The sequence below is a fragment of the Sphaeramia orbicularis genome, chromosome 11 (assembly GCF_902148855.1).
Source record: "Sphaeramia orbicularis chromosome 11, fSphaOr1.1, whole genome shotgun sequence".
Classification (NCBI taxonomy): Eukaryota; Metazoa; Chordata; class Actinopteri; order Kurtiformes; family Apogonidae; genus Sphaeramia; species Sphaeramia orbicularis.
The window spans coordinates 40,432,956-40,505,044 of NC_043967.1; the positions used below are offsets into that span (position 1 = coordinate 40,432,956).

The window sequence follows — 72,089 nt, forward strand, 5'->3', positions numbered from 1 at the left end:
GACTGTAAAAGAGTAGCATGCCTTGTCCTTTGTGAGCGATCCCATTATATTTTAAAGTCCTAGCCGAGGGATCCATGGGTGCTTTGTGGTCTTTGCCGATGAAAGACTGGGAATTAGTGCGAGAGCAGCCACCAGAGACACAGGTAATCCAGATGGGAGAAGCAGCCATCCCTGCCAGGCCTCCCTTCCTTCTCATTTGAAGCTCCACCAATGAACTGTGACCCATCAAGTTGTTCAGCCAAGATGTATAATGACCCCCACCTCAGCGACCACTGTATGCATACAAATGACGAGCAAAATGAGAACGGGGCATCTGTTGTACACCCGACCCCTCTTTAAATATTTCACAGGAAAGTGGCCAAAAGGAGAGGAAGCATGAAATGATTTTTGAACAACAGAAACGGTGTGATTGGACAGTTAGGTAAGATTCGAAGATATTATACAGCTTGGGAGAGGAGATAGAAAATGTTTTGTAAACACAAGATTAAACTGGATCAAATACCTCAGGGGAAAAAAAAAAACCTGTTTATCTTTTTATCCTCTAAAGTAATTCTAAGAATAGTGAAGGTACAGACGCACACATAGGTTTAAAAGCGCCTATACCCTGGATAATAACAGGGATCTTGTTTTACTGATTAAATCTTTGACATCAACAATGGAGAAGCAGTGTTTCACCGGCCTACTGGTCTCTATGGGGACTTTAATTATCAAAAGGAACCTACATACAGTATGCAAATTCGGTATTTACATCTTAATCTGTAAAAATAGCTGCATGTACCAGCAAATGTCTGAAATTTGGTCTGGATCTTAAACTCATTGGAACTTTTTTTTTTTTTTTACCAGTATATTTCATTTTATGCCTTTAAATTAGCATGGCTCATTGGTTCGACTCCTCCTCACAGCAAGAAGGTCATCCTCAGAAAATGGAAGGACGGATGAATTTACATACATGATAATAAACAACCTGGCCGATAACTAACTAACTAACTAACTAACTAACTAACTAACTAACTAACTAAATAAAGCCTTGTTTAGCCTTTAGCTTTGGCATTATTTCAGAAGCTTCTTATAGGTAACATGCTGAACATTGGTATATACAGTCCTGATATAGGGCCTATATGTCATATTTTACATGGTTTCCATCTTAAATCTACTGCATCAAAACCATCAAATATTGTGAATATGACAATACCTGCACTGTATGAACAAACTGCGTATAAAACCTACAAATTCAGTATCAGTTTTCAGTTTCTTAGCCCATAGAAATCACCCAAGGACAGAAAAATCCATGTTACAAACCTATATAAATAATTATTTTTTATAAGTTTATATCATATTTAACACCTCTATAAACTCGTATTTCTTTTTATTAACCCATAAAGACTCAGTGCTACTTTTGTGGCAGTCCCTAAATGATTTTTTCCTCTATTTTTTACTTTTCTTAAGTGATTTATCACCATTTATTCGAATATTATGGTCAGTATTTTGCATTCTTAAGTGAAAATCAGACCTTTTCCTACATTTAATTTACTGATAATGATTGATGTCCATAAAAGCTCCAATTAAAGTTGAGGGTTATTACATCCAAAACAAGAAAACTGAGAAAAAAGGGACTTTTCCGGTAAAATATATCATTAACTGCACATAAAAACAAGTCTGTCCATCCACTGTCATTGATTCAACTCAATGGGTTTTACTGGTGAATCAATGTTGTAGAAAATGACAGTGTTTCCATGGTAACTATGGAGCCTCTGAACATCCAAATGGGTCATATCTGATGACCATGAAAGATGACAAACTGTATTTTACACCCATTATTTACATGTATTGATAGGATTAATGGAATCGGCAGGTATTAAACATTTAATGTAACATTTAATGTGTATGTTTGGGTCTTTATGGGTTAAAAGAGTAATTTGTACTAATCTCAGTTTAAAACATCCAAAATTGCAACTAAAATGATCAAAAAGTGTGGACTTTTTATGGGATAGTTAGTCAAATATTTTGTTGGATCACCTTTACTTTTGGTTTCAACATACATTCTTCGTGGCATCATTTTGATAAGTATGTCTTAATATGTATTTTTGGCCATAATTTCATAAATTTTTCTACGGAGCCTCTAAATGTCCAAATGGGTCATATCTGATGACCATGAAAAGATGACAAACTGTATTTTACACCAATTATTTACATGTATTGATAGGATTAATTGAATCGGCAGGTATTAAACATTTAATGTGTATGTTTGGGTCTTTATGGGTTAAAAGAGTAATTTGTACTAATCTCAGTTTAAAACATCCAAAATTGTAACTAAATGATCAAAAAGTGTGGACTTTTAATGGGATAGTTGGTCAAATATTTTGTTGGATCACCTTTACCTTTGGTTTCAACATACATTCATTGTGGCATCATTTTGATAAGTATGTCTTAATATGTATTTTTGGCCATAATTGCATAAATTTTTCTACGGAGCCTCTAAATGTCCAAATGGGTCATATCTGATGACCATGAAAAGATGACCAACTGCATTTTACACTGGTTATTTAGGTGTATTGATAGGATTAATGCATGAGCAGGTATTTAACTTTTATATCAGAAGATTATTTTGGTCGTCTTTATTGGTTAATAGCTCAGTGTGTAAACTTTAGTGGCATCTAGTGGTGAAGTTGCAGACTACACTCAAATTAACATCCCTGCAAAGGGCTGTTTTTGGAGGCAGAGCTTGTCTTGTTTATATTTTTGGTTAAATGGATATTAACTATGATGTACAGTTGAACTTGCTGGATGTCAACTGCCATAAAAAAAAAGAAGAAGAAGAAGAAAAAAGAGTAAGTCATTCATTTTGATCTACTGTAGACACATGACATTGCACGATTGTGAACTCCAGTGAGAGGACCTGCTCCTTCTGTGGATAAAAGTGGCCGATTCAATTGCAATAAAAACACAAAGATGCTTATTTTTCCACTGGTAAGAGGAACATTATATTCCATTTATGCAGTTACATTCCCCTAAATCAAACACACCAAACCTTTAGGACACACTGAGATAATCCAAAAGTAGCATTGTTTTGTTATTTGTCCTTGGTCTGTATCCATGTTAGTGTTGTTGATGCCCTGTAATTTTCTGTGCTGCTGCAGACTGGCACCGCTCAGCGCCCATTACATCAGCTCTTTGGGCACGAAACCCAGAGAAGAACAGTGTTTACCCAGCACTCTCTCATTCAGCACCGCAAAGATACATCAACAGACTGTTAAAGAGAAAAGTACAAAATGTGTTCGAACGTCTTCTGTGTTTGTGAAGGTATTGGCCAACTCTGGGGTTATGCAACAAAGCTCCTATAGCAGCCTTATATGGAGTGTTTACCCAGGCAGTATGTGCCTTTCAGGGCCCTAAAGTGAACAAAAGCCTACTGTAGGGGAGTTTTTAACTTTTATGATCTCTAAATGAGCTCATTAAATTCAGGTAAGACAGTGTAATTTGACCTCAGAAGTAGTCACCTTTCCCAGTGACAGTAAACAAAAGCCTCAATAGCATCTGTCCACGCCAGAAAAAATGAGTTTGTTTCTCAGTTTCCTTTTTGTCTTTAAGTTTAATAGCAGTTTTGTGTCTGTCTTGTCAAAAAGCTATCCTTTTTTTTAATATTTTATCTCAGTTTCACTTAAAAAAATTCATTGTTATCCTTTTATTAGTTGCTATACATTCAGGTAATTTGACCTCACAAATACTCACCTTTCACAGAAACAATAAACAGAAGCCTTAATAGCATCCATTTATGTCAGAAAAGAGTCAAGTTTTTCAATTTCCTTCTGTTTTTAAGATGATTGTCAGTTTCGATGCACGTCTTATCATGTAAAACCTTTTGTTTGCACCTCTAAAACTGTCTTTAATAAAAATAAGATTATTTATTATCCAATTATTGGTTATTATCAGTTGTACATTCATTTAAGACAGTGTAATTCAACCTCAGAAGTATTCGCATTTCACAATAACAATGAACAAAAGCCTCAATAGCATCCGTCCATGCCAGAAAAAATGAGTTTGTTTCTCAGTTTCCTTTTTGTCTTTAAGTTTAATAACAGTTTTGTGTCTGTCTCATCAAAAAGCAAAGCAAAAACTATCTGTTTTACTTAAAAATATTCATTGTTATCCATTTATAAGATACTATACATTGAGGTAATTTGACCTCAGAAATACTCACCTTTCACAGAAACAATAAACAAAAGCCTTTATAGCATCCATTTATGCCAGAAAAGAGTTAAGTTTCTCAATTTCCTTTTGTTTTGAAGTTTTGATGAATGTCTTATATAAAAGCTATCATTTGAACCTCTAAAACTGTCTTTCTTAACCCTTTCATGCACGGTGGTCACTACAGTGGATGGCTATTCTACAGCTGTTTTCTTGTATATTCATGGGTTTTGTTGTTTTAGTTCCATATCAGCCGACATAGTGGACGCTTATGCACCATCCAATACACTGACATTCATATAATTACTGTAACTTTGCTGATCTGCACTAACATGTTTGAGTGTAAACCAGTTGCTTGTTTTTAATGCATGAACTATGTGTCGGTATTGTTTTATTCTTTTTGTCTTTTTGTTTACTTCTATCCTGTTTCATGATTATGTACAGCACTTTGAGACAGTAGTGTCTGTTTTTAAGTGTGCTCTATAAACAAACCTTGACCTTGTTATTGTTATGACTGTAATTAACAGGGGTTTTTTGAAACCAAAAAAAAAAAAAAAAATTTTTTTTTGCATATTATTTCCATGAAGTGAGTAACGACTAGTATTAGAGTATGTTCAAAAGTGAGATAACATCAAATTAGCAGCATTAAAAATGTTTTTATTTCATAGATTTCACAGTATATCTGTAAATGCACGTTTCTTTGCTTCAAAAATGAAATGCATGGTGTCCAGCTGAGTGGACATTTTTGCAACTCCATGAAAAGTAAAATATAAAAAAATAAAATTAAGAATAAGGAAAAGAAATAAGAATAAGAAAAATAAAATAATGATACAAAAAAAAAAAAAAATCAATCGCGTTGTGTTTTTTCATGCCTTTAAGAGGAATAAAAACACTTGGGGGAAAAAAAAATGCTCAAAATTCATGCATGAAAGGGTTAAAGATAATATTAATTATTATCTAATTATTGATGATTATTAGTTATTAGTTGTACATTCAGTTAAAACAGTGTAATTCCACCCCAGAAGTATTTCCATTTCATGATAACAATGAACAAAAGCCTCAGTAGCATTTGTTTATGCCAGAAAAAATGAGTTTGTTTCTCAGTTTCCTTTTTGTTTTTAAGTTTAATAGCAGTTCTGTGTCTGTCTCATCAAAAAGCAAAGCAAAAGCTATCTGTTTTACTTTTTATCTCAGTTTCACTTAAAAAGATTCATTGTTATCCATTCATAAGATACTATACATTGAGGTAATTTGACCTCAGAAATACTCACCTTTCACAGAAACAATAAACAAAAGCCTTTATAGCATCCATTTATGCCAGAAAAGAGTTAAGTTTCTCAGTTTCCTTTTGTTTTGAAGTTTTGATGAATGTCTTATATAAAAGCTATCATTTGAACCTCTAAAACTGTCTTTCTTAAAGATAACATTAATTATTATCTAATTATTGATGATTATTAGTTATTAGTTGTACATTCAGTTAATACAGTGTAATTCCACCCCAGAAGTATTTCCATTTCATGATAACAATGAACAAAAGCCTCAGTAGCAGTTGTTTATGCCAGAAAAAATGAGTTTGTTTCTCAATTTCCTTTCTGTCTTTAAGTTTAATAGCAGTTTTGTGTCTGTCTCACCAAAAAGCAAAGCAAAAGCTATCTTTTTTACTTTTTATCTCAGTTTCACTTAAAAAGATGAATTGTTATCCATTTATAAGACACTACACATTCAAGTAATTTGACCTCAGAAATACTCACCTTTCACAGAAACAATAAACAAAAGCCTTTATAGCGTCCATTTATGTCAGAAAAGAGTGAAGTTCCTCAATTTCCTTTTGTTTTTAAGATGAATAACAGTTTCAATGCATGTCTTATGTAAAACCTATCATTAGCACCTCTAAAACGATCTTAATTATTATCCAATTATTGGTGATTATTAGTTATTAGTTGTATATGCAGTTAAAACAGCATAATTCAACCTCAGACGTATGTCGCTTTTCACGATAACAATGAACAAAAAGCCTCAATAGCATTTGTTTATGCCAGAAAAAATGAGTTTGTTTCTCAATTTCCTTTTGTTTTTAAGATGAATATCAGTTTTGATACATGTCTTATCATGTTAAACCTATCGTTTACACCTCTAAAACTGTCTTTAATAAAATAAGATTATTTATTATCCAATTATTGGTTATTATTAGTTGTACATTCATTTAAGACAGTGTAATTCTACCTCAGAAGTATTCGCATTTCATGATAACAATGAACAAAAGCCTCAATAGCATTCATTTATGCCAAAAAAAATGAGTTTGTTTCTCAATTTCCTTTTTGTCTTTTAGATTAATGGCAGTTTTGTACCCAAATCATCATGTTACAGCTGTCTTTTCTGCTTCTATATCTGTGATCATTCTTATCCTGTTATTACTTACTGTTAGTTATTAGTTGTACATTCCGGTAATTTAACCTCAGACGGAGTCAACTTTCACACTAACAATAAACAGAGTCTTAATAACATCCATGTTTGCCAGAAAAAAGTGTAGTGTCTCCATCCCCTTTTTGGTTTCTTCATGAATAGTGGTTTTGTGCCTGTCTTGTCATGTAAAAAGTATCGTTTGTATGTCTAAAATTGTCTTTCACAAACATATGAGCTATTGTTGCCCTATTATTGGTTATTATTAGTTATTAGCTGCAAAATCACATAAACAGGGTAATTTAATCTCATAAAGACTTGTCTTTCATAGTAACAATTAACAAAGGCCTTAACAGCATCCATATACATTAAAAAACAAAACAAAAAAAAAAACAAAAAAACATTATCACTTTCTCAATTTCTTTATTAATTTCAGGATAAATGACAGTTTTACACCTGTCTTGTCATGAAAAAGCTACCATTTGAACTTCTAAAACTGTCATTTATACAAATAAATAAATAAATAAGAATCAGTGTTACCCAATTATTTTATATCATTAGTCATTAGTTGCACCTTCAGGTAAGGGAGTGTTAGTTGAGCTCAGAAGTAGCTGCATTTCCAGTAACAAGAAACTGAAACTTCAATAGCATCCTTTTATGACAGAAAAATTAGTTTCTGAATTTTCTTTTCTTTTTTCTGGATAAACACTTAAACCGTCTTTCATAGAAATAAGAATCATTACTATCTAAACTTTTTTTTTTTTTTTTTAATTATTAATTATTAGTTGTACATTCAGGTAAGACAGCATAATTCATCTTCATTTCTCAGTAACAATAAACAAAATCTTCAATATCATGCATCTATGCCAGAAAAAAAAGGAGTTTGTTTCTTAATGTAATTTTTGTCTTTAAGATCAGTTGCAGTTTTTTGCTTGTCTCATCATGTAAAAGCTATAATGTCTACTTCTTAAACTGTCTTTCAGTGAAATAAGATTAATTGTTTTCCTGTTATTTTCTTTGTATTATTTATTAGTTGCACATTCACGTGACCCCAGAAGAAGTCGCTTTTCTTTTTAATTAAACAAAAGCCTCAATAGCATCCATCTATACTAGAAAAAACATCTTCAGTTTGTTTTTTTTTTTTGTTTGCTATTCAATGCAGTTTTGTGTCCGTCTCATCATGTAAAATCTGTTTTCGGCTATTACTATCACTATCTTTCACAAAAAAAAAAAAAAAAAAAAAATTGTTATTACCCTTTAAGTCAACAATAACTCTTAAAGGATATTGTGTAGTTGTGCATTCACTTATCCTATCTATACTAGTACCACATCCACATATTCGTCTTCCTTTCTTTTTCAATTCCTCTGTAATAATTATAGGTGTGTTCTTTCTTTTTCTTGTTTCAGCAAATCCTTGTCTCACTTGGATTAAGAAGCTGCATGGCCTCAAGCAATGTAAAACTGGCCGAGTATGAAGCGAAAGCTGATCAGACGTCTGTAAAGGAAACTAAATCATTCAGGGGAGTTTTTTTACTGCCAGTAAATACACTCTGACGCTTATAAATTGATGGTTATTCCACAGAAATCTATGACGTTTTTACTCTTCGTGAGTCAACTGTAAATTTCCCTCTAAAACAAGCCCATAAAGATGACGATAGTGCAACTAAGAGCATTAAGTCAAGTTAAGTTAAGTTATGTTTTGTTGTGTTGTGTTAGGTTGTGTTGTGTTGCGTTATGCTATGTTAAGTTATGTTATATTATGTTAAGTTACGTTACGTTACATTAAGTTAAGTTGTGTTAAGTTAAGTTATGTAATGTTATGTTCAGTTAAATTAAGTTAAATTAAGTTATGTGATGTTATGTTATGTTGTGTTGTGTTGTGTTGTGTTGTGTTGTGTTATGTTATGTTATGTTAAGTTATGTTATATTATGTTAAGTTAAGATGAGTTAAGTTAAATTAAGTTAAGTTACGTTATGTTATATTATGTTAAGTTATGTTATGTTAAGTTAAATTAAGTTAAATTAAGTTATGTTATGTTATATTATGTTAAGTGAAATTAAGTTTAGTTAAGTTGCGTTAACTTATGTTAAGTTAAATTAGGTTAAGTGATGTGATGTGATGTTATGTGATGTGATGTTATGTTGTGTTGTATTGTGTCATGTTACATTATGTTATGTTAAGTTAAGTTAAGTTAAGTTGAGTTAAGTTAAGTTAAGTTAAGTTAAGTTAAGTTATGTTATGTTATATTATGTTAAGTTAAGTTAAGTTAAGTTAAGTTAAGTTAAGTTGTGTTGTGTTATGTTAAGTTATGTTAAGTTAAGTTAAGTTAAGTTAAGTTAGGTTATGTTAAGTTAAGTTAAGTTAAGTTAAGTTAAGTTAAGTTATGTTATGTTATGTCAAGTTATATTATGCTAAGTTAAGTTAAGTTATGTTATGTTACGTTACGTTACATTACATTAAGTTAAGTTATGTTATGTTATGTTATGTTATGTTATGTTATGTTATGTTATGTTAAAATATGTGATGTTATGTTATGTTAAGTTAAGCTAAGTTAAGCTAAGTTAAGCTAAGTTAAGTTAAGTTAAGTTAAGCTAAACTAAGCTAAGCTAAGTTAAGTTAAGTTAAGTTAAGTTAAGTTAAGTTAAGTTAAGTTAAGTTGTGTTGTGTTAAGTTAAGTTAAGTTAAGTTAAGTTAAGTTCAGTTCAGTTCATACTTTCTACATTTATACATTATACTCAAACGTGTTTCAGGGGCAGATACTGTACCTTTTAAAATCATTTCATTTGTCTGTTACAGCCTCAGTTTCTTTTTAGTGATCAACAACAAATTAATCAATAAATAAATAAAAGGCAAACTAAAAAAAAACAAAGTATAGACACCATATGGATACACAACACCGTTTTACCTAAATAGAACACATATTGGCAAAAAAAAATGGACACTGTTTTCCATCAATGGCCTCTGTAATATTAGACAATATGTACAGCAGATCCTCATGTAGCTCTGTGGTCATTTTCATGTCATTTCACTGCAGTAGTTTCTTATATTAAACACTAAAATTAAACCTGATGTCCACATACTGTATTCTGGACTCTAATGGACTCTCCTATATTTTCTGCCAATAGCTATAACAATATTAAACAAGTGGTTCCAGGCACAACAAACCCTGCCCCTCACACATGTTGTAGCTTATTTTGGCATCGATCCAGCTGATGTCATCATGTCTGTGCATGTGGTGATGTCAGCATATCAAATGCCTCTATATATGTGCCAGGTTTGAAGTAAATTGAAAGAAAATGTATGTTTTTATAGACATTTGAAATTACGCCCATTATAAGTAAATGGGGAAAAAATACAAAATTTGAACTGTGAACTACTTCTCCCAAAACGTAATGATGTATATTGTGGGTCACTGGTTTTCTGTAAGCCCAGTTTGGTATGAATTCAACCAGTAGTTTTGCTGCTACAGACATATGAATTTTCACCCATTGTAAGTAAATAAGGATTTTTTTTTTTTTTTTTTTGAAATTCATAAAAAATTTGAATGGTGACCTACTTTTCCCAAAATGTAACCACATCTATTCTGGATCACTGCTAATCTATAAACTCAATTTGGTATGAATTCAACCAATAGTTTTGCTGCTGAAGTGTTAACAAACAAATAAACAAACAAATAAACAAACCAAACCAAAAAAGAAAAACAACAATACCCCTTGCCTCCCTTTCAGGGGGCGGGGTAACAATATTTGTGTACAGCAGATTAAATACACAACCTCAAATTCCTCTGTTATCATTTTTCAAGCTGTTTTACTACAGTTTTTTTTTTTTTTTTTTTTTTAACTAAAATCAGACATGGCGAATTTATACATTATTATGTTCATCAGTGTATTTTTATTTTCCATCCTTTGGACAAATAATGTTGATCAACCAGCTTTAAGTGACGTCATTAATTCCAATGGTTACTTCTCATTTTCCCATTAAAGTACATGACCCTCCATAAAGAATTACAACTGTTCTGTGGTCTATATTACACAGGGTTTGATGAGTCAATAGTTCCTGCTGAGTATTTACACAGAATTTTTCATCAAAATGAAAAACTTGAGACCAGATTATCATCAGTGGTCATTTACTGTTTGTCTTTGAGAAAGCAACACAAAAAATATTTGCACTGTTGTTGATGTATCTTAATTCTCCTTTGCATTTTTTTTCAGAGATTATCTTGCAAAATATGGTTCATCTCATAGATCAAAGAATATGTAGATTATTATTAGAGTCAGAATGACCTCAGTCTCTTTCAGTTCTAACATTAAAACAGTATTAACACAGTAAATTATACTGTATAATAATGCAACCTCTATAAGAGTCAGTTCTTACATTTTAGACTTCATGTACATTATACATAGAGTCTGTACATTGTTAAACTCAGTCCTGACCAAATATTCGATTTCCTTGATTATTTATTGAAAAGTTGAAGGAAGGCCTTTTCCTGTAACAGTATATTTACAGTGTTGTGTAGTCGGTTAAAGGACCTGAGTACTTCTTGTGCCAGGTGAGTGGGGAAGAGGTTTGATTTCATAAGAAAACAAGCAGGAATGCTCAAGTAAAGTGGCTGATTATAGTAGTGTGTGTGTTGGCAGTGACTGGAACTCTTTATATGAACACTGTCACAAAAATAGTTCTGCAGACTTCCAGCCTCCTCCAGTGCAGCCCCTAACAGCACACACTTTGTTAAAACTCACCACTGAAGATGACTCATAAAAGGTTTCATGAGGAATTCAGAGGAAAACCCAGAGTAGAGTTATGTGTAAATATTTGCATGAAGTCATACATTAATTAACGCTGACTGGATCAGCTCCATATCCGGTGTCTGTGCTGTCACTGTCACTGTGGGGGAGAAAACATCTTCTTTTCGGAAAACAGACAGGAAGTTGTCTGATAAGGTTTATCACAGATTATGGTATATCACAGACAGAGACAAGGAACTTTATCTGTCACAGAGATACGTTAGGCTCCAGAGGGTGTAAATAAGAACATGTACTTCCCCTTTTAAAAGCCTTATCTGAGGAGGAAATCTCATATACTTTACTCTGCACATATAAAATATCAATAATTACATCAGTGTTGATAACAATATTGACTCCAAACACAGTATGTTCCCATTATATAATAAAAAAGTTGACAGTAAATGATCCTTTGCTTCTGCTCAGTCCTACGTTAGCAAACATAACCAGTGTAAGGCTCAGAAGTTAAAATAATTTATGTTGAAGGAATGTAAAGTTTAACAATGGAATAAATTACAGGGAATAAGTTAATTCATATATTCGTTAAAAAATATATTGACAGTGTTTACACAAATAACTATTTACATTTATGTTTGCAGAATTATTATTTATACATATACACATTTAATTATTTTCATTTGTTGTATATAAGCAGCTAAAATAACCTGTTGAATGTGCTTTTTCTAAATCACTTACATTTACTGATCTAGGTAATGTTAGTTCCTGATTGGCTGGTTCGGCGATGTGAGAGGATGTTTCAGGAAGTGTTGTAGCAGCTGTTATATATTCATATATATATGAAAAGTAAAGCACTGTTGTAAGAAGAAATCCGTCTCCATCCTGCAGTCTCATTTTATAAAGAATGAACTATTAACCACCAACGAACCCTCTCGTTACAGCAGTAATGTGAGTCCTGTTAAGCTTTTAGAAACAGTGAAGGCTGAAACGATGTCTGAATGGTGCTCACAGATATAAATTTTATATATTTAATATATTAATGTATACTAATGATTCATGTATGTGATTTATCAACTAGAATCATTATAGCACCATTTTTAACATCAGCTGAAGTCATAATTTAATAGAATGTAACTCAAAGTACCACAAAAGTACACATAGTCATACATTTATTCATTACTTTTATAAACAGTTTTATTATCTACGATGAAACCTGTGTGTCCAACAGCAGATCTATTTTAGGTTTAGAGGAGGGTGTCATGGTTATTCTTTCCTGAAGCTAAAAGCTGCTCACAGCTGCATGTCCATGACCGCAGTGACCGTGTTACTCAGTTTATACAAACTGACAGAGAATTTAGGAGGTTAATTACTGACCCTGGACACACATAAACAGACTAAAAATACTGTGTTGTTGTTTTTTTTTTTTTTTAGTTTAGTTTAGTTTAAGGATGTCTGAGAACTTAAGAAGGATTTTTGCATTGTTTTATGACATTATAGAAATTAAATCATCAGATATAAATCAAATATAAATATTTTTAAAAATATTACTCTTTATACTTGTATTTATATTTAATATTTCTATCCATATTGTATATGTGTTTTGCAATGGCATTAGACTGTTCTATTGTATTGTGTTCTGTTGTATTCTAATATTAAATATCTGTGATCAGAGGTGTCAAGTAACAAAGTACTTAAGTAGAAATTTGGGTTATCAATACTTTAATTAATTACTTTAAGTAATTATTTTTCAGCTGACTTTTTACTTCTGCTCCATACATTTTCTCACAATTATCTGTACTTTCTACCCCTTACATTTTAAAAATAGCCTCATTACTTCTATTTCCTTTGGGCTTGTTTTCATTTTGACTTGTCATCCTTCAAATAAAAAAATAAAAATAAAAAAAAAATAAAAACTATCCAGATTAATCACACCAGTGGCGGCTGCTCGTCTTTCAGACAGGGGAAGCTCATTGTCGGCTTACATAAAAAAAAAAAAAAAAAAAATTAAGAAAATGCTCAGTGACCTTATCGTACCAAGTAGGCGTCTTTTCCAGGGACTGGACCGGTGTCCTCTCAATATCCAGCAGAGCTAGGCTGCTTAAACGGCCTTGGCCCAGTGTGTCGTGGGTGTAAGACTTCAGCCTTTTTAAACTACAGATGCTCCTTTCACTCCGACCTAGCCGACAGTTTGATTGATTTAACTAACTACAAAACGATATTAAACTCGAACAAGAAATGATTAAATTATGTAACTGAAACACGAAAACGCTGAAATTATGTTAAATTAAAACAAGGTAGTACAATGAGTGGGTTTTATTTACAGTGCAAGAAATGAACGAGTAATTTCATAGTGGTTTCTCCCTTGATTTCACAGCAGAATGCGCGACGGTATTAAACTGAACTGTCAGTGAAGGAGCAGATCTGAAAACAGCTGTCAATCAAACGGGATTCAGCCTTTCGACCGATCCTCCAATCAGCACGTGGGATTCTGGCGTCCAGCCCGGCCGAGCTCCGCCCACAGCTCCATTCACCCCCAGAGACGCCCGGCGTCCGGGGGCGGGACAACATTGTGGCATTTATCCAATTACCGTCCCGTTTTGAGGCAGTGAAAAAAACTGTTCCGCTCAGTCCCATTGAAGTGCATGGACGCTGAGCGTCTACGGACAAATGCACTGAGCAGAGATCGAATGATAAACCAGCGCAACAGGAATGTATGAGAAGTGAACAACATCGCGTCCGTTGGTTTGTGATAAAGCTGATTCTGAACGAACTCATCTGTGAGATGAATGTGTTCTAACACATTTGTGGTCAATGAAATGTCAACACAACCGAACATATTTAACCATTTAATTTTCGTAATTTTAGGGGAAGCTGGGCCTCCCTTGCAGCCTATGAGAAATCGCCACTGAATCACACCGTGCAGATAGAGTGAATTTGATAGTGGTTGGATGAGAAGTATAAACATATTGTAACTAGGGAAAAAAAAAAAGTTAGAAAGGTTGGAAAACAAATATAGAGCCAATACATTAAAATAGTGTGTAATGTCCCTTTAGGGAACTGGGATGAACGATCAGCCAATCAGACACGATATCCCGCCCTAGTTGCACTCGATTGACAGGTCACGACGCAACTACGAGATCTTATGTGAGGCAGGGAGATCTGGAAATGGCGACGAGAAAGGAAGAGAGGAAAACTATCGTTAATGTGTTTTAAGTTGATTTGTGGCGGTTTTAAGTGGCAGTTTCTGTCAGCTAACCCAGTGACAGAGAAAGCGGACACAGAAGAAGACGTCGGGGAATCGGAAAACCCCGTCTTTCCACTTCTGTTACCTCGGTAAGCTACCGAACTGAATAAAGCTAATGTGGCTAACTGTGTGAGCAGAGCAGGTGCAGGTTAGCTGCATGGTTAGTGAACGTTACGGTGAACGAGACCTTGTTCATAGTTAGTGCTGATTATAACTTTTTGTGTCAGTAACTGAAAACACTTCGCATTTAATTAGTACAATACCGTGTTGGTAATGATAATTCTTAATTTAATATTTTAGTAGAACCGCAGTTTCCTTTTGGTTAATCTGTAACCATGTGAAGAACATGGTGGTAGTAGATGATGTGAAATATGCCGAAAATAGTATATTTCTGTGTTATGTTCTGTATTGTTATTTTTGTATGGTTATTTAAATGAAAAGAGTAAATGTTTATGTCTGAACCATAGTGTTACAATTTACTGTGGGTGAAGTGACACATTAGTAGAGGTCTTCTATTTGAGACTAGATATTGTTTCTGGTTAATTGTTTAATTGCTATGCACAGTATATGGTATTTCCTGATTAAGGATATTATAATTGGATTTAATTGACTTTTTGTGATAGATCTACTGTAAAGTAATGTGTGTTAGTTTACCACACAGTGATTTATGATATTGAATTTTGAAAGTTAAAACTTTTGAACTGGAGTGTGACAGAAGGCCTAAGCATATTACCATTTAATGATACACAGAATATGATATTTGGTTTTATGTGATTGTTGTGCTTTAGTATGATTGTTGTACAACATTTAGAATGAAGTTTAAAGTCCTGTTGCAATAAATAGGTCAGGTCTAAGTAGGGCTGCTCGATTATAGAAAAAAAAAAAAAAAAAAATCACGATTATTTTAGCAATAATTGAAATCACGATTATTAAAAACGATTATTTGTTAACCTTAAAGTTGTTTATTTTTTTCTTGCAAAACAATGTAAAATATACTCTTTTAACATAAATAAAGCTTTTAACCACTAAAACAAAGTATTTTCACTTTTGTACGAAACAAAAAAATCTTTGAAATCAAATAAGTGTACTGTAAATTCAAGTATGTTTCCTTTTGTAAACAAATAGTGCACTGGAATTAAACTGCTATAGACTTGCCATAGAACTGTAGCAATAAAAAAAAAAAAAAAAAACTCACGTAAAGTGCAAATTATAAATTCAAGTATGTTCAATGTAGTATGAAACCTAGTAAATTCAGTGGCGTGCCGTGAGGTTTCAGTTCAGGCCTTCTGTATACATCAGCCATCTACAGGGTGTCCCATAAGTCTCCATACATAGGAGACATAATACATATGGTTCTAACATGTATTTCTTTATATTTCTTCTTTATAGTTCTTCAGCAGTGGAGGACACGCATTGAAATGTGTTCCCGACAAAATGGCAGTCATATAGAGCATATTATATAAATAAAAATGGTTTATGTCAAGAAACGTTTATTTTTCCTATGTATGGAGACTTATGGGACACCCTATAGAATACGCACGTTAGGGTTATACGGGTTCGGGTTAGGTTAATACGGGAGTTGCAGCGTAAAGAGATTCGGAGACTGAAGATTGCATTGCGGACGAAGTTGTTTTTATGCGTTTTAGTTTTTCATAAGATAAAGATTATGATAAAGGTGGCGGTGGTTAAACTTTAGATGGTTAAAAAGGTTTGTTGTGTTAGCGGTCGGTGTGGACACAACTACGAAACACTTTTTGCACGTGATGTGTTTTTGCTCTTCATCTTCTTCATCAAACCCAAAGTGATTCCATACAATTGAATTTGACTTGCCTTTTTTGTTTACCAAGCACTTCTGCTGTGATTCTCCTGCCATCTGTCCAGACCGCTAGGTACAACTTTCCTCTTGGGGTGGACCTGCCGGCTAGCTGGCAGCAGTAGCTTAGAGGGGGGCGGGGCAGAGCAGCTCATGGGAGCTTGCGTGCGCGTGAATTAAAACAACTCAAAATTAATAATCGTTTTTTCTCGATTACATAATTTTTGTAATCGTTGCGTGTAATAATCGAAATCGTAATTGAATTTCGATTAATTGCACAGCCCTAGGTCTAAGGACAGAGTTGGGACCACTTTGAAGATTCTTATCCATTGATGGCGAGCCTCCCGGAATGATTCAGTCGGAACCAGGATCTCCAGCTGGAACCAGGATTCCCCAGTTAGAACCAGAGATTGACCCAGAAGTGCTCCATCTGCTGGTAGGACAGTGCCAGTCACCAGGACTGTTACACACATTCCGTTTATGAGAGTGTCAGATTTTGAACGTCGCAGGAACATTTTAAAGGAAAGAAACACTTAAAAGACATTGACAAACTCTAAGTGATCACAACAGACATTTCAAGGGAAGACTGACAGACTGACAAACTACGACTTGTTTATTTGAAAGGGCCCGTTTTTTATTTTCTTTTTTTTTTCTCTTATTTTTGTGTGTTCTGTGCATTTTCTATACAACTGTATACTGACTTGTTGATACATTAGTAAATGTTACTGATTTTTCAACTTACCTTGCCTTTTTGCGTTCATTTATGGTAATAGTTTATGACACTTGGCTCCTTCCGAACCTAGATTAGAGTTACTTACCCAAGAGTGGGTTACAATATACCATTCCACCCTATTGGTTTGTACGTGATCCATCGTACCTGACTTTTTGCACCATTCCAATACTTATATTCAACTAGTCATCATATCTTCCGCTCCATGAAACACATGTTAATGCTCAGTAGGACACATATATGGTTCTTTAATGCATTTGCATTGGACTCAAATGCATTCATTTTCAATGGGCATATATGTGGCTGAAACAGGTAGACCAGTGCATCCCAAATGTTTCAACATTAACATTTTATTATAACATTATGGCCTTTAGAAAAATGTGTTTTTGGTAGGTGTAGTAGTGCACTATAGGCCCCTGAGGTGCCACCTAAGCTTTTGTCCTGATGGCATTTTTTCCCCTTACATTTACTTTTATAGTTTAAGTAGTTTTGAAACTAGTACTTTTACACTTTTACTGGAGTAAAAAGCTTGAGTTGATACTTCAACTTCTACAGAAGTCTTTTTAAACCTTAGTATCTATACTTCTACCTGAGGAATGAATGTGAATACTTCTGACACTTCTGTCTGTGATAATATTCATCATGCTGTGTGCTTTAACTTGACAGGTGTAGCAACAGTAACTAAGGGGGGCGGGGCTTACCAAAGGATCTGTAATTACATGGATGAAAATTTTTCAGAAACTTACATTTACAGGAACATATAGTTAGATTAAATGTATTCATAGAGTAAACCATAAAACTTTTATCAACACTATCCAACTGCTGTGACGATGCCCCTATGTTTGGGTTTGTCTGCCGTCCATTGAGTCTATGTAGTTGATAAGAGTGTGACACATACTTAGCGGACAATAGGGGTGCTGCTGAGGTGTTTTTGGCCATTTGTTTCTCAATTTTTGTTGGTAATTCAAGCGATTCTTGTCAGAAACTTCAGAAAACAGACATTCTTAAGTGCCTTTTCATATTCTTTGAATAGGACCTTGATGGAAACAGCTCAGTATCTTGTTAGCAGGGCGTATTCTACACGGCAGTTTCACACGGGTCATTGTGTTCTTGGTTTCTACATACAGGAAGATCTGAAAGGCCAGATCCCAGACACTGATAGGCCTGTTGGGACTGGATGGTTTTGGCTGTCGGCTCAAAACGTGCCGGGAACATTTATGCTTCTGGAAAGTTTGGTGTTAAGCTTGTCTGCATCACCCACATACCGCTGGCATCTATTCCCCTTTTCTCTCCAGACGAGTTATAGTGACCCTTACATATGGATATAGGCCTCTGGGGGAGAGTTGGGTTTGAGTAAGTGAAGTTTCAGATGGGATGAATACACTGGCTGTACTGCCGCTTATAGGGCGGAAAAAAATGACCTGTTTTTACACATTTTACATGTTTTATTGTCATTTTTATATCTGGAAAGCATGCTGATACATTAAAACCCCGTTATACTGAAAAAGACATTTTTGTTTTTTTTTTTCTCTTGTAACTCGAGTACAGCAAATAAAAATACCTCAACGCATGAAAAAAAAAAGTCTTTTCCGTGTGGTTTCTGCTTTAATTTCCAGTCATATTAGACAATAAATAAACATTAAAATGGGCTTAAAACAAAAAGCAAACAAAATTTAATCTGATAAGTCTTTAACCCTTTATGGAAGTGACTATTTTTGGTAATTTCTACATACATTACAAGACAGTGACAGCACCAGTTACAGTGAGGACAGTGAGGCAACAGTCTCAGGTCCAGTGTGGTCTACATGGTCTGTATGGTCCACCTCTGCATGAACAGTGAGTGGACCTGCTTTGTTAGGTACCATGAAGTAATGGTACTAATGTAAGGAATGATGCTCAGAGGGATAATGTGGATGTGGACAGGGGTCTGGATCAGCGCTTACAATTATTAGACCACCCCTTGTTTTCTTCATTTTCTTGTTCAGTTTAATGCCTGGTACAACTAAAGGCACATTTTTTTGGACAAATATAATGAAAACAAAAATAGCTCATAAGAGTTTAATTTCAGAGCTGATATTTATTCATTTTCCATGGTTTTCTTGATAATAACCAAAATCATTTCAGTTCTTACATCAATATCTATGGCATTGTACTGACAAAAACAGTGATTTTAGGCATTCCATGATTTCTTTTCTGTCTGTTTTAGTCACATGATACACACAGGAGTTAGGACTGCATTGCAAAACATTGTTTTTGATGATTTTTGATGGGCTAATATATTTTTTCCATAACTGTATGTTGGTCTAATGTTCTAAAAGGGATGTTCTAATTCTAAAATGCATGTTCCTTTCACCTTATATGCATTTTTCTTGTATTTTTTATATATATTTCTTGGATATCTATATATTTGTTGCCACTTATGGGCAAGGAACCAATTATGGTAACTTTATCGACCTTGATTTTCTAAATGACAATAAAAAAATTGGAAAATTTTCACAAAGTAATAAAATCTTATGTCCTACAACACAGGTGTCAAACATGCGGCCCGGGGGCCAAATCCGGCCCGCCAAAGGATCCAATCTGGCCCGTAGGATGGATTTGTGAAATAAAAAAATTACACTGAAGATATTAAAAATCGAGGATGTCAAAATCATTTTAATTCACATTCCACATACAGACCAATTAGATCTCAAGTGTGTCACACCAGTACAATACTATCATATTAAGCGTATAAATAATGAAAACAGCAAATTTTATCTTTGTTTTAGTGTAAAAAAGTAAATCACATGAAAATGTTTATTTTAAAAAACTGTTATTTTACAAAAAATGTGGAAAAACCTGAAATGTCTTAAGATAAATAAATGCAATTTTACCAATATTCTGCCTGTTATTAGATGTTTTGTGTATTTGTAATTGTAATGTAAATTGTAACGCACATGTGTAAAGGATAAACTGATAATCTGAGGCATAATATTGTCAAAATTGCACTTGTTTTTCTTAAGATGTTTTCAGTTGTTCATGTTATTCAGATTTTTGTAGATGTTAACATTATCAGAATTTAATTTGACTTTTTTCACTGTTATTATTTTACTGGTCTGGCCCACTTGAGATCAGATTGGGTTGAATGTGGCCCCTGAACTAAAATGAGTTTGACACCAATGTCCTACAATAACACACTATGGCTGAAATTCTGAATTTCAGAGTATTTCTGTGAGTGCCTTATAGAGGGTTAAAATGTCTTCTTTAATCCTTGGTTTTGATAGAGCTTGCTCTCCCGCTCTACTAATGCTATTTTAAGCATTTAATTTACCACATACACATTTTTTTTTTTTTTGCGAGTTTAACCACCAACAATGTGGTGTTGTTTATTTTGCTAAAATAGCCCATCAAAGTGAAAAGTTATTAATGAGGACAAGGAAATTACAGTCGGAAGATTAGGCCCCTGTTTTGACATTGACCAAAACATAAAATCTATGCCTCAAGGGAAAGTTTACTCAATGAAAGACCAGATCCACCCACGTGCAGGAACATGAAGCTGCCTGTCCTCCATGCAATGACTCACCCACTGCCTCAGTCTTGACATGAGCTTTATAGCTAGTAGCAAAGGGTCGGTTGTCTTTCATCAGAATTACATTGCCTGAAGCAATATAGATCTCAGTGTGGGTTTCCCACAGTCGACAGCAGCATCAGTGGTCACTCAACAGTTTTTTGATGTAACCCTTCAAAGAGACAAGATCCCTCTAATCACAGCTCAACCCTGATTTCTACAACTCACTGCAACTGTAATAAATTATCTCATCTAATATGTAGCTGTTAATCTTTTATGTCATCTTTATTAAAGGAAACAAAGACTTTTTGGTTGTTTCCCATGCCACAAAAGACACACAAAGTTTAAAAAAAATCTCATCTGACAAACAAATGAAGGGTATTTTGTCTGAGGGAACAAGATCCAAATATATACAAGTTTAGGAGTTTGCATGGAGATAAAAGGAAACAAGTGGCCAACAGGATGAAGACAAGAGCACCCCGAGGGCAGATTTTGTCAGTGCAGGTGTAGCCGTTGGCTGCGGTCAAGCGTCAGGTCTTTCAGGTGCAGCTATTTTCATGTAGAGCCAAAGACAGATCAAACCCTCATTCATTCCCTCGGTATAACTCGTGCCACTTCAAACAGAGCTGATGTTTAAACTGTGATTGTGAACACCTGCCTTTAAAGCACCTTCAAAGGTGGGATACAATAAGTCTGCCTGTGGTCCTCTGGGAGATCCTTGTTCTGGGTACAAAGGGAATCAGAGAGCGTGGCCGCATGCATGAACTCTGTTTGACTTTTGTGTACCAGTGATGCTCAAAACACAGGGACATTTGACTTAACCTCTTAAACCCCAGGCTGTTTATTTCCAGTTGCAATCCTTTCAAATTTACACAAAACCTTTGACTATGACTATGGTTATGATCAGAAAACAGCAAAAGTTAAGACAAAATTTGCTTATTTTTTGCACTTCATTGAGTTTTAGTGGAACAGAAATAATACTTGTACTGTTGGATCTACTTAGTGGTGGAATGTTTGTTATTATTAATGATATGCACTGGTCTCAGACTGTTAACATCCAAAAAGTGGTTTTGGTGAGCTTATAGATAATGTTCTACTGATTGCATGGATGTATAGCATGCACATATTTCTACGAGTGTCACCATGGCAACACAGACGGAACTGCACAGTCAAGTGAAAGAGCCTACGGTATTTTGTACATGATTCCATGTAGATTTAAGGATATGAAAATCAGTCAGTGTTCTGCAGTTGTTCAGACTGACATATCTGAACATGTAGATATTTACATTACCTCTTCAGAATAGCTTACCCACCATAAGTTTTACCCTTCATTTTGCATTTTCATTTTTGTGTTTTGCAATTATTCTTTATTTTATTTGTCTACTTATTTGTATTTTATGCATTGTCTGTTTTATCCTCTGCTGTACAGTGTCCGTGGGTGTCCTGAAATGTGCTTTATAAATAACATTTTTTATTATTATTATTATTATTATTATTATTATTATTATTAACTTTCATTTTGTGTCACCTCTACAACTCGAGTCACTTTTGTCATTCCTTTTGTGGTTCAAGAAAATAATAGATGCTCCCTAAAACTGTAAATATCAGCATGTTGTCATCATAATTATGAGCATCAGCAGATGAACTATTCAGAAGAGATCATTTACTTTATTTAAAGCACTAATACCACACTGTTATAAGGTTCTGCCTTTGCATCCCAAACCATAATGTAAAAATATAGTATTGTCAGCAAGAGGTGACATAAAAATACCCAGCATTTGTTTAGTCAAAGGTCCGTATCAATCTTTTGCTACTATATATTATGTTTTTAGATTTCTTCAACCCATGCATTAATGTGTATATTACCGCTGTAGGTATTTAAGCAATCAAGCCACCCCAAAAACCACTGGTGACCAAAATCATCCTCCAACAAAAAAATGTTTAAAAACTTCTGATCCCTTAAACCTGTCAAACCATGTAAATAATTGGTGTAAAATACAGTTTGTCATCTTTTCATGGTCATCAGATATGACCCATTTGGACGTTCAGAGGCTTCGTAGTGAACGTGGAAACACTGTCATCTTCAACAACATTGATTCACCAGTAAAACCCATGGAGTTGGATCAATGACAGTGGATGAATACACTGGGTTTATCTTGAGTTAATGATAAAGTTTGTTAAAAAAGTCACATTTACTTTATTTTTTCTCAGTTTCTCCTATTATGACAATTAAATTTAATCTGAGCTTTTATTAACATGTACATGGTCAGTGAATTAAATATGGGAAAATACCTGATTTTTATTGAAGAAACACAAAAGACAGAGGATATTATTATAATAAATGGTATTCAATCACTTGAAAAAGGTTAAATAGAGAGAATAATTCATTTGGGACCTGCCACAAAAGTAGGACTGGGTCTTTATGAGTTAAAGGATGCGTTTTAATTGTTCTACATAATGTTGGTAGTTACATTAATGCATCATATTCTTTAAGGTCATCATATATTTATAGCATGTTGTAGCTGAAACTTATTAATCACTGCAGTAACCTATTTCCTTATATAAATTTAGATGAATGTTTATGTTGGGGCGGCATCTAAACCTTCTGTTTATCACAGACATGTAGAATCAACACATCTGATTCATACTTTTTACTAGATATAAAGGATATGAAAGATGACAATATGAAAATTAAGTAACACTGTCAGATAAATGTGTCTAATACAGTGGTTCCCAACCTTTTTAGGCTATTGACCCCTTTTTAACATCATAAATTTTTGGCGACCCTAGATATTCAAGTCAGTTTTTTTCTTGGAGATGTCTTAGCGGGGCCAGGCAGGCAAAGAAATCTTTCCATTCTCTGATTGGTCCAGTTTTCTGACTGCAACTGTGTAGAACAAATGCGGTCACATGATCAGGTCAATCAAGATATGCCCTCTCAGATATTATATCCTGCATTTTATTTGAACTTGATTTTTTTTGTTTTCCACAAGTGTATTTATTTTTTTTTTTAAAGAAAATAATCCCTTTACAACAAATAATTAATAATAATTAATACGGTAAATAATAATACAAACAATAATATAGGTGCAAAACATAATTATCACAGTAAGGCTCATATTCAATGTAACAAACATGACAGGGCAGTAACATGCATTATAGTTGATATGGTCCAAGACATAAATCATTTTTATCATCCTTAGAGGTCACTGATGGTCCGAGAGTTCACTCAGGGGTCTCAGAGTAAGACGTGTTTCAAATAAAACAAACAAACAAACAAACAGACATTTACTAAATGCATTGCAATACTCATTTGTTGACATATTCAAAGTGCATGCCTCCAATACTTTCCTCCCCTCTAAGAACACCATAAAAGATCTCCACATTCTGTCAAAGATGAGAGATTTACCCTTTAACATAAAGGTGAGTTTTTCCAGTGGTAGTTTGTTCGACAGTCCTGCAAGCCATGCACTAACACTTGGTTTAATAGTGGATTTCCAACATTTGGCTATGGTATATTTAGCTTGTAGCATACATAAGGTAATCACACATTTGTTGGTCTCGCTAAGGTTATGATTTGCAGGAAAAAAAAAAAAAAAACAAAGATACACAGTTTGGCATCTATTAATAATTTTATACCTGTAACATGAAAATTCATATCTATTACTTCACTCCAAAAAGCCTGGATTTGTGGGCAGTCCCACAGGCAATGGTATAATGTGCCCTTTCTGCCACATTTGTAGCATGTGTCTGGAATATTAGGGTTGAATTTGTTTAACCGAGCTGGTGTTACATATACTCTCATTATCCACTTATACTGAAGTAATTAAAAATGGGCATGTATTGTTTGTATTTGGGATTTTCAGCAAATCTTCTGCCAGTCCTCAGTTGGGATTATAGAATTTAAGTCCACACACCATGCCAGTCTTTCTCTGTCTGAGGAAACCTTTGATCCATCCATGATTATTGCATAGAAACTTGAGGTCAGTCTCCTCTTAAAATGTTGGTTTATTGCTATTTTTTCTACTGAGCTAAGAGTAGGTAGTGATAGCGATTTCTGTATCTTAAATATGTAGCTTCTTATCTGTAAGTATTTAAAAAAATATTTTGATTGAATGTTATATTTGAACTTGATTTTTATTAAGAAAAGTGTGTGGAGTTTTAATTGTAATGAAATATATATATTTTATCAATTACTAGAAATTCCAGGCAACCCTATGTGGGGTCGCGACCCCAAGGTTGAAAAACGCTGGTCTAATATAACTTGTAACTGACAACAACTCTATGTAACTGCAGAAAATGGATCTACTCTAGTATTTCACCGATGATCATTATGATATCAAACTCTAAGCATCACATTACCTCAGCTTCCAAGGAAATAGACTCTTGTTTTATTTGCACCATGGCATAGAGCAGGGGTGTCAAACTCATTTTCTTTCAGGGGTCACATTTAGCCCAGTTTGATCTCCAGTGGGCCGAACCAGTCAAATAATAGCCTAATAATCTATAAATAATGACAACTCCAAATTTTTTAGTGCAAAAAATAACATTAAATGATGAAACTATTTCTATCCAAAACAAAGAAGATGTGAATAACTGGAAAAAAACTGAAATTTCTGAAGAAAAATAAGGACAATCTTAGCAATATTGTGCCTCAACTTATGATTTATACATGTACATTACAGATCAGATCTACCAAGGCACAAAATAGGCAGAATATTGTTAAAATTGCACTTATTTTACTTTAGACATTCCAGATTATTCACATTTGTTCAGGTTATTGACATTTTATTGTTAAAGGATATCAGAATTTAATGTTCTTTGCAATAAATTGGTGTTGCCATTATTTAGAGGCATAATATCATATTTTTCTTACATTAAACCAAGAACCAAGATTATTTCTGGGTTATTATACTATTATTTTTGAGTTTGATGCCCTTGACTGTTAATATCTTTGGGGTAATTTTTGCATTTTGCACTTTGTAAATTCATCTTGTGGGCCAGATTGGAACCTTTGGTGGGCCAGTTTTGGCCCCTGGGCCGCATGTTTGACACCTGTGACATAGAGAGTTATGAGCTAATCCTATGTCTGACAAAAATAGCACAAAACAAGATAAACATATAGTGATTGCATGTCTGTTTCCACTACAAAAACAGCTGTACCTTGACTCATCATCACAGCCAGTTGGTTCCATCTTATGTCCTCACTGTGACATGGATGTTAGGTAGATGTGGGGGCTTTGCCGATGACTCACCTGAGTCAAAGAGACCGCCTGCCTGAGGGGGCCAGAGGCAGAGAATGTAAAAACAGAAGAGAATGAACGCATGGCTGAAAGACCATAGCACATGCAGATGAAAACATTCACAATGATATCTCACCTCACAGATTCAGTTACACCCAGGCAAAAATGAATACAAAAGGTTCAATATACATGAGATCAAAAAAAACGTTTGCATAATAGGTCCAAAACGCTGCAGGTCCACGCAGGACCTCAGGCTGAGTCTGTGGGCGAGGACAATGCCCGTACGAATCTGTCCAGGATACAGTGACGGCTCATGTTGCCCCTAAAAATCCCCATTTGAGACAAAACCATTTGTCAAAGTCCCTCATGGGAAAGGGGATTCACATGGCCTTTGTAGATTACTCCTCTGTTTTCAAAAGCACAGACTGACACTTCAAAAGTATGCAATGACAGACGTGCACAAAGCCACGACCTGGTGACACATACATGAGGATAATGATGTCTGTGACAGTAGCACTGACTCAGGAGTCACATACCGAGTCCATAAAGGTCAAACTGTGTACTTTCTCTGACCCTTTAACCTTGTGTTGATTTGTTTTCTGAGAATTCAAACATGTGTGGCTATGTGTGGAGGAGCAAAGAGAGCTCGTTCATGGAAAACTACAGGCAGAGAGCTTAAAAATGGGAGAAGGAATCCACCTACTGGCCGACTGGAGTCATCGTCATCCTGATCAAAGGAAGTCGATCTCCAGTCTGGATAATATTTCAAAGACAAGAGACATTTTACATGACATTTTAATCTGTCTGCTGCCCTATTCAACATGGGTCATTAATTATGTGTCTGACCTAATTCGTGTTTGACCTTTATTTTTTCGTTCAGCTGGAGCTTCATTAAAGCCGCGGACTGTAAACCGCATTTGATATGTTAATAACTTGTTTGTTTTTCATCTGCTGAAATAAATAAAGTTGGGCTCTCCTGGGGATGAAGCAGAGTTTTTAGTCATTAAAAAAAAAAAAAAAAAGAGTAAATCCATCTTTTGTTCTGGTGTTGATCCAGAGAGACATTTCAGATCAGCTCAAAGATGCAGCACTGTAGAAAGTCAAAGTCCCTTTCATCCTCCTGCCATAACCACTGATGTTTCTGCTGCTTCATCTCCTCCACCCACATAACTCCACCTCTAACATGTTTCACTTTGCCTACCCTCCTCATTGATTTAGATGATTAACCAAGCAACATCTTAGCTAACAAAATAACCAACATTTATGGGGCAAAAAAGTATAAGATAACAAAAATACACAGAATAAGTAAGTAAAATTAAAGAATATGTAACTGTGTATGAGTCACAATGTATTATCTCACTGTTGGAACATTATTGGTATTTTCAAGGAAATGTTACTGCTATTACCATGAAAACTGCCTCATGGTCTAGACCAGGGGTGTCAAATTCATGTTAGTTCAGGGGCCACATACAACCCAATATGACCTGCAGTGGGCTGGATGATTAAAATAATAACACAATAATACAAAAATAATATCAATTCCAAAATTTGTATATCTAATTTCTATGTTTTAGAGTGGAAAAAAAAATTATATTATCAAAATTTTTACATCTTTAAAAAAAAAATGTGTAAAAACATGAACAACCATGACCAAAATGAAATTTAGCAAGAAAAAAAGTGCAATTTTAACAATTTATGCCATTATTTGGCCTCATCTTCTCATTTTCACATGTTCATTACAACTTACAGATCACAGTGGATCTACAAATACAAAAAACATTTAATAACAGGCAGAGTAATGGTACAATTACTCTTAATTCTTTTAAGACATTTCAGGTTGTTCATATTTGTTCAGGTTTTTCACATTTTTTGTAAAAGGCTAGTGTGTAAATGTTAACATTTTTGTGTAATATGACTTTTTTTTTTACACTAAAAAGAAGAGAAAAAATTGTGGTTTTCATTATTTATAATTTATTATGATAGTATTTTACTGGTCTGACCCACTTTAGATGGAATTGACCTAAAATTATTTTGACATCTGTTAAACGGATCGTTTTAAATGGTAGTTGAATGTGACTTTAAATTTTACAATGTCAGGTGAATATCATACATCATGCATCATGAACCAAAATGGAGGAGAGAAAAAATAACATCATTAGTTGTCTGCTTAATCTTTACATTACAAAGTTGTTTTGCTTGAAGAGTCTTTAATTTTGCAAATCTTAAGTTATATTCTGAGTTATATTTTCCAACTGTATCTTGTATTTTTATTTTAAGAGGTACTGAACAGTCAGGTTTGATTTGTATATGTGTGTGTGGTTTTGATTGAACTAACACCTGCCTGCGATGAACTCATAGCAGAGGTCAGATTCTACCTAAAAGATCTATTTTTACATCTTTAGAAAGTAGTTGTGGTAAAGAGAGCGTAGAGTGGAAAAAACTGAACATGAACTAGGCGATTTTTGTGGTCAAGACATGCTAGCCTAACAGTGCAGGTGTTGAGACTTAGATTGCTTTGCAGCTAGACTATGTGGAAAGATTATTTTATGTTTTGGGCTTAGATGCCTAACCAAGGTTGATTGACAGGCTCCTTAGATTCTATGGGGCTCCTGGACAGATAAAGAGACACTGTTTTGTCCTTTGCATCACGTAGACGTTTCCTAAAGTAGCAAAGGTTACACTTCCGGTGGAACAAATATAGAAAATATTGGAACAACAGTCTCTTCCTGAGATCCTTGAGTCTATGTGTTTTTACACATCCTTGACTGTTAATATCTTCAGTGTAATTTTTGTGTTTCACTAATCCATCCCTCGGGCTGGACTGGACCCTTTGGTGGACTGGTTTTGGCCCCCGGGCCGCATGTTTGACACCCCTGGTCTAGACCTATACATTACATATCTGACATAATTAAAAGACCACACCAAATTTTCAGACTTGGACTCCACTGAAAACCTCTGAGGAAGATGGAATGTCACAAACCATGAAACAAAGATGAACTACAAACGTACTTGTGCCAGAAATGACATATAGCATCCAACGGTAGACTGGTGGAGAATATGCCAAGGCTGTGATATGAAAAAGTACAAGTACATTCCTAACATAAATAAGTTTTCTTATATTAACTGAGGTCTGCATTCTTGACACTTCGACCTGCTCTCATTTTCTACAAACAATGTAATTTTGTGCAAAGCTAAATTACAACAGACTTTTAATTCCAGTCCAATTTATTTATAAAGCACATTTAAAAAAAAAAAATGATAAAAGGCGTGCACAAAAAACAATTAATTCCATAAAAAAACAAAAATACAATAAAACACTACAATAAGAAGAAAATGCATGAAAGACAAACAGAAAAAATACTGTAGGTAGTTTCTTGAATAATCAAAAAAAATGCACGTTAAGCATCTAATTACTTTTTTTGTTCATGTTTTGGTGTTTATGAAGCTTTCGTCCATGCATATAGTGAAAAATAGTCAACTGACATTTTCTCAGGACACCAAACATTAACCTTCATTATGGCTGTTTTGCTGCTCTTTAACTGTGCAAACTAATAAAAAAAAAATAGGAAGTTGTAAAAGGAACACTGATGACCTTTTAAAGAAAAAAAAAGCATCTAAACTCAGAAATAATAAGGGAAGAAAGAAAACACCGACACAACATGCAGAGGAGGACATGAATGCATTAAAATCTATGCAGAATATTTAAATACAAAGCAACAATTACAGTAGAGAGACATAAGTCCTTTTAAAGGCTTCTTTATGCTTGTGCTCATTATGCTTTGGAGAACTGTTATATAACTGACATACAGTATATATATAGTGTGTAGGATCACATGCATGGTTTTCAGCGTGTATTTTACATATTACTCAAGGACCAGATGAAAGAAAACTAATGCTCGGTTTTGGTTGAATGTATCTGAGCATAAACCTGTGTTTTAGCAAATGGATATCATTGTGTAATTCACTGATCAGCCATAATATTATGACCTCTGACAGGTGAGCCTTTCAGTGGGTGGTGTACATGAGGCAGTAAGTGAAGTGAACATTTAATCCTTGATATTAATTTGTCAGAAACAGCAAATCGGGCAGAATAAAAGTGACTTTGACAAGGTCCATGTGGTAATGGTGATTAGTGGGTCAAAGCATCTCCAGACTGCAGGTCTTGTTGGGTGGTACTAGTCTGCTGTGATTAGAATGACCAAAAGTAGTTTAATGTAGGATATTTGAGTTTTCCATTTTTATTTTGTTGGATATTTTCAGTGCAATTCAGTATCTGTGAGATGTGCCCCATGAACTTAACCCTTAATCAGGCAAATCACTCTTTTTGGTAATTTCCACACACATTACAAGACAGTGGCAGCAACAGTTACAGTGAGGACAGTGAGTCAACAATCTCAGGTCAAATGTGGTCTCCAGGGTCTGTAAGGTCCACCTCTGCATGAACAGTGAGTGTACCTGCTTTGTTAGGTACCATGAAGTAATGGTACTAATGCAAGGAACGATGTTTAAAGGGATAATGTGGATGTGGACAGGTGTCTGCTTCAGCACTTATGTCATTCTAATGCTCTAAAAGTGATGTTCTAATGTTGCAAAATGCCTTTCTTGTATTTACTTCCTTGATTTTTTTTTTTTTTTTTTTTTTTTTTTTGTCACTTACGGGTAAGGAACCAAATATGGTAACTTCACTGACCTTGATTTTCAACCTGAATTTTAAAAATTTTATTTCACAAAAGTAATAAAGTCTTGTTAGGTCCTCCAATAACACACTAAAATTGAAATGTTGAATTTCAGAGTATTTCTGTGAGTCCTATAGAGGGTTGTCCCTGTAAAGCCTGAACCTTTAGATCACTGACTGAAAAATTCCACTTCTTTGAAACTGGAGCCTTTATTGGTCCTTCTGAACAACCAAAAAAAATGTGTCAAATATCAATTTGCATGTATAATTTTCAATTTTGTATCATATTTGATACACTGGGTCTCAATGCTCAAATATTATTATTTCTGAACAAACAAAAACATAATATAACAGTAACATGTCTAAAAAAAATTGGTAATTCCTTTTGAAAATTGGCAAAGTTCTGCCTCCTGACAATCTTGTAATGTCACTGGAAAGGCTTCTGGTGAACAAATTCCTCCCCCCCTGGTGGATTATCTATCTGTTGTATGTATCTAATTGTATACATCAGGTTTTTCAAGAAAAAAAACAGTATCACACTGATCATGTAGAGGGCTTCAAAACTCATGGAGCAAATACGATATGTTTGGCGTTATAGGGTTAAAGCATCTATGGCTGATGTCTTAATGCTAGATCATACAGACAACTTCAGAGATATTATAGAGGCTAGATGTTGGCAAAAGGACACCTACACAACATTAGGCGGTTGGTAATGATGCAATACTCCCCAAGATGCTTGACTGGGCTTAGATACAGTTGTCCTTCCTTAGAGCACTTTTGGTAGTTGCCAAGTAATGCAGACCAGGGACACCCAACAAGGCCTCCAGTCTGGAGATGCTCTACTCACACATTTGATCATCACACTTAAGTCCTTGTCAGACTCTCACAGATTATTAACTTTGCGCATTCAAGGACTAAATGTTCATGTGCCACCTAAGATGACTGATAATCAACAATATTACCACTTTCGAAACTCTGCACTGCAACTCTTACTTTAATATAAGGGTTTTTATATTTTTGGATTTTATGTGTCGTTTTCGTACTTGCTGTTTTTAATCACCTTTTACATATTTCTTATATAATGTTTTAAATGTGTTTCTTTTTCCCTGTCGTTGTATTTCAATGTCCTGTGTGAAGCACCTTGAAGTGCCTTGTTACTGAAATGTGCTATATAAATAAACTTACCTTGCCTTGCCTTCACATGTCAGTGGTTGTATTGTTATGGCCGGTTTGTATAATATTAGTAGTGCACTGCGGAAATGTCACTTCACAGCACTTCAGATAGCATTTTTCTTTTTTTTTTCTTTCAAACAGTCAGCTGTGTATTCGGTATTGAAATATATTGACAAGCATTGCATTATTATTAGGGGGAGTTTTAACTTACATTGCATAATATTATCATGCATATGAAGAGCATGGATCCATCAGCCTGTGACTCCCTCTTTGTTGCCCTCTTACATTTGCATTTAAACAAAAATCTACAGACTCCAAAGATATCAAATGTTAGATGTTTCCTCGCCCTCATACCTCTGAACTGGGACAATTCTTAAAATACTGCACTCCTTAGAGAAATGAGCCAGAACATTTGGTGTCTACATAACAGGTTCCTTCCCTCCCTCCCTCTACTTCAACTAGTGTTTTTTTTTTTTTTTTTCTCACACTCAGCCCTATGAGGAGACGATGTCAGATAAGTGTAAAGCTTCACACTATTTAAAATAGCTTTCATCTGTTCTCAGGTTCTTTTTTAATCCATCTGGGGTTGACAGAGCAATTTAATTCTCACTGTTTTTCTGAGGTAGATGCTCAAAGAAAATACATGTAACAAGCATTTAAGTGTATATTCTAGTCATCCTCATCCTAAAAGTTGTAATCCACTTCAATATTTTGCTCTATTTCAGATTTTTAGGGCTGCTATTCGTGTATTTTTTTCAAGAAAACATGCTACTTCCACGCATTCCTTTGTGAATTACTCATAGCCATCCTATTATTTATTATTTTATCAGGCGTTTTGGGGTGACGTGGCAGGAGCGAATCAGCACCATGGAAAGCTCCTGCCTCCACCCGTCGTCATGGGCAACGCCCCGGTAGTAGCTTAACGACACAAATCGTCACTTTGTGTTCACTCACTGTTTTACTATTTCCGTTAATATGAAATCAATATTACACGAATTATATGGATTGAGTAGGTCCAGGATAAACCTCCAGTGGGTCCAGGATAAACCTCCTACATGTGTTAAAGTAGTAGCAACAGATAAACGGCTCGGATGTGTCGCCTAGCAACCATGTTGTTTGGCATCATCAACAGATAATGATGGAGCTTAGAGAATCAAATAAGAAGGAATGATCTAAGTGTGTCAGTACATTTGATTTGATTTATAGTCTGTGTGCAGTTCTGTGTTGTATCCGCGCAATTACGCACGTTTTCTGCGCAAACGCCACTGTGCTGCCTTTTGTTCCCCATTCATAAAGCGCCTTCAGTATCCCGGAGATATGTCACCGTAAACCGTCACAAAAAAAAAAAGAGGCGACTGGCCCTTTAAGGGTTATGTAGCAGGGCTAGCCGATGTAGGACGAGCCGACCCGTGCGTCTGCCTGCCTGCGCTCTCGCTGCCATCCCCATCATGGCCTCCAAACAGCCGCCGACACCACCGAGGATGAACCGACCAACCAGCGGCCCTTTCCTTCCCGGAGCGGAGACGGACGTCAAGCCGAAGCAGAGGCACCGGTAGAGGCGAGCCGCGCCGGGGAGAGCCGCCTCTCATCCCATGCCACCCCGGTCTCCTCCATGCCTTCGTCTAAAGCCAAGTACAGCTATTCGATAAAGAGGGGTGCGAACCCGGGCGGCGGCGGCAGAAACATGACAACGAACAGGGATTATTCTGTTAATCTGTCGGTGCAGCAAGTGCTGAGCCTTTGGGTGCAAGGCACGACTCTGCAGCACTTCACAGGTATGCAAAAAGGGAAGGTACCGTTCTTCTGCTGTTATATGTGTGTGTGTATGTGCATGTGTGTGTGTTCACTCTGAAGTCATCACCATTAGAGTTGGACAGGCTTAATGAGGATACTGCTGCATCTTTGTGCGTCCATTTTTAATAACAATAAAGGTATCCTCTGAGCAGACCTCTTATAATAAAGGTGCGTCTGGTCCAGTCCAGCCCCACCAGCTGCTCACTAATTGCAGGAGAACAGGATACCTCGAAAGGGCCACAACAAAAATGCCACTCCTCTGTCTGTCCACGCGTGGAGAGTTAATGAGTGACATGAACATCACAACTTGCAGCTAATTAACCTTTTCATGCATAGTGGTCACTCCAGTGGACAGTTACTCTACAGCTGTTCTCTTGTATATTCATGGGTTTTGTTGTTTTAGTTCCATATCAGCCAACACAGTGGACACTTATGCATCATCTCATAAACTGCAATTCATACCATTATTGTAACTTTGCAATTCTTGATTGGTTCTTGAGTGGAAATCAATTGTTAATATTTATTTTTTTTTGCATATTATCTCCATGAAGTGAGTAATAACTAGTATTAGAATATGTTAAAATGTGAGAAAACATCAGATTAGCTGCATTAAACATGGTTTAATTTCACTGTTTTCATATCACTTTATGATATTGGGTTTTAAATACATGTTTATTTGCTTCAAGAATGAAATTCATGGTGTAGCTGAGTGGACATTTTTGTAACTCCATGAAAAACAGGTTGATTTAAAAAAAAAAAAATCAATCACATTGCTTTTTTCATGCCTAAAGAGGAATAAAAACACTCAGGAAAAAAAAAAAATCTTGATTAAGGTTCTCATAATTCATGCATGAAAGGGTTCATTTTTCTCCTGCGTGAATTCATCTTGGTTGGTAGTGAATGACCCCCCCTCTCTCATCCTCCTCCTTTTTTGTCTTGCAGTCCTGTAATCAAGAAGCAATTAGAGTCAGCATCCTCAACTCTGTGGGCAGGATGCCTGTCTGGTCTAGACTCCAGCCACTCACATCAATGCCTGCTCAATACACTTCTGCATTGATATTATTGTGTTATCTGCTGGTTTCATGATGGACTATTCATTCATCTGTCAGATTTTGCTTTAATGTAGATTTTTTTTGCAGATGAAATGCTCCTTAGTAGCTTTTGTTCTTCATTACTGTCACATCGATATGACTGGTAATGCTTGAAGCAGATACAGTATTAATCAGGTAAAAGTAAAGGTTCATGATAAGCCAGATATAAAATAGTGGACTGTGTGTGGGCATGTTATCTTTGTTCCACCGACAGGCTCTTCAGAAGAACTTGACACAACGAAATCACTCGCCACCATCTGTTCAAAACTGCAATTACTAAGAGTTATGTAAAACACGACCGATTAGTAGAAAGTGGTGTATACAGGGATAACAAGACTGTTCTGTCGTATAAACATAAGATTAAAGATAAAACTTGAATTCTCATCTTCAGAGTGAGAATGAAGCAGCAGAAGTGGACATGCGGTCATAGCTGACCTGGCACTGATCCAACTTATGAAACACAGCTGACATCCTGTGTTGAGAAATACATCAAGCAGATGGAGAAAAAGAGGTAGTTAATCATGCTGACTCAGCAGGAAGCTGCAGCGCACGGACAAGTTTGCGGAAGCTGAGCCACAGCAGCAAATAGAGAACTGTGACGAGCTGACGCCCAGACTTTGGTGAGCAGGGTTCATGAAACTGCCATCTGATCCCTCAGCCTCATAGTTCACTCAGCCAGGTGAAAAATGGCCTCAGAGATATTAGATAAGGTCAGGGGGAGTGTGTGCGAGTTTTAAACAAGAGCAGCGGACTCCAGAAGCAGATGTCAACTTTTAAGACATGTCAGCCCATTTCCCCTTTCTCTGAAACCCTAGGGAGCTGCTTAAACAAATGAGTTTCCTGTTTATGATTTGTGCACTTGCAGCAGTTTAACTTCAGAAGCTATGAAAGGAACATGCTTGCTCCGGGGTTTGCAGCTGTAAAGCACCATTATCCCCTGTTTTTTGTCTATGCAGTAACTTTTGGTTTTTAGGTTTAGGCTATTGTTAACAGAATAAGTTGACAGCTACTGAATACTTCACACTGGAGGGAACTGAACAGTGATGCCAACATATGGAGAAATGCAGTCTAGTTTCTTCAGAATACTAAAAAAAAAAAAAACATGACATACATCATAAAATGAAATAGAAAAAAGTCACGTCATCAAAAATGCCACTGTTTTGAAGTTAGAACAAAACTTCAAGTATTGCAAGTCTCTGAGCTTGAAACCAGTCGAACTGTACACATGGAAAAAATGCGAATCTATATATCACAGTGTGTTGGTCTGTGCCCCCACGCAGCAGGGAACTATCTATCACCTAAAAATGTATTGGCTTGTCATGTCATGTGGCACGAACTGAATCCTCACACACCACAACTGCTCCATTCATTCTGTTTATGTCAAACTTTAGCCTCCAGTGGGTCCAGATGACCCGAAGTATGTATGTATCTGTCTGTCTGTCTGTCTTTCTGTCTGTCTTTCTGTCTTTCTTTCTTCACTTCTGAACCATTTATTCTACAGGTAAAATGCCGTTTCTCAGCCTTTCAACAGGATTAGATGTCTTTTTTGGACATTTACTCTTGTCTTTGCCGACATTAATTCACCAATGAAACTCTTGTAGTTTGACAGTCTTTGTAGATACTTGTTTTACATTCAGTTAATGATATATTTTGCTGAAAAAGTCACTTTTTTATGTAACCTTTGAATTTACTCTGAACTTTTATGAATATCCACATGATCAGTTCATTAAATATAAGAAAATACCAGATTTTTCAGTGAAAAAATGCAAAATGCAGACAATAATATCATTACTGATGGTGATAAATCATGTAGGAAAGGTGAAATGTAGTCACCACAATAATAGTTGTAGGTGTTGAAGTGTTAAGTAGTTGAACCACAAAATACTGTTAAAGTGTTAGTTTTAACTCCCCTTTATTGACGGTTAAGTGTTGCAAATATAATATAATGAGAAACACATTTGGCTTCACACTTTTCCTCCTGGTGTTTGAAGGTAGTTGTCCCGTGGAGGTCCATCTTTTAGGTCCTTTCCCCTTTGACTGTCTTTGTCTCTGCAGCAGCCTCTGCGCTCATCCAAACGCTCTGACCTCTTATCAAAGACCCACATGTTGGAGTCCCTCCTGTTTTTATGCTCTGCTGTCGAGCTGTAAAGCCGTCCGTGCTGACAGACCTCGGCCTGCAGTTGCAGATTAGCAGAAGTTAATACTGTGTCCGTGTTTGCCGATATCTCTGGAACATGACACAGTACTTGGGTGACGCAGATCTCTTACCCCGTAGGTGTGCTTTCTGAGCTGTGACCACCTGCTCTGCTGTCCCATGAAATTAATGTTCACCTCACCTGCCAACATCTGCCGGACTAAAAAAAAAAAAAAACACCTGCCAAGATGAATTCTTATCAGCCTGACTAAATAAGAAGCCATGTCTATTTACTGAAACATTTTACCCTACAAATGATCCCTCTCTCCCACTCTGTAGTTGTTATATTAAAATGTTAAATCAAGCGTGTAATCGTTTAAGAATTACAACAGAAATCCCTCTGTAAACGCTCTATTTATGAATTCATCATTACTATATGTGAAGAGATGCAGTAAGTTTTGTTGTTGATGTTTTTACGTAGTAATAGATGAGCAATAAATAGGTAATAATGCACCAATATCACATGTTTACTAAAGTAATAAACACAGAATAACTTCGGTGATCATCAAGCAAAATCTTAGAGGTGAAATGACTATTGCTATATTATAATGCTGGTTGTGTTTAGTTTGAAAATGCTTAGTTTTAGATTTGTTTTAGTGTTAGCTTTGGGCTAACACTAGAAATATCTGAAGTTGCTACATACCTACGATAATCACACAGGTCAAATTTACCCATATACCATTTTTAGTCTGCAAAAATGTCCTCTACCTTTGTATGAAGTCATAATCATCCCCTGTGCAGACTGATCTCATGAAATCACGTTGTATCTTACAGCATTTGGCGGGCTATACGTATGCATTTTCATCCTTTCGTGTGTTATTCAACGCCATTTGATCACGTGTCAAGATCTCCAGTTTACATATCAGTAACCGCTAACCCTAACCATAAACCTAACCCTAACACCTAACCCTAACCGCTAATCGCATGGTATGTGACGCGGCATGAACATACACATGGAAAAGCTTATAATGTGTACAGATGACACGGCAATTAAAAGTGGCGTTTTATCTGTACGGAATTCATGATATCACGTTGCCCTGTGCTTTAGTTCTCTAGTTTATAATTAAAGTATCTTTAACACTCGTCACTTTCCATAGACATCAATACTAATCAGTCTAAAATGACAGTAAAAATGGATATTAGAGGAAAATATCTCTTAATCTCTTACTCTTTTCCATTGTAAACTGTCATAAATGACTTTATGTCATTGTGACCACATTTGAACTAATGCTGCTAGCTAAAAATCTGAACAGTTTTTCTGTAAATAATGCAAAAATCAACATATTTCTATAGCAGTAAATTTGAACCAGTGACTGTTGTAGGTATAGTAAGAGATATAAGCTGGGGTGCTGCTAACAATTGTGGGCCCCACGAAAGCTAAATGATATGTGCTCTTTTATAAAATTCTGTATCTTATTGATTTGTCGGAGCAGAGTGTGTGTGTGTGTTGGGAGGGTTATGTACCTGGGGTAGGGGCAGCAGTTATACAGGGTGTCCCATAAGTCTCCATACATAGGAAAAATAAACGTTTCTTGACATAAACCATTTTTATTTATATAATATGCTCTATATGACTGCCATTTTGTCAGGAACACATTTCAATGTGTGTCCTCCACTGCTGAAGAACTATAAAGAAGAAATATAAAGAACTACATGTTAGAACCATATATGTATGGAATGTATTATGTCTCCTGTGTATGGAGACTTATGTGACACCCTGTATACATGGGGATGCGCTCCATAATTAACGTAACTAACGCTGGCGTGAAACAAAGGGGTGAGAGCTAATAAGCTATGCTTCTTCTCACTCCTTTTCAAATATAACTTTTTTTTCTTTCTTTTCTTTTTGCGTGTATCATTATTTTATGCTTCCTTGAATTTTCATTTCTATATTATGTTGTGCAAAGAAGTCAAGTAGTAGTAATCTGGAAGCTCGTATCATATCCATATTCAAAATAAATCAATTAAAAAAAAAAAAAACTTAACATGCTTTCAACGTCCGACTCCTGGCTTCTGTGCCTCTATTATACAGCAGACCTTACACAAAATTTTCACAACTTTTAACCTGTATCCACTGGGCCCCCTCCACTGCTCTATGGGCCACCCAGAAATGCCGGGCCCCATGAATTTGGCATGTTTAACCCCCGTTTATGGCACCCCAGGATATTAGATAGGTATAGAGACAGGTATATCTGCCCATGGAATTACCTTTACTGTATTGAATAGTAGAGAATGTAGCACTACAAAATTTTTAGGAAAAGTCAATTTATTAAAACACACTAATGCACTAATGAAAAATAGCTATGGGCAAATTTGACCCGTTGGCAGTTCAAGTGCAAAAGTTAATTGTCATGGGTGAGATTGGGTAAATAGGTAATAAAATGTAAAATAGACATAATTAATCTGAAATGGGACACTCCTGCTATCTCCAAACACACATCTAAAATCAATACGAATATGAACGGTAATTAAGAATATGTGTGCAGAGTCAAATATTTAACATTTCAGTCAGTTGATGAATAAGGTAATTGTCTGAAGTCTGCCTACATTTTATTTTAGTTTTTTGCTCCACAGAAAAAAGGGCGAAAAAATGTATTACTTGCAGGACTTGGTGTGCAGAAGGGAGCATGTGGGTTTATAGAATAACACAATACTTAGCAGAGTTCAAGGACTTAAGATTTATGCAATATATCACAAATGGGGTGTTCAAAAATTTGTTCCATCACTGTATTCTACCATGTTTTCAATGGTTTTATGTGAACAGACGCGTTTTTTTGAAAAGACGTCTATTAATGGAAAACTTTGTTAAAATGAAAATGAAATAGATAGTTTTCGTCAGTTTCGACAAGGCCTCATTTACTTTTGTCGGCAGTTCGTTTTTGTTAACGCTAAAAACTTTTCTTGGCTGTCTTGGTATTTGTCGTCTCTTCGGCGTTACGTGATGTGATTTCGGATCTGGATCAGCCACAGTGTCCAATCACAGACTTCCAGTAAAGACTTGTTCCTGTCTATCGGGAAGAAGAAAGATGACCTCGGATACTGTTACTCATCACTCCTCAAACATCTATCTGAACTTCCTGTCTCATTTTTTTGTGTCCGCCGTGTCCCTGTCCCATCTGAGACATCTCCTCCATCCTCGCCGGCTGTTGGGACGGTGATAGATGTTTCCAGGCTGACAGCATGGCGGTGTGATCTCACTGTGCTGCTCTCAGTCATGCAGGACAAAGAGCTGTTGTGTTACCGTCCTGTCACATCTCTCTCTGCTCTGCCTGACGGCTGATTGGCCGATCAATACGCAGATGTAGGCGCTCAGTCGGCTGTGCTGCAACGAGGTTAAACGGATATGCTAAACAGCTCCCTCAGGCCGAAGTTTGCCTCGAGAAAATCCAGTCTACAAATGTTTATGCCACACAACAATGTCGCGTTTCCTGTTTATATTCCATTACCCAAACAAAACACACTCGGTCCTTTTCACAGCGTTCTTTTGCTTTGGATCCGTCATTCTTATTCCCTTTCCTCAGTTGATTTCTTTTCTTTCTCTAGAATAATCTCATGGCCAGCTGGCTCCTCCTCGCTCCCACGGTGCCAGTGGGTCCAAGCGAGGCCCCTCACTGGTGTCAAAGCTTTTTATGCAAAGCTGAGACAGAAAAACACAAACCGAGAGAGAGGATGAGAGATTTCCAACGGGGCTGACCTCTCGTCCAGCCTCGCTTTTCTGTAAAGCTGTTTACTTTCCCTCATAAAACCAGTTATTAATGCAGCACAGTCTGGACATTATAGGAATGTAGATGCGTGATATGTTTTCTCAGCAGCGTCATGCAAGTTACTTCCAAACTGTAATACATTAAATATTACTTATTACTGTTATTTAAAAGTAATTCCTTACCTTATTTATTTTTTTGTTTATTTATTCAGCAGGGACAGTACACATTAATGAAAGCTATTTTTCAACTATTGTCCCTGGGTAAGATGTAAAGTACCAGCATTCATAAAATTAGAAATATTTAAAAAATTAGGGCTACACCCACACAGTACATAGTATTAGTTTACACACACATTACATAGCATTAGTTCACATGTACAGTATACACCACAGGTCTCAAACATGTGGCCCGGGGGCCAAACCCAGCCTGCCAAAGGGTCCAGTCTGGCCCATGGGATGAATTTGTGAAATGCAAAAATTACACTGAAGATATTAATCATTTTGGTTCAGGTTCCACATACAGACCAATTCAATCTGCAGTGGGTCGGATCAGTCAAATACTATCATAACAACCTATAAATACTCACAACTCCACATTTTTCCCTTTTTAAATGTAAACATTTTTATGTCACTTTACTGTATTTACACTATAACAAACTAACTTTTCACAAAAACACGAATAGCCGCAACAAATATGAACATTTTGAAATGTCTGAAGTGTAATTTTAACAATATTCTGCCTGTTATTACATGTTTTGTGCATTTGTTGATCCACTGGGATCTATACATTGTAATGAACATGTGTAAATGATAAACTGAGACATAATATTGTTAAAATTGCACTTAGTTTTCTTAAGAAATTTCAATTTGTTCATGTTATTCACAATGTTTTAAAGGATAGTTGGTAAATGTAAACATTTCCATTGCATAATTTTACTTTTTTCGCTCTAAAACACAGAGGAAAGTTTGGAGTTGACATTATTTATATGTTATTATGTTATTATTTCACTGGTTCGGCCCACTGCAGATCAAATTTGGCTTAATGTGGCCCCTGAACTAAAATGAGTTTGACACCCCTGGTATACACAGTTAACCTTTAAGTATTAGTACAAGCACCTGGAGACCTTACAATATTACTGTCTCAGAATTGTAATGGGTTACATGACTCTTGTATTACTTTGGAGTTACACACAGACTCTTGTCACAAATGGTGTGTGCCCCCTCCCAATACCAGAGATAGGAGAGGCTTGGGACGCATAAATTTGCACTCTGAAGTACATGTGGTTGGATAGCTCTGAAAATAATGCTACGATCTATGATGTTTGAATCCCAGCAGAAACACTTGGATTTTTTTCAACATTTTTCATGTGCAAACAGGGGGCACAGCGCCAAGGATGCCGTTAAATATATCCACAATTGATAAAGAATTCTAACTAGTCCTAGAAACGTTAGCTTACCTTGTCATTGCTGATCACAGGGATCATGCTAATGCTAACTAGCTTCTGTAAAGCAGGGTAAGGGTTAATCATGAACATACGTCCATGTGGACAATGGACTGTCCTCTACTGTCTTCACCCATTGGTTGAACACCAACAGGAAATAGAACTTTAGAGGCATTTTTGATTCCTTAAGACAGGGGTGTCAAACTCATTTTAGTTCAGTTCCACATTCAGCCCAATTTGATCTCCAGTGGACCGGACCAGTAAAATAATAACAGTGAAAAAAGTAAATTCTATTATGATCAGGTTTACATCTATGAAGTTTGCTTAAAAATTTGAATAACATGAACAATTTGAATTGTCTCAAGAAAAACAAGTACAATTTTAACAATATTCTGCCTCGGTTTATCAGTTTATCATTTACACATGTGCATTACAATTGCAAAAAATATTTAGTAACAGGCAGAATATTGGTAAAATTGCATTAACTTTACTCAAGACATTTCCATTTGTTCATATTTGTTCAGGTTATTCACTTTTTTTTTTTTTTTTTTTATGAAAGTATAGTTTGGTAATGTAAACATTTTCTTGTAATTTTACTTTTTACACCAAAAAAACAAAGAGAAAATTTGGGGTTGTCATTATTGATAGCTTATTATGATAATATTTTACTGGCCTGACCCACTTGAAATCTAATTGGACTGTATGTGACTGTATATGGAACCTGAATTAAAATGATTTTGACAGCACTGATTGTTAATATCTAAAGTGTAATTTTTGCAATTTTTCACAAATTCATCCCACAGGCTGTATTGGACCCTTTGGCGGGCCGGATTTGGCCCCCGGGCCGCATGTTTGACACCTGTTTTTTTTTTCTCTTTTTCATTTGAGCAATTAAATTATGGGCGAAAAGTGTGTTGTAACGCAATCGCTATTGAACACGTACTGACTAAAATATTACTGAAAATTGATTCGAAATGCCTTACACTTCTACATTACAGCAAAAGTAATCTGTTACTGTAATGCGTTACTTTTGTAAAGTACTACTCAGCGCTGTTTCTCAGAGATATCAGTTGTTTAGGTTTTCAGTGCATAGCTAGATGATTGTTGGCAATCTTGGGAATTGAACAAATTCAGCATTTTTTTTATTTTTTATCCTTCAACTGAAAGAGCAGAGCATAAACTATAGTTAGTGATTCAGTAAATTGCTTATCTTTAGTCCAGTGAATCCTCCACCAGGCCTTGAACGCTCACAATAGACGACTGTAAGCTATTGTTTCGGACACAATTATCCTTTTACAGCTTTATGTGTTGCTTGTCGCAGTTCTTCTAAAGTCTCAGTCTAAGCTGTTTTATACATCTCACCTCAAATCCATTTCCTTGCTCCGTTGCCTTCTCGATGAGCCCTGACTTAGACCGCCGCTGCTGCTGTAGATTGAAATCCTCCCTCAATTCACGGGTGTTTGCAGCTCCTACAGTTTCTCTGCATCCCGATCTGTTGCAGCAATATGTTATCTTCGGAGGATTTTAACACATAAATCTGTAAAACGCATTGGGAAATCTGCCAACAGAAAACATGACAGCATGACATGAGTTCAGAGTGACAGAATCATAAATCAGATAATTGAATTTCTATTTGGCTAAGGTTTTTGTCAGTTTTAAGACATCGAACAAAACAGCAAAAATATCAGTAGTTTTTGTGATCATCGCCAATTTATTTAGCTTATTCTTGTTAAATATGGCTTTTAAAGACATCATCTTTTAGCTCAAGATAAAAAAAACTCGCATTTTTCACTATTTTTGGTCATTTTTACCTAGAAGTATATTAGATGGTGAAGTGGTTTAATGCAACATTTTATGAATGAATACGTTGTGTTTTTTTTTTTTTTTTTTGGTTTTTATTTTTTTTGCCTATCCTTTTCACCTGATACACTGCTTATATTAAATTAAATGTGAACAGCATCAAGCATCGAGCATTCACACCATGAACAGAAAAAAATCAACAACAAAACCATATCTACCATCTCAATTCAACATTCCTAAATAATTTTAAACGTAAGGCACTTTTTTTTCTTTTTTTCTTTTTTTTTTTTTTTTACTTCGCCAAAGGAGTGAATAACTTAAATGCATCATCAGGTCCATTCCATAATTTCACACCCTAGACTTCACATTTGTCCTCACTTTAGTCCATTCACAAATATGAAAATCTCTGAAATTCTAATTACTTTTTCTTAATTCCAAGAAATCACGAATGGTATTTGGGACAATACTGTTTTTATTCCTCATCTTCCATATACCTATTAAAAAAAAAACAACCTTCTTTTAAATATATTTATGTTTGTACTTTGCTTTATGTCTTGCTCCAGACTGTATTACAAATGGTATCAGAACAATGTGGCGCTGATAGTTCCCCATGGCTATTATGCACCAAAACTGTAAATAATGACTTTGACTAAGAATATTAGCTTATAAACTTTACAGTTTACATTAAAAAGAAAAAAAAGGTTGATTATGTAAATCTGATTGTGTGTGAGGTGACTAAAAAATGTGTATGTGAATGATTTGTATGGATGCTTTGTGTTATTGTAAAAAATATATAGGAAAAAAGTGTACTAACAAAGCAAAGGAAGCGGAATTAATTTATTGGTTTGTAAAAAAGAGGGTGGGAGTTTATAAGTTATACTTCTTCCCACTCCTTTTCGAGAGCCAAAAAATTTTTGCTTGACAATGTTGTATGGTTCTTTGTTATCTGATGATTCTATGTGGTTGAAATAAACCTTAACTAACTATAAAAAAATAATAACTCCAATGACATAAAAAAAAGAAAAACATGGCTTCCACTTTGACTTAGTTTGATGATTAGTTAACTTCACTGACTTAACTTGCAGAAGTCACTTTTTCTTCAGTTTTCTCACCCTTTAATTTATTCAGCGCTTTTTGAAAATCCAATCAATCAGTAAATGAACTGTAGGAAAATACCTAAATTTTACTGAAAAATGCAAAATGCAGAGATTAATATTAGAATAAACTGTGATCACTCTGGAAAGCTTCATTCAGAAGTAGTCACATAAATAGGTTTAGGCCTTTAAGAGTAAGGTAATTCCATTTTATATAAGTTAAGTCATGTAATCTGTATAAATTGTAACTAGTAACTCCAGCTGTTTGGTTGAAGTGATTGACTAAAAATGTTATTATATAATATATCAAAATGCAAAATGTCTAAAAACTCTGCTAAAGTGGTTGAGTAAATGTGTTTCGTTAGATTTTGTGTTTGGACGTGTGTGTTCTCTGGGCTGTTTCTGATCAAGCGTCCTGTCTGCGCTGTGTTTTGTCTCTCTCCCCCTCAGAGATGTGGTACTGGGTGTTTCTGTGGTGTCTCTTCTCCTCGCTCTTTGTCCACGGAGCTGTGGGGCTGCTCATGTTAGTCATGCTGCAGCGCCACAAGAGGGGCCGCCTCATCACCCTGGTGCTGGTCAGCGTGGGCTTCCTGGCCTCGCTCTCCGGAGGCGTCATCACCAGTAAGTCCACTCATTCAGCTCTGTGTGTGTTTTTTTTTTTTTTTTTTTGGAGGGGGGGGTTAATCCTATTTTAGAACGACCTCAGTATCCAGTCAACCTGAAGAAGACGGGAGGTGACGGGGAAGAAAGAGAGGGCATGTGTATGGGTTAAGTCTTGAAGAAGACGAGAGTTGACAGGAAGACGTGAGAAGAGTGAGAGGAAAGGAGGGAAAGATTTTAGAGTCTGTGCTTGTCCTCTACTTATGTAGCACTGAAAGCTTTAACAGTATCTACAGGAACAAAACAACACATGATTGAATGAAAAAGTCATATTTTAGATAGATAGATAGATAGATAGATAGATAGATAGATAGATAGATAGATAGATAGATAGATAGATAGATAGATAGAAAGAACACATGATTTAATGAAAAAGTCATATTTTAGATAGAAAGAAAGAAAGAACACATGATTTAATGAAAAAGTCATATTTTAGATAGATAGATAGATAGAAAGAAAGAAAGAAAGAAAGAAAGAAAGAAAGAAAGAACACATGATTTAATGAAAAAGTCATATTTTAGATAGATAGATCGATAGAAAGAAAGAAAGAAAGAACACATGATTTAATGAAAAAGTCATATTTTAGAAAGAAAGAAAGAAAGAAACACATGATTTAATGAAAAAGTCATATTTTAGATAGATAGATAGATAGATAGAAAGAAAGAAAGAAAGAAAGAAAGAAAGAAAGAAAGAAAGAAAGAAAGAAAGACAGAAAGAAAGAACACATGATTTAATGAAAAAGTCATATTTTAGATAGAAACAAAGAACACATGATTTAATGAAAAAGTCATATTTTAGATAGATAGATCGAAAGAAAGAAAGAAAGAAAGAACATATGATTTAATGAAAAAGTAATATTTTAGATAGAAAGAAAGAAAGAAAGAACACATGATTTAATGAAAAAGTCATATTTTAGATAGACAGACAGACAGACAGACAGAAAGAAAGAAAGAAAGAACACATGATTTAATGAAAAAGTCATATTTTCGATAGATAATAGATAGATAGATAGATAGATAGATAGATAGATAGATAGATAGATAGATAGAAAGAAAGAAAGAACACATGATTTAATGAAAAAGTCATATTTTAGATAGATAGATCGATAGAAAGAAAGAAAGAAAGAAAGAAAGAAAGAAAGAAAGAACATATGATTTAATGAAAAAGTAATATTTTAGATAGAAAGAAAGAAAGAAAGAACACATGATTTAATGAAAAAGTCATATTTTAGATAGATAGAAAGAAAGAAAGAAAGAACACATGATTTAATGAAAAAGTCATTTTAGATAGACAGACAGACAGACAGACAGACAGACAGAAAGAAAGAAAGAAAGAAAGAAAGAACATATGATTTAATGAAAAAGTAATATTTAGATAGAAAGAAAGAAAGAAGAAAGAACACATGATTTAATGAAAAAGTCATATTTTAGATAGATAGAAAGAAAGAAAGAAAGAACACATGATTTAATGAAAAAGTCATTTTAGATAGACAGACAGACAGACAGACAGACAGACAGACAGAAAGAAAGAAAGAAAGAAAGAAAGAACACATGATTTAATGAAAAAGTCATTTTAGATAGACAGACAGACAGACAGACAGAAAGAAAGAAAGAAAGAACACATGATTTAATGAAAAAGTCATATTTTAGATAGATAGATAGATAGAAAGAAAGAAAGAAAGAAAGAAAGAAAGAAAGAAAGAAAGAACACATGATTTAATGAAAAAGTCATATTTTAGATAGATAGATAGAAAGAAAGAAAGAAAACACTCCAGCTGCTTTTTAGTACCTGTTTGAACTCCAAAGAGCAGTTACACAGTCAAAAACTCGGTAAAAACACAATAAAAAAAGGAAAATCACAACAACACTACAAACAACAGTGAAAACAAAAAAGGACAACGAAAACGGTGTAAAAAAAAAAAAAAACATCTATTTTTATAGCGAGTCGATCTCACTCACCGCTCTGTGTTTTGACCTCCATTACACAGGCGGGGAGGGGTGCACTGAGCATGCTCAGATATCTATGGAAAGAACACAGTCTGTTCTATCGGCACGTTTTGAAATGTTTCCTATTGAGCAAATGGTTGAATTTTTACGAATATGTAAAATAAGTCACATATTCCGAACGCTCAGCAGAGACACATCAGGGGTTAAAGGGTTAAGCCCTACTTTGTCTTACCCATTATATCAGTGTGATCACAAGGCCAGTAAATAGACCTAAACTGCTCTGAGTACTGGGCAGGAGCTCACTGAATGAATCACTCTCCATCACAGATGCAAGTGGGCCCCCAAAAATAGAAAGACACTTTATTATTAATGTGTAGCAATCAGAGGGAGCAGACGTATCGACTGTGAACGCCCCCCCACCCACACACACACCCTGCATGTGTACTCTACTGTTGTCTGGGTAAAAGTCAACATGTGGTCAAGCAGAAGAAATCAACAATCCCAGCTGAGAAGTAAAGGAAATGTTGTGTTGTGTTAAAAACAATATTATCTCTGAGTTTTGTTCAGTGCCACGATGAGACTAGAGATTCATAAAAAAAAAAAAAAAAATGGCCTGTTGCTGTGTTTCCATGACGATGGCCCAAACAACGTATTCTAAGGGAAAGTGTGACAAACTGTTGCGGGAAGAGCATCAACGCAGTATGTGTCTGGTTTATGGAATAATGTCCCCAAGAGCTGTCTGCGGCCACACATGAACGCCTCCTGTCTTTTAATATTCAAACACTAAACGACTCCGGCCTTTGTGCAGAATATTTGACTCCCGGTGGGGGGCTGATGGGTACAAAAGATGCGGAAGGATGTGTTTGTCCTCATTGTGAACAGGCAATCTGTGATAATACTGACAGACCCTGACAGACAGATGTGTGTGTGTGTGTGTGTGTGTGGGTGTGTGTGTGTGGGTGTGTGTGTGTGTGTTCCTGCCCATCTGTTTACTCTGGGTGTGTATTCATGCTCATGGTGGTCTCCCCCAGGATGGTGAGAGCAGCCACGGTGTAGTAAACGATGATTTTGATCAGTGGTGAGAGGAATCCTACCTGCAACTACACATACAAAAACTAAAGATATGCTTACTGAGGAGGAAAACTCACAAAGACACTTTTAATTAACCCATAAAGACCCAGGGCTACTTTTCTAGCAGTTTCCAAATGAAGTTTTCTCTCTATTTAACCTTTCTTAAGCCATTTATCACCATTTATTCTTATATTGTCCTCTGTATTTTGCATTTTTCAGTGTAAATCATAGATTTTTTTCCCTATATTTTACTTAGCTGATCAAGTAGATCACAGGTGTCAAACATGCAGCCTGGGGGCCAAAACCGGCCTGCCATAGGTTCCAGTCCGGCCCGTGGGATGAATTTGCAAAGTGCAAGTTATGGCAAAAATAATATCATAATAACCTATAAATAATGACAACACCAATTTTTTCTCTTTGATTCAGTGCAAAAAACATTAAATTATGAAAATGTTTACATTAACAAACTATGCTTTAACAATAACATGTGAATAACTTGAACAAAATGAAGAAAATTAAGTGCAATTTTAACAATTTTCTGCCTGTTACTAAATGTTTTGTGCATATGTATAAATGATAAGTCCAGGCATAATATTGATAAAATTGTACTTATATTTCAGATTCTGTTTTTTTCCAGGTTACTCACATCCTTTTTTTTTTTGATAGTTTGTAAATGTAAATATTGGCATAATTGAATGTTATTTTTTGCTCTAAAACAATTTGGAGTTGTCATTATTTATTAGCTATCATGCTAGTATTTCACTGGTCTGGCCCACTTCAGATTGAATTGGGCTGAATGTGGCCCCCGGAAGAAAATGAGTTTGACACCCCTGAAGTAGATGTTCATGAAAACTCAGAGTAAATTCAAAGGTTATTATATCAAAACAGAGAAAACGTGACTTTTTCAGCAAATCTATCCATAACTGAACATAAAAGAAGTACGTCCATCCACCGTCATTGATCCAACTCCATGGGTTTTACTGGTGAATCAATGTTGTAGAAGATGACGGTGTTTCCATGGTAACTACGGAGCCTCTGAACATCCAATGTTTAAACGTTTAAACTTTTTATTGGTTTTTAACTTCTGCAAATTTCTTTTAACCCTGCTCTCAGTCCAAAGGTTTATCTTTGATCACAATCATGCTTTTATTGACCTATTGATCACTTATCTGATATGTACTGACTGGTGGACCTTGTACAACTTTTATTATATCATGTCTATAGTCTTGGTTTCATGTTACATGTCATTATGTTTTGAGAACTGTCAAAAAGATAGATAGACAGACAGACAGACAGACAGACAGACAGACACTACATATATGTAATATAAGTATAAAAAAAGTGCAATATGACAAGTAAAGTGCAGAGTAATCTACCTATGGGTGTAAATAAAATAACTTTAACCCTTTCATGCATGAATTATTAGAACCTTAATCAAGATTTTTTTCCTGAGTGTTTTTATTCTTCTTTAGGTATAAAAAAAACAATGTGATTGATTTTTTTTTTTTTTATGAACATATTTTTCATGGCACTACAAAAATGTCCACTCAGTTGAACACAATGCGTTTAATTTTTGAAGTAAAGAAACATGCATTTACTGACATACTGTGTAAAAACTATGAAATAAAAACATTTTTATCCTCCTGAGACCCAGCAATACATTTGTGTCCTCTGTAGGGGACAAAAGTGTGAAAGTTTCACTTAAAAAATGCTGTCCGTTGCAAAGGACACTCCATAAAATAAATAAATAAATAAATAAAATGTTTTTGAAAAAATAAACAAAAAAAAACCTGTTGTATTATGCAGTTTCCAATCAAGATAATTGTTTAATGGAAAAAAGCTAATATTTTCACTTTCCTGGGTCTCAGGAGGTTAATGCTACTAATCTGATGTTTTCTCACATTTGAACATACTATAATACTAGTTAGTCACTCAGAGAATATGCAAAAAAAAACAAACAAAAAACAAAAAACTCTGTAAATTACAGTCTAATAACAATTAGCAAATGATTTAGATAAAAGAACAGGAAAGTTACAGTACTGGTATGAATGTCAGTGTATGGGATGATGCATAAGCGTCCATGGTGTTGGTTGATATGGAACTAAAACAACAAAACCCATGAATATACAAGAGAACAGCTGGAGAGGAACTGTCCACTGGAGTGACCACTATGCATGAAAGGGTTAACCTGAACCCGGACCTGGACCAGGACCAGGACCAGGACTTGGACCTGGACCTGGACCTGGACCTAGACCTGAACCTGCACCTGAATCCATGTGTGTGTTTTTGTCCCTCAGGTGCAGCGGTGGCAGGGGTGTACCGTGTCGCAGGGAAGGACATGGCTCCACTGGAGGCCCTGGTGTTCGGCGTGGGCCAGACCACCTTGTCTGTCATCATCTCCTTCTCACGCATCCTGGCCACTCTGTGAAACAAACCCTCGACCATTTGAAGGACAGACGCCGAGACCAGACCAAGACTGACACTTAAAGGGTTTGTGGAAGGAGACGAGGCAGAAATACTCTGGACCATTTTTTGGGGCTGGATGCAGGAGAGAGCCCCCTAGTGTTTCTGCTCTGTTACTGCCACAATCACAGGAGCCCCTTCACTGCACTTCAGAGGGAACTCAATGCAGAAAGGTTGTCTTCACGTGTGACGAGCAGCACTAGGCGGACGGCGTGGAGATGGCGCCATCCTCAGCTTCTGAACTGAAAAGCCATGTTTCAGGTTTTTTCAGAGTTAAATCAGTATTTTGTGCCAACAGCCTTCTCTGGGACATCCAGATGCCTTTGTGGCCACTGACTCTCGAAGGCTTTCTGTTGCACTTAAGGGAGAAAACCTCTGTTTTTTTTGTTTGTTTTTTTTAACAGCAAAGTGAAACATCAGCGAAAACCTGTAATAATGACCCGTCATCTTGTGATCAAAATGCATTATAGGAGCCGCGTTAGAGCAAAAGCTGAGCATCAAGGAGTGTTTAGGGAGAAATAACCACAATAATGTTCATCAGCAAAAACAGTATTTTTTCAGTATTAAGGCCATCCTCATCAACAAGGTCTTCACGACGTGCAGATGATCATTCCTTTCTCTTCACCGGCTTAGCGGCTGCAGAGTCCAGCTTTGGGTGCAGCTTTGAGTTCTGCACTTTGTAAACGGTGGAAATGCCCACTGTGTTCGAGGTCTGAGATCGGTAGATGTGGAGGAGAAAACCAGCATCAGTGCGAAGTTTAGTTTCGTTGTCTAAATGCTGATTTATTGTGTGCCAATAAGAGGTCAGACTGAGGTTAAAACCAACAGAGAACGGCTGTGATGAGAGAATCCTCAGAGAGGTTCAGTTTGATGCAGGACCTGGAGGCAGTTTCAGACACACTCTGACTCTGGCTTAGATCAAACTCAGAGTCAGTCATCTGTTAAAAGTCACTTATTTTCTATCACTTATGGAAAATAAAAATGACTGACAATGCTGGGAGCTTTGTCTCCTGAAAAATAATGCTAAATATTGAAGTGTTTCAATGCAAACATAATAATAATGACTTCTGATAAGGCTTAACATACTGGACAAAAGAAAATAACTATGGTAGTCTTCTTATTGTTCTATATCTGTCTTTTTATTTCTTGATCAACAATATTATCAACAAACCACAAAATTAAATCAATTTGAACTTGAGGCACAATAAGGCATGTTTATTAGCTTGAAAATATTATCACTTTACCGATAATTCATGGTAAAATAGTGCTACTTAAGGACTTAATAGGCTTGTGCTACACATACATGTAATTAAAAAGACTCATGTTTCATTTTATTGTCCCACAATGCCTTGGGCTTCTAGCCATGTTATTGAAAGACATTCCACATACATACAGGGAGGACACAGTGAGAAAAATATTATTCTTATTCTTATTCTTATTCATATTCTTATTCTTATTCTTATTCTTATTCTTATTCTTATTACCTTTATTTAACCAGGAAAAAATGATTCATTCAGATTCCTGGTGAAGACCGCAGCAACAGAAGTTACAGAAAGTAGAAATTTCAGCCATACATCCACACTAAAACCATCCATAAAACACCACCATAACTAAAAACATACATATAGAACACCACCAATACTTGAAAAGGTATCACAAGTATATAAGAATGTTCCTTAAAAGCATCTCAAAGCAGAACCTGATTCAGTCAGAAAAACATCTACACCCAGATTGACTTTTCCTATTCATTTAAATTAACTTTGAATGTACAGTATTTAAAGAGAGCAGCTCCTTCATTTTTAGATCCTTTTGTAGTTTGTTCCAGACAGTGGAGAAAGAAATTTTATTTATTTGGGGTTTTTTTTTCCCAGTTCTCTTCAGACTTTTGGAACACATAGAGATAACAGATCCTGGGACCAGACACTATAATTATAGAAGTCATTCAAAAAGTGACAATAACTTAGAAAAAACACTGAAATTAAAGAGACACCCTAAAAAAGCCCTTCATTATTGATCAGTATGTACACATATAAGGAAGTGTAGTTTGTTTTTTGTTTTTTCTTTGCTCTCGCTGTACACAGGAATAGAAGAAATCAGGACAAGTAGCAATAAAGACAGTTCATATAGGTTGGAAATACCATAGTGCAAAGGTAAAAATAAGGAGTCTGACTATTATGAAGATCTAATCCGGAGTCTGAGTTTATCTTTGGCCTCTTGTTTTCCTCTTTCAGGTTGAAAGAACAGTGCATCACTAACAAACAGAATAGTTTGCATTGTCTGAAAGTGACTTGACTGAGTCTTAGGCCCAATCCCAATTCACCCCTTAGCCCTCCCCCTTGGCCCTTGCGCTTGGCACTACCCCTTGAAACAGAGTTGCAAGGGTTAGGGGTTGAAACATCCCCCTGTGAAATGAGACAACCCTTCCAGACCTGTTACATCATCAGCAGTCATCAATGCCGCTATAAGCAGATGCGACAACTTTGTTTCCAAAAGTATTCATCATGCCGTCTGCAGCCGTAACCATCTCTGTTGCATGACCTTTACGGCTATCAAACTGCAGAAGTGCCGTCTATAACACTATGAAACGGCATTAAACGGTCAATCAAGTGATTATACTGGAAAAAATCCAAATCTTACCAAGGATATTTTTCTCATTTCTAGTCAAAATATCTCATCACACTTAAAATAAGACAGAATCACCTAAAGAGGAACTTTTCAGTGAGATGTAAGAACTTCTTTTTAGACAATAGATCTTGAAAATCTTATTTCAAGAAATCTTACCAAGATATTTTTCACTTGTTCCGTTGGCAGATTTATTTGCTTGAATTAAGCAAAAAAAAAAAAAAACAAAAAAAAAAAAACAAACTTGAATTAAGCAAAAAAAAAAAAAAAAATCTGTCAGTGGAACAAGTGAAAAATATCTTGGTAAGATTTCTTGAAATAAGATTTTCAAGATCTATTGTCTAAAAATTAGTTCTTATATCTCACTGAAAAGTTACTCTTTAGGTGATTCTGTCTTATTTTAAGTGCGATGAGATATTTTGACTAGAAATGAGAAAAATACACTTGGTAAGATTTGGATTTTTTTCCAGTGAATAAATTTTAGAGATGCAAAATTACAGTAAAATTGTCCAAACATGCTAGATTATATTTCTTGATAATCTAGCAGGTTTCTGATCCGATACCTTCAGTACCTGTTTATATGATAACCTGAGTTGATTCTGGTTTCTTTTAAGTAAATTTTGATTTTGATTTTTGCAGTGAAAGTTGTTTACGAAGAAAATACATACATTCGTGTGTTTCTTTCATCACACTGCTGCACTTTTTTGCTGTGTTTACCTCCATCTTGCCGATGATTCGAACAGACTTATGGGAGATTTCTCATACCCCTCTGTTTGTAGTGTGGTCCTGAAAAATCTCCGTCTCAAGGGTCGAACAGCCCTGCCCCTCTGACTCCTTGAGAATTGGGACACCCCTACCCCTTCACGTGTGTACGAGAAATGGAGGGGTAGGAGTAAGGGGGAGGGGCCAAGTGGTGAATTGGGATCGGGCCTTAGTGTACATTATCTCCTCAGCCTAAAAGTAGTGACATTAACGACTTTGTTATCAATGTCCCCAGAAAAGCATCCCTCCCTATAAAAGGTCAAACAGTTTCTGCTGCTCCAGATGCCATTTTCTATGGCTTTTTCCTAATTCTAGTCTTATCCTAATTGTTTTCTTTAACCCGTGTTCCTTAAGTTTTCGCACTTGAACGAACCTGCCTTGTTTGAGCTCATGGAGTGACCAGTATGCATGGAAATGAGTGATAAAAGACACTGATCAGCTTGTTTTTAAAAGAAAACTGTGGAGAATGTCCAAGAAGCTACTGGTTTATCTCGCCGATTTGCCAGTTTGAGCTCCGATAATATAGAAAACAAAGAAGACACACTGAATTTTTTTTAATTACAAAGCAGATTCTCATGTCGACTGAACCCAGGGTTTGAGGAGGTTTTTGTAATGCCAAAGTACCGCTCACATTCTAGCTTTATTTATCACATTTGTGTCATTTTGTTGATATCACAGTCAAGATTTAGCCGTAGAAGCATTTTTAGAAGCATTTACACGGTGACTCGGGTGTCGAACGACCCCCCCGACCTGTGGCGCAACGTCATAAAACCACAGCTGACATGAATTTGTGAAAAGAGTCGATGTTTGTGTCGTTAAGTGTGTGTGTGTGTATGCGTGTGCGCGTGTGTGCCGTGAGGTTTTGTAGCTCTTTAGGTAAAAAACGGTGTGTATTTATAGGGGTTATGTAATTGACATGACTCACCTTCAGTACCAGCTTAAGACACAAGAGGGCGATATTGCACAGATGTGAAGTGGCAGCAGTAGCATGGATGCACAGATGATTGTGGATTTGATGCTGAAAAGTGCAGCAGAGTGTTTTGGTACAGACAAAAGGTTTTCTATTTAATCATGTTGTTTAACCTAAACAGAAAATTAAAAAAATTAAACGTGTGAATATTGCTATTTGGAACCTAATAAGTCATCTAAACCCCACTTTTTATGCACTGAATGGTCTTCACTTTGTCCATATTACATGTTTGAATGTTTTAGCTCAACTTCAGGGACCAAATGTGAGTTGCTGCTGATGCCTCACCTGCCGTCATAGCAATGATTTCTCTGTAAAGCTGTTTTTAGGGGGAAGTTTTACGCATGTATGTATGTGCAGTGCAAGGAAATGTAACACGTGAGTGCTGTTTTTGGTCTTTTTTTTTATTTTATTGTATTTTTCTCATGTATTTGGTGTTGGTCTGAGTGGTTTGTGCATGTGACTACTAAACGTGAAACAGGATTTTAATTTATTTTCTATCATGAAGGGGTTGGACACATTCTTTTCTCGACCCCCGAAGCGATAAAAAGGGTGAGGACCTAATTGCAGGTGACACTGTATTGGTCACAGCAGTTCACTGAGCAATGTCTTACATAATGTGTTTATTTGCTTTGTTGAAAATTACGTTTCTGCCAACAAACTGCACGCACTGGCAGTCTAAAAAAGAGCTGCAACTGGACAGAGGTTGTTAGAACAGTGCACTTACATCCTGAGCTGTATATAGCCATAGTGTACAAAGTCTTCACCAGAAGAGGGCGTATCACGGTAAAAGAGTAACCAACAAACTAAACTAACCACTGGATAGTTTTTGATACTGATTCCTACTCATGCGTTTGTCTTTTCAGTATCCGCACCCCGTGCCGTGATAAGTCATGAGTTTGATGAGTGAGGAAGTTGTTGTTTTTTTTCCGCTCCAGGTTCTGTGACTCACTTCGTCTAAGTGGCTGGATGACATTGTGCGCAAACTGCAATATCTAAGGAGACACCGAGCAACTAATAATCCTCTCTAGACTTTCAAATGCCATCACATTGCAGCAAGATCCGCAGCTTAATAATCCTGTCTCTTTCATAGGCTTAGAACTAAAGCTTCCCCCTCAGTCTACTGTTGTCCAAATGCCACATACCCCCCTGGACACACACTGTGTACCCGCTGTGATTGCATGTGCAGTGCAACTCAGATTATGTGTGAATGGACTATGGACAATCCAACAGAAGACAATGTTGTACAAAACCCAAAGTGGCACTTGTAGATAATGTACAATATGTTCTTTTTTAATTTTGTACCAGCCAAACTGCTGATATTTATAACTATTGCCTATTTATGTACAAATTGTTCTCCTGTACATACTCGACAGTCAGTTGAAATAAAACTCTTTTGCAATATAAACACTCCAGAGTGCCGTTTCCTCTTCCTCTCATTTCTTCTTTCTGGGCTTTTACAGATCTGCCTTATCTTCTCGTAAACGCTGCAGCAGTGACAGTTTTCTCACTTTCTGCAGCACAGGTGCAGTCTGAAGGATCCCTGCTGATAACATCGAAAGAGATGCTTTCCCCCCTCTTCATCCATCTGCTGTCTGCCTCCTCTGTGCCCTTGTGGTTTACCATCACTTTCCTGCAGATTCTGGCAGCCTCTTTAGTCTCTTTTTCCAGATTTTTGTCTCTTTCCTGCCCTCCCTCCTTCCTATTTTACAGTCAGTAGACTACTTAGAGGTGCACAGAGACTTAAAATACATTAGTAAAGGACAGAAAATGTTCTTCAGCTTTAGTGTAACAGTATTAAAGAGGCAGTGCCATGTGATGTGTAAAGATTTAGGGGAATCTATGACTGAAAAATTAATTATGGCACTTGTTTCCAGCCTTTTGTCTATGGTGAACCCCATGAGTGTTAAATTCTGCTCCTATTTTTAGCGCTAACAATTATATAAGTGTTTCTTAAAAATCATCCACTTTCTGTTCTTAACATTTGCTTTTAGCTGTGTAGGCTGGGAATGTACATGCACATACAGGATTTAAGGAAAGGGAAGGCCCACGCTTTGAGCTGAAACATGAAACATATGACTGTGGATCATGAAAATGCATGATTTCTTTACAATAGGTTATTTTCCAGAGCAGAAGCCTTAGGTGCTTGTATCAAACAATGATTTTCTGTTCATAAATGATGATTTATTTTTATATCTGTATATATAAGGCTGTTGAACTCGTTAAAATCTAATCTACACTGCAAATTATTTGGTTCTTACCAAGAAAAAAACAAGCAAACTTAGATTTAGAAGTGTTGGATAATGTATCTTGTTTTAAGAGTTAATTTCTTATTCTAAGTGTTCATACATCTGAAGACATGCTTATTTCTAGATTTAATAATCTTAGTTCAAGAAATCTTGTCAAGTGAAATGATCTAGCTGCATGGACAGATACTTGTTTTGAATGCCTTTTTCCTCAAATTTTGTGTTTTTATCTTGTTTTTAGACACTCGTATCTTGCAGTGTAATTCTCGCCATGTATGTGATAAGCGCTAATGTCATGGAAAAATTAGTAGACCACCCCTTGTTTTCTTCAATTTCATGTTCATTTTAATGCCTGGTACAACTAAAGGTACATTTGTTTGGACAAATATAATGATAACAACAAAAATAGCTCACAAGAGTTTAATTTCAGAGCTGATATCTGGGCATTTTCTATGGTTTTCATGATAATAACCAAAATCACTTCAGATCTTACATCAATAGTTATGACATTGTGCTGACAAAAACAGTGCTTTTAGACATTCCATGTTTTCTTTTCTGTCTGTTTTAGTCACATGATACACACAGGAGTTAGTACTTGATTACATAACCATTGTTTTCACTGATTTTTGATGGTTTAATATTTTTTTTCTCCAACTGTATGTCAATGACTGTAATGAATATAGACAGTATTTAGCCTGTTCTTCATCACAGAAATGTTAGTTTGTGTGACAACAAGTGGCAAACTTTTGTTCAGTCATATGATGCATTTTTGGAAGATCTGTCCTGGGAACACCAAACGAATCTTTTGGATCTCAAACTGAAAAGTATATGAACCACTTCTTTATATGAATTAAACATTGCTGCCATAAAATGAGTCAGAAAAGATATAAATAGGTGCACAGAATTCACCAGAGTGCAGAAAATCAAGTGTTTGATGTGCTGAAACAAAACCCACACCCTTGTAACAGCACAGTGGTTTATGTAAAACACTGGATTAATCTTAACATTCAGTTTTATTTTAATACCCTCTTTTATTTTCTATTGTGTAAAATCTTCATCCTTAAAAAAGACATTTGTAGAAGAGTAAAATATACAGTATTTATTGGACTGGAGGAGAGGGATGAGGTATACTTATTATTTTCTAATCTCTAATAAATCCCTTTCATTATCAAGTGCATTTTTTTCACTGTAACCATCAAAATGATCCTTATCAGATCTAACAGTGGACCTGGTCTTTTTGTGACGATATAAATAAACCTTATATTAGAGTCACTGATAAACTCTAAAGGAATAACATACATTTTTGTCATTCATTGGATTGTAAACACACTCCCAAGGCTGACTTAGATGTGATTGTGTTGACACTGTAGGACAGGGGTGTCAAACTCATTTTAGTTCAAGGGCCACATTCAGCTAAATTTGATCTGAAGTGGGCCGAACCAGTAAAATAATAACATAATAATATATAAATAATGTCAGCTCCAAACTGTTCTCTATGTTTTACAGTGAAAAAAGTAAAACTATATAATGAAAATCTTTACATCTACAAACTATCCTTTCAAACAGTGTGAATAACATGAACAAACATAAAAAATTCTAATTTTGACACTACTATACCTCAGTTTATCATTTCCACATGTACATTATAACTTACAGATCACAGTGGGTCTACAGATACACAAAATATTTAGTAACAGGTGGAATATTATTAAAACTGCACTTCTCTGAAGACATTTCAGGTTGTTCATATTTGTTCAGGTTATTCAGAGTTTTTGCAAAATTACACTTTGTTTTAGTCTCTACTTACAAAGAGAAAAATTGGAGTTGTGAGTGTTTATAGGCTATTATGAGACTGAATTGGTCTGAATGTGGAACCTGAACTAAAATGTTTGTTAATATCTTCAGTGTAATTTTTGCATTTCACAAATTCATTCCAGGGGCCAGATTGGAGCCTTTGGCGGGCCGGATTTGGCCCCCCAGCTGCATGTTTGACACCTGTGCTGTAGGAGAATATGTTCCATGTTTAGGATATTAGAACCCAGGGGGTCTGCGAACCTGTTTTACCTGGAAATTAAGTTTGAAGACATCACAAGGCTTTTGCTTTTTCTAATCTGCAATGAGAAATTTCAGCATATTCAAGTCACTAAAACAAAGAGAAAAATTTGGAGTTGTCATTAATATGTTATTATTTTACTGATCCAACTCACTTGAGATCCCACTGGGCTGTATGTGGGCCCTGAACTAAAACAAATTTGACACCACTGATTGAAATGGTTTGTAAACCTCTTCTGGCCCTCAGGCAAGGCAAGGCAAGTTTATTTGTATAGCACATTTCAACAACAAGGCAATTCAAGGTGCTTCACACAGGACATTGAAATACAACAACAAGGGAAAAAGAAACACATTTAAAACATTATAAAAGAAACATGTAAAAGGTGATTAAAAACAGCAAGTAAGAAAACAACACATAAAACCCAAAAATATGAAAACACACACATTAAAGTAAGAGTTGCAGTGCAGAGTTTCGAAAGTGAATGTAAAATTTAGAAAGTAAAAAGCCTTTTAGTCAAAGGCAGCAGTGAACAGGTGAGTCTTTAACCCTGACTTAAAAGAACTCAGACTCTCAGCAGACCTGATATTTTCTGGTAGTTTGTTCCAGATATACGGAGCATAGAAACTGACTGCTGATTCTCCATGTTTAGTTCTGGCGTATTTTCCTCATTTGTTGTTTTAATGCATTGGTTAGTTCATTTAATAGCTTTACATCAGTTCAACGACAGCGCAGATCAGCACAGATACACAAACCAACCAAACATTCCAGGCTTGTGAAACTCCTCTGAATGCCTTTCTGTTTCTGAGGCCCTCATCTCCATTCACCTCTTGTCTCTGATCCCTCTGGTCACTGCAGAGGAGGCCAGGCCGACACTGCCGCCTCAGCCTCCTGGCAAGGCTACGAGACACTAAGGCACTTCTCTTGGATGTACGTGCTCGCCTGCAGCCACCATTTTTAGAAAAGCGAAAGATATGTTTTGTCTGCCCTTGGCCTGAGGAAGCGGACTGTTTTCTTTTGCTGGTATGATACCCAAAAAAAGCCTCCGGTACGTGATGCCTCATCATTGTAATGGCAGGGGCAGGACCTCTTAAAACACTTTTATTGTATCATGACTGAATATAACACAATTGACACAGAGGCACAATTGCCTATTCTCTTATCTGATTTGACATTTCTTTGCCATTCCAGCCGTGTGATGTTCTTCCCTCCCTGTCTTGAAAGGATTTGACCGCCGGTTAGTTTTTATGGCTTTTTTTTTTGGATTGCAAACTTCAGCCCGTTGTCTAATGCATTTATAATGTTAGGTGGAAGAACAAGGGCTATGAATAACTGTGTTGGAATTTAATCAGCGTGTTTGTGGATTTATAAGGACAAAGGTCTTGAGTTGTTATCACCTTGTTTTTGTTATTTTATTCTTAAACGGAGCCTGTGACTCCACTTCTGGTTTCCACTCATCAGCAGCTATGTGAACCGCAGATTTATAGCCAATAAGAGTGAGAAAGGCTGAGCCGAGCTGATAAGAAGCCACTGGCTGCTATAAGGGCAGGAAGTGTTTCATAAGAAGTCAGGGAATGCAGCTTTGGTATTTATGAGTGTTTGTGACTGTTTGGTAAACTCGAAAAAATGTACTGTGCAGCAGAAACAATGATGTTTGTGCACTTAACGACCCCAAATTAGTCTGACGAACTGTATAAGCTGCAAAAAAAGAAAGAAAAACACATGCATTTTTTCCACTGTACAAGTAGATCTGAAGCTTATATGTTCAGACTGTACACTGCAAATTTGAAAATGCAAATTTAACACCCTCAGAGTTGAAATTAACACCGAGCCAGGGTTTATATTGGAACCACAAGTTAAGTGTTAAATTAACACTTTTGAAAGTGTTGAAATGATTGACACTATGACAGTGTTCAGACAAACTCTTTAAGTGTAAAATATTAACACCACAATAGATGAAAAGAACACTAGATTAGTATTCAAAGTTCATTTATTAGTGACAGTGGCGGCTGCACGTCTTTCAGACAGGGGGAGCTCATTGTCGGCTTACATCAAAAAATAAATAAATTGTCAAGTTATTTAAACATACATTCGGCCCTCCGTACCTTTTAAAGAAAATGCTCAGTGACCTTATTGTACCAAGTAGGCGTCTTTTCCAGGGACTGGACCAGTGTCCTCTGAATGTCCAGCAGAGCTGGGCTGCTTAGACTGCCTTGGCCCAGTGTGTTGTGGGTGTAAGACTTCAGCCTTTTTAAACTACAGATGCTCCTTTCACTCCGACCTAGCCAACAGTTTGACTGATTTAACTATCTACAAAACGATATTAAACTCGAACAAGAAATGATTAAATTATGTAACTGAAACACGAAAACGCTGAAATTATGTTAAATTGAAACAAGGAAGTACAATGAGTGTGTTTTATTTACAGTTCAAGAAATGAGCGAGTAATTTCGCAGTGGTTTCTCTCTAGGTTTCACAGCAGAATGTGTGACGGTATTAAACTGAACTGTGTCAGTGAAGGAGCAGATCTGAAAACAGCTGTCAATCAAATGGGATTCAGCCTTTCGACTGATCCTCCAATCAGCACGTGGGATTCTGGCGTCCAGCCCGGCCGAGCTCCGCCCACAGCTCCATTCACCCCCAGAGACGCCCGGCGTCCGGGGGCGGGACAACATCGTGGCATTTGTCCAATTACCGTCCAGTTTTGAGGCAATGAAAAAAACTGTTCCACTCAGTCCCATTGAAGCCCAGAGACGCCCGCAGTCTACGGACAAATGCACTGAGCAGAGATGGAGGAGAAAACAGCGCAACAGGAATGGATGAGAAGTGAACAACATCGAGTCTATTGATTTGTGATAAAGCTGATTCTGAACGAACTCATCTGTGAGATGAACGTGTTCTAACACATTTGTAGTCAATGAAATGTCAACACAACCGAACATATTTAATCATTTAATTTTCGTAATTTTAGGGGAAGCCGGGCTTCCCTTGCAGTCTAGGAGAAATCCCCACTGATTAGTGACACCAACAGAGTTAACTATTCAACACTGCACCAGTATTCAAGTAACATTCTGTGGTGTTAAATGTAAATTTAACTAGTGTTTACTATACTACTCATAAGGTATACATTGTCAACTGGGATTAACACAATTAGAGATAAAAATGTACAATCTGTTAGTGTTAAGTCTAACCATCCACCACACATGTACAATAATCACTCCAAAAAGTACTGCAATAAATAAAAATATTTATTTTTCTTTAGAGGGGCTCCTAATGCAGATCTGCTCCAGGTGAATGAATTGTATGAATTACCTAAGACTACAATGCAAGAAGCCGTCGAGCTAAAATTAACATGTTCAACGTTCTAAGTTTGCAGCAAGAGCTAATTTTAGCAGCTGGTTAGCAAGTTGGTCCGAACAGAAATATACACATTATGATAGTGACAGAGCTGACAGAAAAGTTCCTTCCAGCCTAATAAATAACCTTGTTTCAGAGGTAAAATGGCACTTTTACGACGCCTCATATGACGTCCATGAACACACTGGTCTTCTCTGTTGCTCTGTCCAGAAATCAACACCCATTATGGTGTTCAATCATGCTCCTCAACACCTGGTAAATGTACCCCGAAAAAGGACACCATCAAAGACACAAGCTGACTCCGCGAGTGTTAGTTTTTATGGATCAAACGTTATATTAACTCTGAATGGTGTTAAATACAAGTAACACTGGAAAATCAACACTGGTAGATTTGCTGTGTAGATGGGTGACAAATTAAAGGAAAAACCTGATCCCTTCCAGGAAGATAATACCCCCATCTGTAGGGTCGTTTTCACCAAAACTACTGATGACGATAAAAATGATGTGTATCATATGCTGAGGCCTTCGGTCACCAGATCTCAGCCCAGTTAAACACCTATGGGAGATTTTGGACCGACGTGTTAGACAGTGCTCTCCACAGTGCTCTCCATCTGTCCCATCCCTCCAGTAAAGGAACCAGTGCCAAGCAGGACTGAAGCTGTTCTGCAGGCTCAGGGTTTTTCTTTTAATTGGTCACCATTTGCATGTTATTACTATACAGTCATGGAAAAAATGATCAGACCATCAAAAGGCATCAAAAACAATGGTTATGCAATCAAGTACTAACTCCTGTGATACACACAGAGCTAGTGATGTAAGAACTGAAGTGATTTTGGTTATTATCAAGAAAACATGGAAAATGGATAGATATCAGCTGTGAAATTAAACTACTATGAGCTATTTTTGTTGTTATCATTATATTTGTCCAAACAACTGTACCTTTAGTTGTACCAGGCATTAAACTGAACAAGAAATTGAAGAAAACAAGGGGTGGTCTAATAATTTTTTCTGCGACTGTATATTACTATAATATGCTCATCACTGAATTCTATTATGGAAATTAGAAAGATGTAGAATATAAAACGTTTAGGTTTTTGGTAAATTAGTGTGATTTAGTGTGATATATTGAAAAATTGGGTTAGACGAGATAAAATGAGACTGGATTAGATTAGATTAGATTAGATTAGATTAGATTAGATTAGATTAGATTAGATTAGATTAGATTAGATTGGGTTGGGTTGGATTAGATTAGATTACATTAGATTACATTAGATTACAATGGATTAGATTACATTGGATTAGATTAGATTGGATTACATTGAATTGGATTAGATTAGATTAGATTGGATTACTTTAGATTACATTACATTACATTATATTACATTACATTGGACTGGATTGGATTAGGTTCGATTCGATTTAATTCGATTAAACTAATCATGTAGATGTTCATAAAACTTCAGAGTAAATTCAAAGGTTATTATATCAAAACAGAGAAAAGTGAAGAAAAACTGACTCGTTCAGCAAAATATTCAGTCTCATTAACTGAAAAAAAAAAACATGCATCTGCAACCACTGACATTTGTTTAACTACTTGGGTTTACTGGTGAGTGTGGATAGATAGCACTGATTTGTTGGTGGTTTTTGTGGTCCACAGTGTGTTCTGGGACATGACTTCCCCCAGTGTTGAAAAACTGAAACATCAGTAATCAGTCCAACCCCTTTAAATATGTTTGGATTCTGTAACAGTCTCCAAACTCTTGTTATTGTGGTTTCCATCTTTTGTTTACAGGTTGCCGGCCTCTTTGCATATCTAAACATCTAATCATGAGCCCCTTGACGTCTCAGAACTGCCCGTCCATGCCGACCACTGGGCCACTCGCTGCTATTGTCTTATTGTTTCCTCCACAGGAAATACTCAAGAGTTGAGCGTGAGTGCAGACAAGGGGATTGCATGTTTGCTTTGAAAAAAACACCCCTTCAACAATGACTGGAACTAGGCCAAGTCTTTTGACCCGGCAGATCACTTCACATTATTGACCTTGCCTTTGTGCTCAGTGACTTGACTCCATTTGCTCATAATATACAGTATATAAAGCACAGACAACAGACAAACAGTCCATGAGGCCAGTCTCCGTCAACGTCTGGACAAAAGTGTGATCTGTGTCTGGGTTTACTTAAAGGGGGATCCTCCCGACCCCCCTGGGCTCTAATATCCTAAACATGGAACATATTCTCCTACAGCAGGGGTGTCAAACTCATTTTAGTTCAGGGGCCATATTCAGCTAAATTTGATCTGCAGTGGGCCGGACCAGAAAAATAATAACATAATAACCTATAAATAATAACAACTCCAAATTTTTGTCTTTGTTTTAGTGCAAAAAAAAACCCCATTAAATTATGAAAATACTTACTTTTATAAACTATCCAAAAAAAAAAAGGAAAACAAACATGAAAAAACTGAAATTTAAGTTAAAAAACGTAAGAAAATTTAGTGCAATTTCAACAATATTATTGCTCAACTTATCATTTCTACATGTGCATTATGGATCAGATCTACAAAGACACTAAACACTGAGGAACAGGCAGAAAAATTGCTTAATTTTCTTTAGACATTTCAGGTTGTTCATTATTTGTTCAGGTTATTCACATTTTAGTGTGACAGGATAGTTTGTAAATGTAAATATTTTCACAATTTAATGTTATGTTTTGCACTAAAACAAAGAATAAAAATGTAGTTGTTAATTCTAGATTTTTTTTGGCTTAATTCAAGATTTTTTTTTACTTAATTGAAGATTTGTTTTTGTTTTTTTTGGCTTAATTCAAGATTTTTTTTTAACTTAATTGAAGATTTTTTTTTTTTTTTGGCTTAATTCAAGATTTTTTGCAAAATTTGAGATTTTTTTTGCTTAATTGAATAATTTTTTTACTTAATTGAAGATTTTTTTTTACTTAATTGAAGATTTTTTTTTTTTTTTTTGCTTAATTGAAGATTTTTTTTTTTTACTTGAAGATTTTTTTTTTTTTTGGCTTAATTCAAGATTTTTCCTTAATTCAAGCAATTTTTTTTTTTTTTTTTTGCTTAATTCAATTCAAGACTCTGGAATTTTTGCACTTAGCAAAAACATCCCAGGGGCCGAACTGGACCCTTTGGGGGGCTGCATTTGGCCCCTGGGCCGCATGTTTGACACCCCTGTCCTACAGTGTCAACACAATCACATCTAAGTCAGCCTTGGGAGTGTGTTTACAATCCAATGAATGACAAAAATGTATGTTATTCCTTTGGAGTTTATCAGTGACTCTAACATAAGGTTTATTTATATATCACAAAAAGACCAGGCCCACTTTTAGATCTGATACGGATCTTTTTGATGGTTACATTGAAAAAAGTACACTGGATAATGAAAGGGATTTATTATAGATTAGAAAATAATAAGTATACCTCATCCCTCTCCTCCAGTCCAATAAATACTGTATATTTTACTCCTCTACAAATGTCTTTTTTAAGGATGAAGATTTTACACAATAGAAAATAAAAGAGGGTTTTAAAATAAAACTGAATGCTAAAATTAATCCAGTGTTTTACATAAACCACTGTGCTGTTACAAGGGTGTGGGTTTTGTTTCAGCACATCAAACACTTGATTTTTATGCACTCTGGTGAATTCTGTGCACCTATTTCTATCTTTTCTGACTCATTTTATGGCAGCAATGTTTAATTCATATAAATGAGTGGTTCATATACTTTTCAGTTTGAGATCCAAAAGATTCGTTTTGGTGTTCCCGGGACAGATCTTCCAAAAATGCATCATATGACTGATTAAAAAAACCAACAAACACAGCAAAAAATTTTGATGAAAATACAAATCTAATCATTTCCAAGTGTCTGGATTTGAACCAAGTAGATAAAAATAAGAGTATTTTATTTTATTTTATTTTATTTTATTTTATTTATTAAATATATAAATAATGAGTATATATCTTCAGTAGAACTTCTCTCATGTCAGGGTCAGACATGTGGGAAACAAATGTCATCCTGAGAGAAACCCAATCCTACCTAGTTTATGTTTGAGGTGTTAACAGCTACACCATGACCATGACTTGTTCTTCTGTATTTTATTGTAAACTAGTTAATATTATGTACTGCTGGGATTGTGTATGTATTTTGTTGACTGCCAGTGCAGATCAGCCAAATATATAAATGTCTTGGTCTGTAGCAATAATCTATTATAGTCTCCTATACACTTGCACCTTTTCAAATAAAATAAAATAAAATAAAATTAAATAAAATTTAATAAAATTTAATAAAATTAAATTAAATTAAATTAAATTAATGGGATGTGCCAAAGTTACATCGATGATATTAACATCCAAGGGCAGTATTTAAAGGTTATTATGCTATTATTTTATTATATGTGGCCCCTGATCTAAAATGAATTTGACACCCCTGCTTTACACTGTCCTTATAAGAACTTGTTTTTTTCCCCTTTTCATCCCAACCTCAGAGTTTTTTAATTCCACGAATACATATATCCATGGTATCAGTACATTTTCAGAGGGACATTGTACTCTTTTATGCTTTGATATTAAATAATAACAATAAGGGAAAATGGCTGCTTTCTATGCCTCCATTGTTCTGCAGGACTTCTGCTGGACACTTTCCTGCAAAAACAATGTGCTCCTGCTGGGACCCTCCCTCATAGATGATTAGTGTCCGAGGGACTATTGTCTCCATCAACAGCGGTCGCGTGCGATGGACACTGTGACAAACACCACTGTCTCCAGCAGCAGACAGGAAGGACTGTGAAGTCAGAAGAATGATCTGGCATCCAGGTATTATTAGAAATCCTGAAAAATTACACATTTTAGCTTTGATTTTTAGGGCCGCACCTTTAAATACCAAACATTTTTTAGCATGATGCACACCTTTGAGTATTTCATTCATAGTCACATCCTGTATGACACTGAATTACAAATGTTCTGACATGTTCCTCACACTTTCATCACCATAGTTTGGGAGTAAATGTGCATTTTTGTACCACACAACACTAAATTTACACCTATTATTACTTTACAGGTTCAGATTATTAATACAAAAACATCAGTAGGTAAATTATCGTGCATTTTACCTGTAATTACCTGTAAAATCAACAATGACTGTTCAAAGTTTTACAGATTTATTTAAAAAAAATGTATCTGTTTTCAGTCAGGCCAAATATTTAATGTAAAAAAAGCAAACACTTTTACTTTCATACTGTAGGTCTGAGGAGAACATTAGATTAGATTAGATTAGATTAGATTAGACAAGACTAGATTAGATTAGATTAGATTACATTACATTACATTACATTACATTACATTGGATTGGATTGGATTGGACTGGGTTGGATTGGATTGGATTCAATTCGACTGGATTGGATTTGATTTGATTACAGTAATCATGTAGATGTTCATAAAATTTAGATTAGATTATTTAGATCAGATCAGACTAGACTAGACTAGACTAAATTAGATTAGATTAGATTAGATTAGATCAGATCAGATCAGATCAGATCAGATCAGACTAGACTAGACTAGACTAGACTAGACTAGACTAGACTAGACTAGACTAGATTAGATTAGATTAGATTAGATTAGATTATTTAGGTCAGATCAGACTAGACTAGACTAGACTAGATTAGATTAGATTAGATTAGATTAGATTATGTTATTTAGGTCAGATCAGACTAGACTAGACTAGACAAGACTAGATTAGATTAGATTAGATTAGGTTATTTAGGTCAGATCAGACTAGACTAGACAAGACTAGATTATATTATATTATATTATATTAGATTAGATCAGATCAGATCAGATCAGATCAGACTAGACTAGACTAGACTAGACTAGACTAGACTAGACTAGACTAGACTAGACTAGACTAGACTAGACTAGACTAGACTAGATTAGATTAGATTAGATCAGACTAGACTAGACTAGACTAGACTAGATTAGATTAGATTAGACTTTATTGATCCCCTCAACAGGGAAATTCAATAATCAAGGCAGCAACAGAATAAAGTGTGAGAAAAAAAGTGTACATGCATATAGACAGTCCAAAAACAAACAATATAAAATACAAAAAAATAATAGTAATAAAAACTATACAGACTATATACATATTTACAACAGAATGTCAGACAGTGCAGATCAGACACATATAGGGCAGGTTACACCGTTGTGTTGTACAGTCTGACAGACATGGGGATGAACGACCTATGTAAAGTATTCAAAATCAGATCCACTCTAATGTGATGTTAAAAATTCGAAAAGAATACATAAAAATCTAAATCACATAGTCTGAAATGGTCCAATCTGCAAAATGTCATACCAAAAATGTGCATATATTGATGTAAATTTCACAAACAAGACCTTTGCAGCAAAAAAAAAAAATGTTGAAAAAAAACATGACAGTCTGTTATTCAGTTTTCTCAAGATGTGCATCAGATGTTATTCTACATGAAAACCACAAGAGAGCAGCATCAGCTCCTGGACGCCGTGGTTGCAGGCTGTCCAGCTCCTTGTTGTGTCGCCCGTTGGGATCCCCACAGTGATTCATCGTCCAGGCCGCTGGGACCGACGACTGAGTCACACAGCCCATCACTCATTTAGCCAGTCAATATCCGATCTAAGCAGTGATGATCCCCTGTAAATCGAGGCATTAGCCATATATTCACCTGTGGCACAGTGGGAGTGAAGGCCCGCTCACCCGAGATCAGGCTGCAAGGATAGGAAGAGTAATGAAAGTAATGAAGTGATGAAATCTGCAGATGGTGGACTGCTTTGTTCTGGTTTACCATGTGTGTTTATCTGGAGATTAAGTGCACAAACATGTAGACAACCAATAAATGTTACTGGCATTCATGCAATTTGTCCTATTTTTAACAGGTGCAACAAAATGTTAACAAGAGGAGGGAATCAAGGAATTTTTACACACACACACACACAAACAGGATGATTTTTGCTGTAGGCGAAGGGAAGATCGACAAAAATAAGCTTGTAACAACACTAAAATTCCCCTATGTGCATCGAAGGGAGTATGGTTTTTGTTTTATTCTTCTGTTTTGGAAATAATATGACAATAGATTCCTGAGACGCTGCATGTGCACAGACAGTAATAACTAAATACTACAATAATATACTGTACTTATCTGAGAAACTTGTGCTGTGTTTTTCATTTTATCGTTATTGTTCTACTCTTCAGAGGCAAATATTGGACTTTTTACTCCACTACATTTGTCAGTTATTGTTTCAGATGACATTTTTCATCCATTTTTTATTCTGTGAAAACTACATTAACTCCAAATATGTTGATTCTGATCCTTAACTCTTTATAGGGCACTCATACACTGCAAAAATCAAAATCTTACCAAGTGTATTTTTGTCATTTCTAGTTAAAATATCTCATCACACTTAAAATAAGACATAATCACCTAAAGAGTAACTTTTCAGTGAGATTTAAAATTTAAGCAGGTAACATCTAAAAAAATTATACCTTGTCTGAACAAAAGAAAAAAAGAAAAGTATAATTACATAAAAAGAAGACAAAATGAACGTCATTAGCCTTGATTTAAGAACTTATTTTTAGACAATAGATCTTGAAAATCTTATTTCAAGAAATCTTACCAAGATAATTTTGACTTGTTCCATTGGCAGATTTTTTCGCTTAATTCCAGATTTATTTTTTAATTTTTTATTTTTTTTTGTTTAATTAAAGCAAAAAATGGAAATGCCAATGGAAGAAGTGAAAATTATCTTGGTAAGATTTTGCTGAAATAAGAATTTCAAAATCTACTGTCTAAAAATAAGTTCTTACATCTCACTGAAAAGTTACTCTTTAGGTGCACTAATTTATTAATTTTACAGTATCATGACAACGTCGCATTTGTAGTGTCTCAGAAGAAATGAATTCACTAGAAGTTAAGAAAACAATGTTGTCAAAAAGTTGCCTTTTTCCCGTGCAACACAGACAAAACATTAAGAAAGTTTGTTTTTCTTATTTAGAAAGCTGAAGGTAGATACAGTAATTTATTGCCTAAAATGAATAAATATTATATAATATATAATGAATACTGAATAACAAATAGGGCGACACGGTGGTGCAGTGATTAGCACTCGTACCTCACAGCAAGAAGGTCCTGGGTTCGATTCCAACACCAGTTGACGGGACCTTTCTGTGTGGAGTTTGCATGTTCTCCCCGTGTCTGCATGGGTTCTCTCCGGGTACTCCGGCTTCCTCCCACCATCCAAAGACATGCACTGATAGGTTATTTGGTTAATCTAAATTGCCCATAGGTGTGAATGTGAGAGTGATTGTTTGTCTCTATATGTTCAGCCCTGCGATGAACTGGTGACTTGTCCAGGGTGTACCCCGCCTTCGCCCCTATGTAGCTGGGATAGGCTCCAAGCGACCCCCGTGACCCTAGTGAGGATAAAGCGGGTTCAGAAAATGAATGAATGAATAACAAATATATTATGAATGCTAATGCTTAACCCATAAAGACACAAACGGCCACTGACAACCAAAACCATCTACTGATCTAAACTGTTTAATACCTATTGATTCACTACTCCTATTAATACATGTAAATAATTGGTGTAACATACAGTTTGTCATCTTTTCACGGTCATCAGATATGACCCATTTGGACGTTCAGAGGCTCCATAGTTACCATGGAAACACTATCATCTTCTACAATACTGATTCACCAGTAAAACCCATTGAGTTGGATCAATGACAGTGGATGGAGACACTTGGATTGTGTTCAGTTAATGATATATTTTGCTGAAAAAAATACACTTTTTCTTCAGTTTTTATCTGTTTTTGATGTAATAACTATCAACTTTAATCTGAGTTTTTATGAATATCTACATAATTAATTAATTAAATATAGGAAAATACTTGACGTTCCCTGAAAAAACACAAAATACAGAGGGTAATGTCATAATAAATGGTGATAAATGACTTAAGAAAAGTTAAATTTGGAGAAAAAAATATTTGGAAAAGCCATAAAAGTAGCACTGGGTTAAACATGTTCA

General features: G+C 35.7%; 1 protein-coding gene across 1 annotated transcript; it reads left to right on the top strand.

Annotated features, from left to right (window-relative positions):
• Positions 1–33,122: 33,122 nt before the first annotated feature.
• tmem170b (transmembrane protein 170B) lies at positions 33,123–53,242 on the top strand. Its single transcript, XM_030147465.1, has 3 exons — positions 33,123–33,525; positions 45,319–45,489; positions 50,843–53,242. The coding sequence occupies exons 1-3, from the start codon at positions 33,363–33,365 to the stop codon at positions 50,971–50,973; spliced, it is 465 nt and encodes a 154-aa protein (XP_030003325.1). The 5' UTR covers positions 33,123–33,362; the 3' UTR covers positions 50,974–53,242.
• The last annotated feature ends 18,847 nt before the right edge of the window (positions 53,243–72,089 follow it).

What these genes read in the sequence shown, in the direction of transcription:
- tmem170b (XM_030147465.1), top strand. Translation starts at nt 33,363, where the DNA reads ATGCCTTCGTCTAAAGCCAAGTACAGCTATTCGATAAAGAGGGGTGCG. An exon ending in GACTCTGCAGCACTTCACAG is followed by an intron (nt 33,526 to 45,318) that starts GTATGCAAAAAG and finishes TCTCCCCCTCAG; the next exon opens with AGATGTGGTACTGGGTGTTT. An exon ending in CTCCGGAGGCGTCATCACCA is followed by an intron (nt 45,490 to 50,842) that starts GTAAGTCCACTC and finishes TTTGTCCCTCAG; the next exon opens with GTGCAGCGGTGGCAGGGGTG.